Here is a 60948-nt window from a genome sequence, read left to right on the forward strand (position 1 = left end):
AAATTCATGCTCTCAAAGATGTAATTGAGTACAATGGCAAGTAAGTCCGTCTCCGTGGGGATTAGGAGGAAAATCTGTTTCTTTTCGGGTCCGTTTGTTTCGGGTGAAAATGTTTTCCAGGAAAATATTTTCCTAATTTCCCGTGTTTGGTTGCACAAAAGTTACTGAAAACATTTTCCTATGTAAAATATTTTCACTCATCTTATAGAAAACAACTTCGCTTCCAAACTTACTGAAGTTGTTTTCCGAAATGCATGCATTCCGCCTGTAGTATGTTCCAAACTTACTGAAAATATCTTATAGTATGTTCTTTTTTTTTTAGTGTAAACAGGATGACTCAAATCCAAGATCTCTTCCTTACACTCCCTCCCCCGTACCACCCAACCCTCCCCCTAGTATATTCAAAATAAAAAAAAAATCTCATCTTGCTCATCCTATGCTAGTAATTAATTATGTATAATAGGGACATTCTTTTCTAGAGAAACTTTCAGCAGTAAGAGTGCAAGATATATGTCACAATAAGCATTGCATGTGATTGATATTTGATACTAAATGGCCAGCAATTTTTTTATTGCTTAAGGAGATATTTTTTATTCATATATACATTTCTCCAAGATTTTTTAAAGTTAAACAATGAGATAAATTTTCTTATTTTGCATGGGAAGAAATATGTAGTTATAATGTGTAGAAAGTAAAGATAGAGATAAAAGTGAAAATATTTCAAAAGTTAAACAAACACCAGAAAAATGAAGTAAGAAAATATTTTCAATAAGCTAACCAAACACCTGAAAATGATGAAAGGGAAATGATTTTCATGGAAAATTACTTCCACGGAAAATATTTTTCCAAGGAAAACATTTTACTTCCAACCAAACAGACCCTTCAAGCAAATTCAATTAAGGGGGGTTTTGGGAGATTCAAAATTAAAATAAAGTACTTAATGAAAATAAAACTAATTAAATAAGAGTAAATTAAATTAAACCAAGGATTAACAAGTTCCAGCCAAGGAATTAACTCCGGAAGTGATTCATACAACTGATCATCGATGCAAGAATCATCTCAATTATTTGCTAATAAACAGGTTATAATTATCATACACGCGATAAACAACCTTCTTTTTCTTAATGTCTCAATAGTTAAAATACGCCCGTTAACTACTTCCCTAATCAAGAAACAACCCTAGATACGCCCGTATAATTTAATTTCTTGCTTGCATTAAAAACTAGAAAAACCCTGTTCTAATCAATAAATGCACTACTATGATTTATTTAAATTCGATTGTATATCTCTCTAACGTGGCCCCAATCACATTTGTTGTTACTAATTTAAAATAATTAAACAATTACGGATTTAACTGTACTAATTGACAATAGTTTATTATCAAGCGCCTTTGATATCCAAACAACTAACAACCATGACAAAGTAAACTAGAAAACAAACAAATACTAACGAATAAAAGAAATTAATAAAAACAATTAGATCTCACAGGTATTGATGAACCAAACCCTTTGTTATTCCTCGGCTAGAAAAAGGATTTAGCTACGCATCATCGGGGGAAATCCACAAGACTCCATTGATAACAATTGCATATGGTTTTTTTTTTCCTAAAACTAATGAAAGATAGAAGAATAATCAAATAAGTGACGGCCGTGTCTGATATTTCAAAGAGTCTTCCCAAAATTGTTGCTGGCAAACTCCTAATCAAACTGGATTCCAACTTTTCCTATTTGCTTTTGTTTCCTTACTTAACCTCAATTACTAATATAAGATATATTCCCCAAAATAGAAAAAGGAAACTATTAAAGATAATATTCCAAGTTTTCTAATCCAATACTAAGATTAATAATGAGAATTAAAGTCTTCAAAATCTTCCTCCAAAAACTGCCTTGAATTCGACTTGGACTTGAAAACCGACCTCAAACGCGTCATCATCAAAGTAACTCTTAGAATGCTGAAAAATTGCTCCTTTTATTCACGTCTCACATAATTCCCTACAATTAGCACAATTAATCAAATATAAGTAGAATCTAGTAATTAAAATAATATTTGACTAAAATCAAGGATAAATAATTATAAATTAAATAACAATTTTGCTCCCTATCAAAACATACTGAAATACTTGCACATAAGAGTTAAAAAAAAGGCAAAAACGTCTTGATAGTTTTAGACACACAAAATTTACCAAGCATCCATCATTCTCGTTACAAGAAAAAATAAATTTTCCAGAAGATATGACTACATACCAACACCGTCACATCTTCCTCCTCCACCACAACCACCACCTTCCTGCCACCTAATCTAGCACCACCTCCTTCACCATTACTCCTCTCCCCAACTCCCACATTCTCCCATCACCGCAAGCCCTTCCTCTTTTCTTCCTCTTAGTCCTTTCTTAATTTTCCTTCTCTCTCTTCCCATTGTACTCCCCTCCTTTCTCTTCCTCCTTCCACCACCTCAACCCCTTTTCCTCCTCTCTCCTTCTCCCCCTCTTCCGTTGCTTTTCTAAACTTCCAATGCTTTTCATCTATGCTTATTTATTCCATTCTATATACAACCTTGAATATCCAACCATATTTACGTATAGATTACTATAGACCTATGGCCCAAATTGCCATCAAAGCTTGCTGACCAAAATCAATTACTTAGGAGTCAACCCATGCAAATTCGATTCTAGCTACCTAGGATACATGGGTACATATATGTTACGTTGTAATGCAAATTGACTCAGGATCAAATAGAAAAAGCAACATAGGTGTGAATTTGTTTTCTCAACACCTATCCTTTCATGATAGTCATTTCTACTCCCATTAATGGATAGAAAACTAAAAGTTTTGTAACTACTTAAGAAGTAAACTCAAATTTATCCCTTCATTAGTTCACATATTAATAACTTGCAATAAATCAATACTTATCATTTCACAAATTATTTCTGGCTTTATTTCTTGTAAGTGGCACAAGAGATGTCTAGATACTTGAAATTCCCAACATTTCCTTTTCTTTGATTTTTCTAATAATCAATTCCTACTCTTAGTATTCAATATATCCTTATTGTTGCATAATCAATTACTTCTAAATCAATGAATTTCATTTATAAAGAAATCATTACCACTAGCATACTTAAAATGTATTCTTACTAATCACTAAATTATTCTAATCTAAGTCTTATTTTTCTTCACATAACTAATCAAATATAAAGAGTTTTATAACCACCACATAATAAATTCAAGCTTATCTCCTTCTTAATAATTGCATACTTATCACTTTACTTAACATATCTTGTATTTATTTCTTCCTAATAAACTTATCTAGTTATATTCTTGAAGGTTTGTAGCAGTTCACAACTTAACCCAAATAATCATAAATATGCAATTAACAAATTTTCTTCTCAAATAAAAATTAGTCCCTAAAACAAGATGTGCTTCAAAGTAATATGTCTAAAGTTTGAATCCAAAATTGTGGGGTGTCACAAACTCTATATCTTTCATTCTCCTAATTTTGCTTACACTTTCCTTCAATGAAACATCTTTCATTCTCCTAGTTCTCCTTATACATGATTAATTTGTTTAAAAAAATTCATGGATTGTTAAAAAAAATCCAAATAAGAAAACGTTTTCCATATTTATCACTTCAGAAAACATTAAACTACTAAACATATAAATAAAAGATTGTTCTTTTCAATAGTATCGTTTATGTTTAATGATTGTACTATTTTTATTGTGCAGTGCAAAATGGTTTGATTGAATTACATTTTCTACTATCAAGTAAAAAATGGGTTCTACAATTGCAGACAATATGCTCCAAGTATTGAACGGTTCTCCAGTTGTATATGTATGGATGATTAAAAAACAAATTCAAAATATTAGAACTTTTTTTTTGTTTGATGTACTACTTGCCATGTTAACTAACTGATGTGTGCACGAGCCTCGGCCCACGCGATTACCCAGTCCGAGTCCCACTGGGCCCAGTCACACGTTCACGGGCCAAGCTGTTCAAAGAATCACTCCAAGCCCTGGTGAGAGTCGTCCAAGACCAATATGGAGTTCACAAAGATATTGAGGGTTTAGAGAAAGACCACTGGGCCAATTACACCTTGATCCAAGCCCATGACGACTCAAGTGGGTCTCCAAGGGATTCGGCCGAGTAGGGCCTTAGCCTTTGACACTTATTGGAATAGCTTACTTAGTAGAATGGGCCGGCCCACCTTACACTAAGATGGCCGACCACCCCTTTTAGGATTACTTAGGGTTTCTTTATTGTTTTCCTTAGCCTATAAATAGGCTAGCTTTGTAAGGTTAAGAACTAGTTTTTGATTAATAAAATTCTTAGTGCATTCGTTTTCTTTCATAAAGAATTCGTGCCTTTAACTTGCTTGGCAAGGGTTATTGAGCAATCTCGCGTCCTGTCCTTGATTGTTCATCCGACCTATTTCCCTGGAGTATTCACCTTCATCGGAGTGTCGACTACCACCTCCAATCAAATCGAGTTGTCCGTTTGAGTAAAGGTTCCGCAAACTAAGCGTAGGACATCCCCGCTAGATCCTTGGGTAAACGTGCTACGTGTCTCGACCGTGGATCGAGGAACGTATCAGTTGGCTTCAGAGCTTTCGTGGAGGTATCTTCCGTTATATCCGTCGTCTTGTCTTAGTTTTCCTTAATTTTCCGCTGCCTTGTTTGTTAAAAAAATATATATATTTTTTTCTGTTCGAATTGTTACTTGTTGAGCCGTTTCCTTCGTTTGTTCTCTAGAATTCTGGTCGTTGCTTTTGTTTTGTCTTACGTTTCCATATCTGTTCGTTTTGAGTCTGCAAGTCTGTCCGTTGCTGTTTTGTTCGTAAAAAAAAAAAAAATTCTGTTCACTAGTTCTTGTTGTTGTCGCATCAAATTTCTGGACAGCTGTGTGGTATTATTGTTAGTCCCAATCTGCCCAGATTTCATACTCTAGTGACATCCATTCTGCCCAGCAATTAGCCTTGCCGAATCTGCATACAAAAAACAAAAAAACAAAACAAAACAGGCGCGGCTAGGGTTTTGCGGCTAGGGTTTTGTTGTTTGTCCGAATCTGTCCAAGTAGTTATTGATTATCCAAGTTGTTTGCTTACCTTGTCTAAACTGATTTGGGGGTAAAAACTTGTTGGGTTGGTGAATCTTGAATAGCACCCGCAAGGTTTGTAGGGTTCTTGAAGTTCTTGAACACTTTCTTGAATTTCTTGAAAGTCTTGAAAAACTTTGTTAGTTTGAGGGAGTAGGGTGGTGCGTTCTTGTGTGTTTCGGGCAGACCTTGTTTCTGGGATTGTTTCTACTCATTCGGTCAGGTGTAGTCTATTACCAAGTGAAAAAAAAAAAAACAAAGCAAAAGAAAACAGAACCGAAGAGAAAAAAAAAAAGAGAGCAATCGGGTAACAAGAAACCCAAGAGGGAACACCGCACTTTTATTGCCAAATCTGTCTTATTGTATCGTATACCCAACCCAGAAATTACATCAAGAGAGGGGAAAAAAAAAAAAAAGAGGAACTCAAAAGTTTTGACCAACCTCTTCTTGAACTTCTTGATTCTTGATCACTTGCACAACTCTTCGTTGAGGCTCTTGACCATCTTGAGTCTTGAAGACTTGCACCTCTCTTCGAATAAAGAGTTTCTTGTAAGATCTTGCATCCATACGAGGCTTTCTTGGCTTAGGTGTGAATTTCTTGGGAGATTCTTGAGTAACATCACTTGCTTGACCTTGGGAGTCCATTGGAGCAGAATTTCTGGAGTGCCAAGAACCGAAACTGTCTTGTTAGAAAGAGGGTCGAATTTCTTGTTCTTGGAGTAGAGAGAGAGCCGAATTGTTTGGGGTAAGTCGCGGCTGTGAAGAGGGAGTCTTATAGGAAGGATAACCGACTTAGGGAAGGGTTTCAAGAAGGAAGAAATCTGGAAATTTCAGTGGCCCAATTCTGGTTTGTGTTGTGAGCATAGTGGGCGGCTGCTTAAGAGGCCTTCTAAGGTTTCTTGTAGCCGACCTTAGGAAAGGAATAAGAGGGAGGAATTCTGGAAATTTTAGGGTTCCAATTCTGGTTTGTGAGTGGGATTTGAACCGACCTTGGGGTGGTTTTTGTGAGGGAAATTTCTGGAAGCTTGCGGGTAAGAGAGAGGAGGAACCGAATCTGCCTTGAGAAGAATTAGGAAGTTTCCAACTCCAACTTGTTTTTCCACTTCGTTTAGGAGACTAAGTAATATACTTGGATAACTCTTGGACACCTCCTATATTTTCTCCTCTATCTTAGGATATACTGCTATATTTTCTCCTCCACTTTAGGATATCCTACTATATGTTCTCATCCTTTTTAGAAAACCACTCCTACATCTTGGGGTCTTAGAGTTTCCTTCCTTGACAATACTTCCCAAATCTGTCCACCGCCTTTAAGCTTTCCCAAAACCGTCCTTCCCTTCACCAACAACAAAGAATTCTTGTGTACTCTTGTGGGGGATAAGTTGGTGACAATTATTGGACTCGAGCAACATTACTCAACTACCTAAACCAACAGGTAAGGTACTTGGTAAGCTTTATAGAGTGACTTGCACACTACACACGAGCGTGAGGGATACACTAAGGGAGTGAAGTGCGGACTATATTTGCATTTTCTTTGTTTCTTCTAACCTTTGCAGGGGCAACAAAGGAAGCATGGAGCAACAACACCACCATCAACAACAAGCAACCACTGATCCTTCCTTATTATTCGCCGCCATGAAGAATGAGCTCAGGCGAATCAGTGAGCAACAAATGGAGACACTACACACTCGTTTTGATGAATTGTCTAGGAGCCTTACGCGAGACTCTCGTTCTCGGTCCCATAACCGGAGTAACCATGGCGCCAAAGACACAAATGGCGAAGACTACTCTGCTAGTGAGGGTGAGGAACGACCTGAGAGGCCTACAAGGGACATGCCCAAAAACGAAATCAAGGGGCTTAAAATACAAGTTCCCGCATTCAAAAGCAAAAGTGACCCTGAGGCTTACCTGGAGTGGGAAGGCCGCATCGAGATGGTCTTCGACTGCTACGACTATAGCGAGGAACAAAAAGTGAAGGTTGCCACCGTGGAGTTCACCGACTACGCACTAGTCTGGTGGGACCAAGTGAGGACCACGAGGAGGAGGATGGGAGAACCACGTGTCCGGACTTGGCGAGAACTCAAGGCACTAATGCGCAAGCGATTTGTTCTTAGCTACTATAATCGTGATCTCCACTCTAAGCTTCAAACACTCACGCAAGGCAACATGAGTGTGGAGGATTACCACAAAGAAATCGAGATGGCCATGATGAGGGCCAACATTCACGAAGACAATGAAGCCACAATGGCTAGGTTCCTTAGGGGTCTCAACCCTGACCTTCAGGATGCCTTGGAGCTTCAACATTACTTGGACATGCACGACCTTCTAGAACTCGCCATCAAGGCCGAACGGGGGAAGAAATTAAGACGGGGAGCCCGTACTTTCCAACTTTCCACCACCACCTCGTGGAAAGGCAACCAACCACGAAGAGTGACCCACGAAGTTGGAAATGCAACCACACCAACCTATTCTAACCGCTTCCAAGGTAATGCTTCTACCCGTAATGCGTATTCGACGACTAACAAGGTTTCTGATGTGTGCAGGTCTACTTCTAAGGCACCGCAAGAAACTCCTAAAGCTAGGAGTAGGGACATCAAATGCTTTAAGTGCCAAGGATTTGGGCATATTCAATCTCAATGTCCAAACCAACGGGTAATGCTGCTAACTCACAATGGCGAAATCGTGTCGGATGATGACGAATGTGAGGACATGCCCGAACTAGTAGGAGATGACTGCCTGGAAGAAGCGCCAGCTGGGGAGGCTTGCTCACCTACACGAGGAGAAGTAGGTTGCCTAGTAGCACGACGAGTGCTAACCGCCCGCGTCAAGGAGGATGAGCAACTACAGCGTGAAAACCTATTCTACACCCGCTGTAAGGTAGAAGACAAAGTATGTAGTCTCATCATCGACGGTGGGAGTTGCACGAACGTGGCCAGTTTGCTCATGGTTGAAAGTCTAGGACTCCCCACTACCAGGCATCCACATCCTTACCGCCTCCAATGGCTAAGTGAGGATGGTGAAGTACAAGTCTTCAAACAAGTACGCATTCCCTTCTCCATTGGTACCTACATTGATGAAATCGTGTGCGACGTAGTGCCAATGCATGCTACACATATCATCTTGGGAAGGCCCTGACAATTTGACAAACACGTCACATTCGATGGAAGAGCAAATAAGTACACACTTTTGCACGATGGCAAACGTAAGGTCCTTACACCTCTCACGCCTGCACAAGTTTATGAGGACCAACTACTATTGCAAAGAGAGTGTGAACAAGACCGTCAAAGGAGGAAACTCAAGGCGGTCGACCCTGGTCAAGGCTCCACATCTACGACTGAGCCATCAACCAAGGGTCAAGGGAGCACACCTAGGGGTCTACGCGACAAACCACCTGCCGCACCTCCCACTAAGAAGCATAACATGATTATTAAGACTAAAGATGTTAGAAAAGTGGTAAACTCTAATCAGCCTATACTTCTCATGATTTGCAAGCATGTGCTCTTAGATGTTGCTGAGCTCGACAAGACGCTGCCTGCAAGCATAGTGGCTCTCTTGCTGGAATTTGAGGATGTTTTCCCCGACGAGGTCCCTGATGGCTTACCACCCATTCGGAGAATTGAACACCAAATCGACCTCGTTCCTGGAGCACCATTACCTAACAAACCTGCCTACCGCATGGGTCCCGAGGAGACCAAGGAGCTTCAAAGGCAAGTAGATGGCCTGTTAGGTAAGGGATGGGTGAAGGAGAGTCTAAGTCCCTGCGCTGTGCCTGTGGTCCTTGTCCCCAAAAAGGATGGCACTTGGCGCATGTGCACTGACTGCCGGGCTGTAAACGCTATCACTGTCAAATATCGGCATCCCATTCCTAGACTTGATGATATGTTGGATGAACTCGATGGTGCTATTATTTTCACCAAGATTGACTTGAGGAGTGGCTATCATCAAATTAGGATGAAGGAAGGAGATGAATGGAAGACAGCCTTCAAAACCAAACATGGTCTCTATGAGTGGTTAGTTATGCCTTTTGGCTTGACTAACGCCCCTAGCACTTTCATGCGCCTCATGAACCATGTTTTGAGACATTTTATTGGTAAATTTGTCATTGTTTACTTTGATGACATTCTGATCTATAGTCGTAGTGAGCATGAGCACCTGGAGCATGTAAGATTAGTCCTCGAGGCACTTCGACAGGCGCGTCTATACGCTAACCTCAAAAAGTGCACCTTTTGTACTAACGAGCTTGTGTTTCTAGGCTATGTTGTGAGTTCGCAGGGCATCAAGGTGGACAAATCCAAGATTGAGGCCATCGAGCAATGGCCAACCCCTACATCCGTTCCTGACGTGCGCAGCTTTCTTGGATTGGCGGGTTTTTATCGACGATTTGTCAAAAACTTTAGCACCATTGCCGCCCCATTGACCGCCGTGACAAAGAAGGATGACAAGTTCCACTGGGGGGAATCCCAAGAACAAGCGTTCCTCGCCCTTAAGGACACACTCACCCATGCACCTGTGTTAGCATTACCAAACTTTAACAAGACCTTTGAAATTGACTATGATGCTTCTGGTGTAGGTATTGGAGCAGTCCTCATGCAAGACAAGAGGCCGTGTGCCTTCTTCAGCGAGAAACTGGGAGGGGCTGCGTTAAACTACCCCACGTACGACAAGGAATTGTACGCACTAGTGAGGGCCTTGGAGACTTGGCAACACTATCTTCGCCCTAGGGAGTTCGTGATACACACTGATCACGAGTCATTGAAGTACCTCAAGGGACAGTCCAAGCTAAGCAAGCGACATGCCAAATGGGTAAGCTTCATTGACACCCTTTCGTATGTCATTAAATATAAGACTGGCAAAACGAATGTAGTGGCTGATGCATTATCACGCAGACATTCATTGCTGGCACTTCTGGATGCCAAGTTACTAGGGTTCGAATTGGTTAAGGAACTCTATACACATGATCATGATTTTGGTGATATCTATGCTGCTTGTGTTAAGAACCCGCATGGAAAGTACTTTTTGCATGATGGATTTCTATTCCATGTAGATAAACTGTGTGTGCCTAATTCTTCCATTCGTGACCTTTTGATCCGAGAGGCACATAGTGGTGGTCTCATGGGCCACTGTGGCATCGCCAAGACTCTGGCCATGTTGCAAGAGCACTTTTACTGGCCCCCATATGCGTAGAGATGTTGAACGCATGATTGGTAGGTGTGCTACTTGCCACAAGGCAAAGTCTAAGACAAATCCATATGGTTTGTATACCCCATTACCTATTCCACACCATCCCTGGATTGACTTGTCTATGGACTTTGTATTAGAATTGCCTAGATCACCAAGGGGTAATGACTCCATCTATGTTGTGGTTGATAGATTTTCTAAGATGGCGCATTTTATTCCTTGTCACAAAACTGATGATGCATCTCATGTTGCTACTTTATTTTTCAAAGAGATTGTCCGTCTGCATGGCATGCCTAGGACTATTGTTAGTGACAGGGATGTGAAGTTCCTGAGCTACTTTTGGAAGACCTTGTGGTCCAAACTTGGCACTAGGTTATTATTTTCCACCACTAGTCATCCTCAAAGCGATGGACAAACTGAAGTTGTCAATCGCACACTTGACACTTTACTTCGGGCCTTGATTAAAAAGAATCTTAAGTCTTGGGAAGAGTGCTTACCTCATGTTGAATTTGCCTACAATCGCACTGTGCATAGTGCAACTCAATATTCTCCCTTTGAGATTGTTTATGGCTTCAACCCAATCACCCCCCTTGAACTGGTGCCCTTACCTTCCTCTGAGCAAACAAGCTTAGATGGGGAAAAGAAAGCTAGTTTTGTACGCAGGTTACATGAAGCTGTGCGAGCAAACATCGAGAAGCGCACGCAGCAATACATTCAACAAGCCAACAAGCACCGCCGCAAGATGATTTTTGAGCCTGGAGATTGGGTGTGGCTACACTTAAGAAAAGAGCGTTTCCCCAAGCAACGTCAAAGCAAATTATCCCCAAGAGGGGATGGACCCTTTCGGGTACTCCAACGGGTCAATGACAATGCATACAAATTGGAGCTGCCTGGGGACTACAACGTTAGTGCAACCTTCAACGTTGGGGACCTCAGCCCATTCCTTGACGAGCAGGATCCAGATTTGAGGGCAAATCCTTCTCAAGCAGAGGGGACTGATGTGTGCACGAGCCTCGGCCCACGCGATGACCCAGTCCGAATTCCACTGGGCCCAGTCACACGTTCACGGGCCAAGCTGTTCAAAGAATCACTCCAAGCCCTGGTGAGAGTCGTCCAAGACCAACATGGAATTCACAAAGATATTGAGGGCTTAGAGAAAGACCACTGGGCCAATTACACCTTGATCCAAGCCCATGACGACTCAAGTGGGTCTCCAAGGGATTCGGCCGAGTAGGGCCTTAGCCTTTGACACTTATTGGAATAGCTTACTTAGTAGAATGGGCCGGCCCACCTTACACTAAGATGGCCGACCACCCCTTTTAGGATTACTTAGGGTTTCTTTATTGTTTTCCTTAGCCTATAAATAGGCTAGCTTTGTAAGGTTAAGAACTAGTTTTTGATTAATAAAATTCTTAGTGCATTCGTTTTCTTTCATAAAGAATTCGTGCCTTTAACTTGCTTGGCAAGGGTTATTGAGCAATCTCGCGTCCTGTCCTTGATTGTTCATCCGATCTATTCCCCTGGAGTATTCACCTTCATCGGAGTATCGACTACCACCTCCAATCAAATCGAGTTGTCCGTTTGAGTAAAGGTTCCGCAAACTAAGCGTAGGACATCCCCGCTAGATCCTTGGGCAAACGTGCTACGTGTCTCGACCGTGGATCGAGGAACGTATCACTAACGGTACAATTTTGTTATTCCATAATACAAAATTGCTTCTTCCAAGTACAATCTTCATGATTTTATTAATTTTTTTCATATATTATTTTATCCAAAAAAAATTTACTAACAAAAGATTTTATAGTTTTACAGCTATTAATTCTTTGGAATAGTATAACCCATGTTAATTGATGGTATAGTTATCCTATTTTGGGGTACAATATTTTGTTGATTGTACATTCACATTATCGAGTAAAAGTAATTATAACAATTGTATTTTTTTTCCCCTTTTTTTTGTTCTAGATCAAAAATCAAAAGGCTCTCATGTTGTACATGTACTAATAGTTATGAGTACTAAGTCAAAAAATTAAAAAAAAATCATTTAGTACCATCTATGTTAAGTGATAGCACAATTTCTCTAGCTTTGGTTAATTTTCTTTTTCTACACAATTGTTAGTCAAAAAATTGAATATTCAAAAAATATCTCTAGTTTCACAATCACAAAATATTCAATTGCTAAATTAATAAGTGAAAAAATGATTTTTTTAACTATATAATTGCTATTGTTTAGTAAAAACATTTCTATCTTTTTCATTATTTCACATTAATGGTTGTACACAATCTTTTCAACATAAAAAAATGCTCTTTGGTTGTGTGTGTATGAATAATTAAAATAGTAAGTTGAAATATGAAAAAAATATTTTTATACAATATTGTTATGTTAATTATTGACACATTTTATACTTTAAAAATGGTTTCTACTAGTCTTTTTTTCTACAAGATTGGTTAGTCAAAAAAATTTCAATATCCAAAAAAGACTATCTAGTTTTCCAATTACAAAATAATCAATTGTCAAATTCATAGGCCAAAAAAAATATTTTTTTGCCATAGTTCTTCTATATCCTATGATGGTATAATTTTACTATTTGGCAACAAAAAATGGTTCCCTGGGCTATACATTCATTATTACTAAGTGAAAATGGATTTGGCTATTCAATTTTTTTCTGATTCATAATTCTATCCAATGTTACTTAATATGTAAATATGAACAATTACTTTTCTATGTAACAATTACACTCTCAATTGACAGTACAAGTTGCTGTTGTACGATTGAAAAATAGCTTCTTGTTCATATATTGTTCACGAGTATTACTAATTTCATATTTTCACATGATTGGTTTGTCAAAAGAATTTGAAATATTGAAAGGTTTTGTAGTTCTGTGACTACAACAAAATTGAATATCCAAAAATCATAAAGAAAGAATTATTTTTTCACAATAGAATGGTCCATTTCTGGTGGTGGTATATTTTCTAATTTTGAAGTACAAATTGGTATTACTGATTGTACATTCACTATTATCAATAAAAACTGCTTCTAGCCATTCTTTTTTCTTATTATTTATTTTTGCATTTTTGGCTCTAGGCAATATGTCCAAACATCAAAAGGTTCTCCACTAATATTTAAAGTACTACATCAAAAAAATTTCTTTTTCATGTAGCGTCTACTATGTTAAATGATAGTACAATCTTTTTTATTTTACAGTATAAAATGACTTTTACTAATTTTCCCTTTCTACACAATTGGTTAGTTACCAAATTTTCGAATACCAAAAAATATCCATGGTGTTATTTATAGAATATTCAATTGGCAAATTCATAAATGAAAAATTATTTATTTGCCATAATACCTTTCATGTTTAATGATGGTGCAATTTTACTGTATATAATAGTTACTAATTTTCCCTTAATGATGGTCCTTTCATGTTTAAACAAATAGTTTTCTTAAATGTACAATCACTATAATTGAGTGAGTGAAAAAGTTCAAACATTCCCATGTAGTACATTTTTTTTTCGAACAGAGTACAACGCTACTTCTTAATGGTATATTTATTGGTCATAATACCTTTCCTATTCAACGATAGTACAATTTTATTATTTAACAGTATAAAATGATTTTCTTAATTGTACATTTAGTATTATCGATGTAATATATTCTTTACGTATAGATGGTACAACTATAGTACGTTTGTGGTAAAATATGACTTCTTGCTGGTATATTTGATTTCCATCAAATAAAAAATATTCAAACCATTCTTTTCAGTAATCATTCATTGGCAACAAAGATTTGAAATATTAAATGATACCAGTTTTTTCACACACCAGTAATTAAACTACTAAGGACGACTGAAAACTTACTATTCTGTGAATCACCTTCAATTTTTAGTTTTAGTACTCTTGTGCTATGAAAATGCAAAATGGTCCCACCAAATATTACTAGCCAAACTTTTAAAAATCTTAATTTTAGAAATTGTAATTTTCTATGCAAAAAGAATAACTTAAAAAAATTATCAAAATTTAGATCTACACCAATGAACATAATTATACATTTCACACACTAGATAATTCATGAGTTTTTATGAAATTGACAAGGTGCAGATTCAGAAAAAAAATACTACTCAAATTTTTAATAAAATCATTGTGTCATGGTTGTAAGATTTGCCTATAAAACGATCATATATACAAATAATCTGGTATTGAAGAATATATATATATTTATTTATTTATTTATGTACTTACGTACGTGTGGTGTGTAATTTGTGCATGTCGACTTAGAAAGGAGACCGAACTTTTATTTATTTTGTTGCCTTAAATTGCCACAATATGCTATTTTGGCAAATATGATGTACCTCACTGATGAAAGTTTCTCTCGTGTGGACTTTCTCAATGTGACCCACAAATACTAATGTGGGGGCACCTGCTCCCCCAAGAATTTAAATATTCCTAAGACGTTCTAGGTATTATGTTGAAGAAATTTTATTATTTAAATTTTTGTCCACCCAAAATTTTTTATAAATAAAGTTTTCCCACAAACTTTTGGATATGTAAACGATGGTAGTACGATATGTCAATAATGGTGCTCTAAGTCCAAATTACAATCACTTTTTTTTTCCTGAATTTGGACTTATATATGAAGTTTCAAGTTTTCAGTGGGCATTCACTAGCACACCTAAGAACACATAACTTATTATGTGATGTACACGTTAACATTTATTATTGCATTTAGGCGTTTTTCTTCAAATTAAATTTTGTCAAAAATTAAAACATGGTATCTATCTATTTTAAAATAGTGGAACCCACAAAAATATTATAAGTTCATGTATATTGCGGATTTGCCTATTGGTGGCACTCGTTAAGATGGCTTTAGGTAGTAATTATTTATGGGAGCGAAACTGATTTTGATAAAGTGTCGAAATGTAGGAATGTAATAAATATGAATATGTGTATTCACATAGTAAGTTAAATATAATTTAGACATCTTAGCAAATGTCTTAGGAAACCACTAGGATTAGTCCAGTGACTATGAGAGGCTGTTGGAGGCTTCTCGACTCTCAAGTTCAAGATTCGAATATTGTGCAAGTGTATAGAAAGGGGTAGGAGGATTAAAAATAAAAAAATGTCTCAGTAGCAGTCGCTAAAACAAATTTATATACTATACAGGATCCTCATTAGATAAGTTTCCATGCTCATTAAATGATAAAATCAAAACAATGAAACTGCAAGATCATCAACTGAGTCTACCATTTAATACAAATAAACACAAAAAAGAACCCCGAATATCTTTATATCTAGTTAATTCATCCTTTTTTTATATTATTTGTTCGGTATAGGAAAAAAAATACTTTTTGAATTTGAATATTATGCTATGTTTGGGTAATTTTTATTTATTTATCAATCACATGGTTTGCTCTCTACAAAATTCTTTATGTAACTGTAATTTTTGTTTGACACATAACTTCTCTCCCCATCCCACTTCCCCAAAAGTCCAAATCTTGGTTCCGCCGGTGGTGTGTCTATGAAGCATCAACGATATCCTAACAAGCAAAAGCTGCATCGACAACAATACAAAAACATTAAATGCGGAGCTAATTATTAGGTATTAAAAAAAAAAAAAAGTTACAATATTGATAGCTTCCTTAGACATGATGGTGGCATATCTCTGCCCTCCCCGTCAAATGATGTTACATAAGTTTGAATATTTACGCAGTAGTAAATCTTCTTGATAGGTGTCGTACATTAGATTCATGAAATTCAAACTGTTATAAAATAAGCGAGATCACATGACACAAGTAGGTATGATAATTTACATCGTTGCAAATTACCTCCAAGAAACCCGGATCTTGTTGATGAAAGTAGTACAAAGATACAAAAAAAAAAAAAAGTGCAAAAATTTCTATAATAAATTTCACTTAGAAGAGGGGATGTAAATTTCTTGAGGTGCGTTGATATACTATTCTTAAGATTTTTATTTTTCCCACTACAATCACTCGTTTTAGGGGGTGACAATTGAGTCGAATCGCATGTTGGCGGGTCGGGTTGAGACTTGGGTATTTTGGACAACATGTCAATCCGAACACAACCCAAAAATTTAAATGGTTCAACTTTTTTTATCCAAACACAACTCGTTAATTTCGCAGATTACTCGAACTTGACTTAAATAACCTATATGATTAACTTTCTTTTTTTTTTTAACCTTCTCACTTTGGTGATACGGTGGTTTTTTTTTATAATGGAGTTTCCATAAGATTAAACAAAATTGCAGCCTAATCTCGTAGTAATTTTTTTTTGTACAAAAAAAAGCATAAACAAAAAAAACTACGACACTTTCACAAATAAAATACCTTATTTTCGCATAATATTCATGATTCCATTTTCGTAATACTAATTTATAGCCATAGTTAGTTTTCTTTTTATTTACTTTATGCCTATAATTTATTAATTAAATTATAAAATTACATATTAACAGGTCAGACAGATCAAACGGGTTAACCCCTGTTGACCTAAATTGGACCTATTTGTGTAGCGGGTCATTTAGGTCTAACTTGAATTTGTTCCGGACTCATGAAGAGTAAACTCATATCTGTTAATTTTGTATTAGATTCGAGCCATAATTTCAGATTATGCCGAAAATTGTCACTCGTAACTAGTTTGCTTCTGGATTGCTTCTGGATTATATCAATTAACCTCTAGAATACAACAAGAATAACGAAAGTTCGATAGTAAAATCAAAGTATCCTGCTAAGAAATTATCAAAAGCAAAAAATAATCAAAGTGCTTTAAGACTTGTTAATTTATGGGAAAAATGTTTTCCCTGAATTAGCACAATTATCAGAAAACCATCTCAAACTGTGTTTAGATATCAAATGGTTAGAATCAATCACTTTCAAACATGAAAAGATGTCAAAAACAATTTCAAAAATTCTAACCATTATAAAGGATTCGGCTACGCATCCATGTGTTCATAGAACCGGATCCATGATCGAGTTTGATTATGTGTTTGGGTCAGTATGGATTCGATGTCAGGTCACAAGTAATCTGGACTTGATCCAAGGTCGAATCCAATCATGAAACTGGAGAGGTCTCTAATCACGATCCAATCTCGAATTTGGCTTGAATCTAGCTCAAATCCAGCGCTAGATCCTTTGTAAGCTCTAGCTCTTTCAATTTCATTTCCAGGTCTCATCCGTTGTGCAATTCAACTTCCAAACATACATATTACTTTTTTTGAGTAAATTTTATCTTTATTGGCAATCTATATACTATCATCGTTGAATCTTAAATCCATGATATATGTATAAAAATTAAATTTTAAATTCAAATCTTATATAATTGTTATTCATTCAATGTTGAGTGTAAGAAAAATTATTTTTTTTTTTTTTTGTACATTTAGAGTTTCATTTGCACATTACGTACTTTACTTGACAAACAAGCTATTATGACAAATATCACATGCACTATCGCATAATTATGCGTAATGACAACACCATTCCTTATCTATTATGTTAGAATACATAGAACTTGCAAAGCAAGTGCTTCTAGTTATACCGCCATCCCAGTATGGCCAATTGACAACAGCCCCAGGTTTTCTACGTGCTACAGTGCATCCACATATTTAAGAAGATTACATTCGAACGCTCATTAGACGACCACGACCAGTACAAACTAGGATGGGATTATTTTGGAATGGGTTTAGATTGATTCAGTTCAATACCCAAATCTATTTTTCTGCATTCTTCTTTCCTTTAATTCTTTTTTTATATAACTTTTAAGATCCTTAATTTATTAAATTTCTTTTGGTCTTGTTGGTTCTGATTGAACTTGCTTTGATTGGTACCAATTATTTTGGGTGAATTGGATTGAGCTTTTCCTTACAAAAGGTAAAGAGACAATTGGTGAGAGATGCCATTAAGAGGGTTGAGCATTTAGCTGAGGAGTTTGTGAAAGAAACTGTTAATCGGATGGACTTTACTTAGAGAGTCTGTGAGAGATGCTGTTGACAGGGCAGCGGTGAAAGAGGCACGTGATGTATGTAAGACTGTTAGGGCTGCAAACGAGTCGAACCGCTCGCGAGCCGTTCGCGAACCGCTCGAGTCGAGTTCGAGCTGGCTCGAGTCGAAATCGAGATCGAATTCGATCTCAAAATATTAAATTCGTTGGCTCGCGATCTCGAGTATATATATATACATATATATATATATATATTTTTTATTTTAAGTATATATTTTTATTTTTTTAATTTTAATAGTAAAATTACATATATATCCTTAATATTTTATTATTTATTAAAAAATATTATTTTATTTATTTTTTAAAAAATAAAATAATTATTTTTTATTTTTTTTGAGCTCGAGCTCGGCTCGAATCAAGTCGACCTCGAACTCGAGTTTGAAATTGTCAGCTCGTCGAGTTTGAGTTCGAGTTCGAGTTTAATGAAATTATGTCGAGACTCGGCTCGATTAGGCCAAAATTTGATTCGACTCGGCGCGTTTGCAGCTCTGGTTCTTGACCTGTTTGATTTACTTGCACTCCTGGAATGAAATCATGGACCAAATTGAGGGCTAAATTAGTTGAAATGACATGTAAGGGACCAAATTGACCAAGCTACTTGCACGCCTGGAATGGAGTCATGGACAAATTGAAGGCTAAATAAGTAGAAATGACATGTAAGGGTTGACCAAGAAAGAAAAATAAAGTCTTAGAATAATCATTTTCCCTTTTATTTTTGAATAAAGTGCGACAATCAAGATCACCTCATTAAAAAAAAGCTTTACACTAGGAATATAATAAGATTAATTCACATACTAACTCGAAATCTTTTTTGGAAGTTGTTAAAGTGAAGAGAGCCAAGGACATATCAAGGTTTTTTTTTTTTTTTTTTGTATTTGTTTAATCTTGATTGAGTTGATGCTGATGAATAAAATGTTGTTGTTGTATTTTCCCCTAAGATCTGCGTCTTCCAATTTGTTATTGTCCAATTTTGCAGAAAAGGATCTTGTATCCCACTTTTTATATTATTTCTTATCCCAATATTTATTAAATCAATAAATATTTTTTTTTGAACATCTCATTTCAATTATTTTTCTTTGTCCCCTTAAGTTCCAACAAATATTTAAAGGTTTATATTATTTTTTATCCCAACATTTATTAAATCAACAAATATCTTTTATGAACATCTCATTTTAATTATTTTTCTTTGTCCCTTTAAGTTTCAACAAATACTTAAAGGGCAGAATACAAAAAGATAACAAGCTAATAATAATATTATATATAAAAAAATTCATTAAAACCCATATTTTAGTCAATTTTTTTTTATAAACTGTTATCTTCTGTATTCTGCCCTATTAATTGTGTTAAAATTTAAAGAGACAAGAAAAAAATTAACATAGAATATTCAAGAAGGATATATAGTGACTGAAAAGGTGTTGTGACTGAAAATCATACAGGAAGTGGAAGAAAAAGATTCTTCACGCCATTTTTGTCTGTTTATCTCTCTCTGCAATTGGCACAGAATATGCCAAGTTTAGCCGCAAATATGACCAAAGCACAACAAAAATATCCACCCAACTTTTCCCTGACTTCTGTGGCGGTGGTCGGTGCTGACTGTTTTGTACCAAGGTCTCCTATAAATTGTTCTTTCTTCCGCTTTCCTATTTCCACCAGAATTGACTCAAGTCACGTGTTTTGCCTTCAATTAATTACCGCATCCAAACCGTCTGTCCCCACCGAATCATACCATTATTATAATAACAGCAGATGCCTAGGAAACTGACAATAGGAAACAGGTTTACCTCCTGAAAATTAATTTTTTATTATGATGATTAGATGGCTAATTCCGTACTTCTGTAATTTCAAACTCATCGTTTTAAATACTAAATGCTGGTAAAAATTTTTGTTATAGTGCTTTATGTAAGTGCTAGTTTTCCAACTCATAATCATTGTTCATTCTTAAGATTTATTCAACGTAGTAGAAAATTTATGGAAGTAATAAGGATTAAATCACATGTTTCTATTTTTTTTATTTATACCTCAGTCGTACAGAATTTATAAAAAAAACCGTATATGACTTGTCTTATTTAGAGGTGTGCATCAAATTCAATTTTGGTAAATTGGAACTCTGTATTCAGAATTTTTGAAAATTTGCAAATTCACAAATTTTGTTCCGATTTCATTTTGAAATTCAGTTCGGTAAACTTATAAGTTTATAACAAAATTTACTAAATTAGATGCTAATTTTTGTTTCCATATAACAAGATTAGGGTGCATTTGATAAAACTGAAATTTAAAAATTGAAATCTAAAGTCTAAAATTTGAAATATAAATTCATTAATTTATTGAATTATTAAATATTAAATCTAATACATTTGAGTACATATCACATTTATTGATAAGTGAATAACTTATCATTTAATTTTAGAGCAAGTTTTACCTAGAAAATTCAGTGCTACTTAATTAATTCAGATGTTCAATTTTTGGTTATCTTTGAATATGTTAAGATATGAATTAATTAAATTTAAATGCTGAATTAGATTATCAAACAGGGACTTAATTGGACTCACTATTATTATACAATATAATTAGTAATTAGAGCTTAGAGGTATTATTATATCACATATATATTTTATATATGTATTAATATTAATATATATGCTTATGTATATTATATGTACGAATTTGAATTCAAAATAGGTATTCAATTAGGAAAACATAATTCCGAATTCAAACCTAAATCGTGCAATTCGTAATCAGAATTTCCAATTTCCTTTTTGCTTTCCGTTTTTTCCGATTTTGAAGTTCCAAATTGAAATCAAAATCGATTGATAAATCTTTTTTTTTTTTAAATTGCACACTCCTAGTCTTATTAGTAATAAAACTTGTACGTAATTTGGAAATTCTTGGATATCTGCATTTAATATTTGTCTAGCTTATCTTTTAATATTATCCAAAATAAAAGAAATGTCACAAATAAAAACTAACAAAAAAAGAAAATTTATATTCATACTATTATATTTACTAAAGAAACTCACTTCTATTTGAATCCTTTTGATAATTTAAAAGACATGTATACCCTTACCCTTTTTTCTTTTTTCTTTTTTTTTTTTGCAGTTACAAGTTACAACTATCCAATGCTGCAATTGAGGGAGGAAAAAAAAACATAAGGGTATATTTATCTTTTTATCTAATTAACAAGAAAAAATAAATAAAAAGAAGTCCAATATATGCTTTCAACGAATTCGGGTGCGTAAATATATAGCAGTTTCCTAAAACTTTTCTTTAATAAATAAATAAATTAATTTAATTACTTCTACTCCGACTCCGAGTAGTATTACAATTTACGAGTAGGTGTTAAATAGGAGTGCAATCCAAGCCTACCCCCGGCGCCTTCTCTCGTTCGCTCTCTCTCTAGATCGCAACAGCAGCAGCAGGTACGAGAAAAAACCCACTGCCTCCGCTTCCTCCTCCTCCTCATTCTCCCGATGCCCCAATATTCCTCACTTTTTAGTCTCAGTCATTTAATTGTTTTTTATGTGTTTTAGGCAAAGGAATTGAAGACGGAGATCTGATGTACCTGTTGGTTGATTTTAATTTGATTGACGACGATCATCATGATTGCTGTAGAGCATAAAGGTGTGATTTCTTCGGTTTTTTTTTTTCTGTTTTCTTTTGTTTCTGTTTGATGTTGGTGTTAGTTGGAATTTAGAAGGCTTAGACTGAGCGATTTTGGTTTATGGTTTAGTTGTTGTTTGAATTGTTTGAATTAATTTATATATATATATATATATATTTAAATTGGTGTATTGTTGTTGGCGTTTTTGTTTAATCAAGTGGCTCCAATGCAGTTGCTAAGAATGCTGAGAATGATGGTAATTTTTTGAACATTTTTTTTGGGCTTTTTGGTGTGGTTTTGCCGTTTTGGTTCCAATTGATGTGAATTTCGGTTTATATAGCGCAATGATGGTAGCCGTAAGAAAACTAGTAGAAGCAGAGACTTCTGTGTACGTTTAGGTGTGGAAATTGAAAAACTTGAGGAATTTTCAACTGCTTATGGTTGTAAGGAGTCGGTGGGAAGGAGAAAGCAATTGAGTCAGTGGAGTTGTTGTTCTTTGCTAAGAATTTGAAAGGAATGCTAGTGAGCCATAGCTTTTACTGACAGCTTGAAGTGTGGCTGTGCTAAAAACCAAAAAAAAATAGGGCCGTGGAAAGGGGGGTGCTGTGGTTTTTGCCCCCCCTCCCTTTTTTTGGGGTTCGAAATTCTTAGATTTTGTCCAATGTTATATATGTCTAAAGAAGTCCATTTATTTTGGAGACTTTTCATTAAGTCAACATATATGAAATTGAGCTTTCTGGGAGATGATTCATGCATTTTATGTAGAATCTCATCGTTTCATACATCATAACTTTCTTATCTGATTTAATCATAATATGGTTCTAAAACACGAGATGTTGCCTTTGGAAAGCTGAGTCTGTTAGGCAGTTGAGAACTATTATATGTTATGGAAAGTATGATGCTGGCACTCTCTCTCTCTCTCTCTCTCTGTGTGTGTTTTGGGGGGGGGGGTTGTCATCTTGGTAGTTTTCTCTAATTTAGCGATTTAGCTTATGGTTAATATATGGTATACGTTCATGTCATAAAGCTTGCACTTTTTTTGGATACTGCAAACTTGTGCTTTTTAATTCATAAAATGAGGAGCAAAAAGATATTTTGTGAAGGGGAATAGATGAAAAGGAGTACGACTTATTTAGGTAGGACAATAAGCATTTGGACATCTGGGTAAATTTGAATTACAAGAAAGTTTTTTTGCACATTTTAATGTATCAACAGTATTGGATAAGGATTACCTATTACACTTGTGATTGAAAATCTCTTGTTCCAGTGACTGTTTTGACTGGTGCATTACCGAAAGTGTATCTTTTTCTTTCTCCTTTGGCTTATTCCTTATTGTATTACACTATATGTGAGCATCCGACCTGCTTCCTGCACTGTTACCCGACCTTTTTTTCCTAGTAGTGTCATGCCATGTCTATGAAAATATAATCATCGAAAGTAGTAACATGAAAAAGTTAACTTCTCTCTAATAGATGATATTGTCGCTTAAATTGAAAAAATGATCAATTGCATATTTTTCTTAGTCTCTACTACTCTTTTTGTTCCTCTTTTTCTGGTTTGTTTACCTTGTGATTTGTCATGGGACTACTACTTAGTGCAAAAGTTAATTATTTTGATTCCCAACTGCAGATTCCATTGAGCACATCCCTCGTGAGGTGCCAGTGAATTGCCTCCAGAACAATGGCTTCCCTTGCAACTTGCAGTATACGAGGATCCCAATTGAAGGCTTTCAGGAGCTCAAAGATGGGATCCGTGGTCATCCAGCGAGGGATATTGTGGAACCGGACAACTCATTTAATAGTGATTCTCTCGAATCGCCTAAAGAAACTCCAAAGAAACCCATCAATCAGCATGAATTCAGCATGTGGTCATCCTATCATCCAGAATCTCCTAACATGACGATGTGCCCTATGAATGCTTTTGAGGCTCAGTTCTACCCTTGCTTTGTGGATAACAGGATACGTTATGCCCCATTGAACATGATTCCTCAAAGTTACCCTCATGAATACCAGTTCCAAGATTTTCAATACTTTGTTGTTATTGACTTTGAGGCCACATGTGATAAGGAAAAAAATCCTCATCCACAAGAGATAATTGAGTTCCCATCTGTGATAGTGAGTAGCATGACTGGCCAGCTCGAAGCCTGTTTTCAAACATATGTGCGTCCAACTTGCAATCAGCACCTGACCGATTTCTGTAAGGACCTCACTGGCATTCAGCAAATTCAGGTGTGTTTGTCCATTCTTTCTGTTTCTCTTTATTTATTTTTGCAGAAGTGTTAAATTTGTAGTTCCAGTTTTCAGTTAAGTTTCTGGTTAGCTGAATGTTGAAAACTGTGTTTCTGCCCAGAGTATAAGTAAATGGGCAGCTTAATCTGGGAAAGTTACACAGGCTGGAAGAATGATGGGGTGTTTTAATGATATATGTAAGGATTATGGGAGCTATAGAAGCATGGTTTTGTCGTTTAGGGATATTTGACTTTCTTCCTGACCTTCTCTTGCTAACCATATCTTCGCCTTATCATTCTAGATTGGCTGACTCTTGTATCAATGATGTTGGGACAGTCATATCCATTGCATCTAATTCTTGAAACGCTTAATAATAATTACCTGGTAGTTTGGAAAGCTAAATTCCCTTAGAGTTTTAGTTTAAGAAAGTTCTTCCCTACTTTTGGTAATAAGGATTGAGGACCCATCATCTTCTGCTCTTTTCAACTGACATTACATCAGAGTGGATAAGTTGGTTTTGGATAAGAACTAGTATTAGGATTGTCCTAGGTGGAGGGTGGGTGAAGGCCATCATTTAGCTAATTGCACTAATGGAGTCGTTCATTTGGGAAAAGCAAAATTGTAGTGTGTAATGGCTAGACTGATAATGGATTTATGTGGTTTTATGCTATTTGGTTTGTAGGAGAGACAAACATGAGGGATGTATAGATGCGGCAGGAAGTTTTCTCGCTATTTAATGCAGTTAGACATCAACTGTAACACTACTCATTTGATTGGATTTGGATCACATTGCTGTAATACTTTGTGTCGATTTATTAGCTGCTTAAATATTCATGCTTGCCAATGCCTCTGAATTTGTCAATTCACTTGAGGTTTTTTTAGTACCTTTGGTGTTTAACAGTTAGATGTTTTATTTGTTTGGAGATTTTATCCTCCCCCCCTCTCCACACTATGGCTGTATGGAATCCACCACCTTTGCAGCCTAAGCTACATGTTTATCATGCAATATTGTTTCCTTGATTTTTTACTGTGATATTTAGTATAGCAGGCATCTGTAATTCTTTAATTCAGTTTGCATTGTGCTTGGATCTAAATTCTCATATTAATGATGCCATGTTGTGCTCAGTTACGTACATTTCAGCTTATATTCTTTTTGGTTCCTTTTCCAGGTGGATAGAGGAGTTACTCTCAGTGAAGCTCTCCTAAGGCATGATAAGTGGCTGGAGAAGAAGGGGATAAAGAATACCAAGTTTGCTGTTGTTACTTGGTCTAATTGGGATTGTCAGGTGATGTTGGAATCAGAATGCAGGTTCAAAAAGATCAGAAAGCCTCCTTATTTTAACAAGTAAGACTTTCACTACTCCTTTTTTCATATTTTTGATATATATATTTATATTTTTTCTAGCTGGGGAGGGGTTGGGATTTAAAATTTTCTGGATATATGCTATATCTAATTAAGATGATAAGCCAGCCTTCTCATTTGAAAAAGAAAAACTTTTTTATTTGGGGGGGAAATATATGGTTTAGCTAAATTAGCTTCAATACTGGCCTTTAGGTTTGTCAATGTTTAACTTTGACATCAGTATTTAATGTGAATTTAACTCTTCTTTCCAGATGGATCAATTTGAAGGTTCCATTCCGTGAAGTGTTTGGTGGTGCAAGATGCAATTTGAAGGAGGCAGTACAGATGGCTGGCCTAACCTGGCAGGGCCGTGCTCACTGTGGTCTTGATGATGCAAAGAATACTGCCCGCCTTCTTGCTCTTCTTATGCGCAGGGGTTTTAAATTTTCGATCACCGACTCTTTAATGTGCCAGCCTGCAGATGAGACTTTCATGTGGAAACTTCCTCCCCTGGATCACCCAGCTTTTACCTCATACCAACCTCAAAAGATGAGGACCCTGCATGTTCCTGTATTGCAGCTTCACCCTCACTGCTATTGTGGGGTAAAAAGCAGCAAAGGGATGGTTCGGAAACCAGGTCCAAAACAAGGGAGTTTCTTTTTTGGGTGTGGGAACTGGACTGCTGCTAGAGGTGCCCGTTGTCATTACTTTGAATGGGCTTCAATATGACCTATGAAGGATGAGAAAGTGACATCTTTATCCTTCCTGGTCGCTGCTTATGCATTATTATCTCATGTAAAAAAGGGCGAGTGTGGTGGTTTTCTCCCAGAGGAAGCTGTGTCTTTGCTTGGGGTAATGGTTATTTAGGAAGTATGTGTAGATAGTTGGCTTAATCTTGCGTCTAGTTACCGCTTGAAGTTGTTTAGGTATAAGGGACGTGCAACCAGTTTAACAGACATTGTGTTGACAAGAGATTGAATTTGTGGAATATTCATTATTGCTAGTTATAGGTTGCTTAAATGCTCGGACATGCTTAATTATCACTGAATAATGTGTGAATTGTGAATTAGGAATGCAGCCTGGCATATTCAATGAGATTATTGGAGTTGCTTGAACTCCCTTTCTTTGCTGTCTATTTTCTGTGGTTATGGCGTTTTTACTGCTTTAGTAGTTCAGACTTCAGAGATGTTGGTGGGTAAACATCTTCGACTGTTGGTATGGGCGTCTGAAAATGCAAAAACAAAACTTTCGTACTTTTTAACTCTGACTGAAAGGAATAGCATTTAAGGGTAAAGTAGCAAATATACTGATGGAAGAATCAAGAGGGAAATGAATGAGGTGGGCATGTAGTTTGTTGTATGATTTCTTGAGTTCAACCGCAAGCTAGTTTGTTGTATGATTTCTTTTGGATAGAGTATTATTTGAAATAATTATTCGAGCACTTTTTGTGATGTGATGTATGTAAGATAAAAAGTAGTTGGGAATATAAAAAGGTAAATTGAAAATTGTGTTTATGATGTAAGTGAAATATTATTTGAGATAATTTGGTAATCCAAACACGCTTAACTACTCTTTAACAAATATAAATTCTTCTAACGTCTTGAGAAACAAACAATTTGTACAAAACTTGGGGTCTGTATGAAAAAAAAAATTAAAGTGCCTATTGGTATTTGGTGGACGTATCTCTATTTGTAGTAAAGTAGAAGTGTCGTATAACAAATATGAATAGGGATAATTTCAGAAACCTCCGCTGAGGTTTCTGGCTATTTCACTAGCTTTTTTTTAATTTTTAAAAATTACACTAATCTTCCTTGAGGTTTATTATTTTGTAACACCTAGGTTCGACCAATAATTAAAAAGTAATATTAGGAGAGACAAAATAATATGATTTCACCATTGTTCATCATCTGTTAAATTGTTTAATTAATCTAATACCTGCCTAAACATTAAAGAAAATACTAGAATTCACTGTTTATCATCAGATATTAAACCACATATGGCATCAAAAATATTATATCAGTCTATATATTTTATTTAATGTAAGACCTAAATTGCTCTTTTCAATTACAAACTCATCATCAAACATGATCAACAACAAATAATAAAAAATTTGTAGCCAAATTATTAGAAACAATGAACTTTAATATTATAAAATTCTCAACAATTAATTTTAATATGTTGATAAGAATATTTATATGTTAAAGTTTGTTCTCTGTAATATTTTGGTTGCAATTTTTTTAATTATTTGTTGTTAATCATATTTGACAATAGGTATGTAATTAAAAATTCCAGCAAATGTATCAGTTGATGTCCTTCTAAATAGAAATTTCCCCAAGTCGTATATTAAAGGAAAGTCTGATTATGTAAAGAGTAATTTAGATCTTATATTAAGTGAAAATATAACATGATATACTATTTTTTGACACTATATGTGATTTAATCCCTAATGATAAATAGCAAATTTTAGTGTTTTTCTTTAATGTGTGGGTTAGTATTAAATTAATTAAATAATGTAGTAGATAAGGAGCAAGGATGGAATCATATTATTTTCGTTCTCCTAATATTATTTTTTAATTATCGATTGGATCTAAATGCTACAAGATAATTAATCTTAGAAACCTTAGGGGAGACTAGTAAAATAGTCAGAAACCTTAGGGGAGGTCTATGAAATTATCCCATATAGATATGACTTAGGGCAAAGAAGTAGAATCTTACTATCTCTCGATTGGTTTGTCAACTAATTAACTAAACTTGATGAATATTTTGTATTTGGCAAAATTAGTTCAACTCGTTAACAAATTTTTATTATATGTGGTTTAATAAATATACAAATTGGATTTGAACAGGACCATAGAGGAATATAGAGGTTTTCGGTTTTAAAATTCTTTTGTCCTCTCCTCACTTCTTAAATTCCACCTCTTTTTTATTAAAAAAGATTTAAAAAAAGTTAGATTTGAATCCAAATTCTCTTGTCCCTTCTCCACTTCTTAAATTCACCCAAATTTTTATCATACACGGTTTAGTAAATATACAAGTTCGATTTGAACAAGAAAATAGAAGAATATAGATGTTTTTAGGTTTTAAAAATTCTTCCATCCCCTCCCCATTTCTTAAATCCCACCACCTCCTTCCTTGCAAAAAATAAATAAATAAATGGAATTTGAACTCAAGTTTACCTACTTCTTCCCCACTTCCTAAATTTCATTCCCTCCCTGCAAAATTTTTTTTTAAAAAGGTTAGATTTGAACGCAATTTTGAGTTTGTTAAAATAAAATAATTAAAATAGAAATAAAAGTTTAAATATTAGATGGTTTAAAAAAAGTTGGATTTGAACGCAATTTCGAGTTTGTTAAAATAAAATAATTACAATAGAAATAAAAAGTTTGAAGCTTGATTAAGTTGACATATTTACATTCTATTTGTCGTATACTCAACACCTTGTACCAAAACATTTTTGTTGCTAAATGTAGATTATTCAAACCTCGAGGACTGTTGCTCAAATTCACCCATAAACCCTAAACCAAAATCTTGTTACCCTCTTCTCCCCTGCTTTTAACTGCCACAAGCTTTTCAATTTTATTTTAGGGTTTGTTTCTAATCCTTTCGGTTTTCGACAAAATTCAAATTACTTGTGAAGTAAACAGCAAAAAATTGAAGATTTCAGTGGTTAAACGACTAAATGACGTCGAGACCAGAGCTAAAAGCGCCGCCGGAAATTTTCTACAATGATGAGGAAGCTCGCAAATACACTTCCTCTTCTCGAATTATTGAAATTCAGGTATTTTTCCAAAACACTTTTGCTCAAGTATGCATTTTTATGAATAAATGCATGTTGATAATTTATATTAAGGTTTTTATGGCGGTGTAATTGGGTTTTTGAAGGCGCAATTGACAGAGAGAGCACTGGAACTGCTGGCTTTGCCGGACGATGGAGTTCCTAAGTTACTTCTTGATATAGGTAGCTCAATTGATCTACTAATTTTGGATTTTTAATTGTATTGTGGGTTTTGTGTAAATGGAGTTTTGCTGCGTGGGAACAGATATAAACACATACATACATATATATATATATGTATGTATGTATATATATATGTATGTATATATATGTATATATGTATGTGTATATATATATCCACACGTGTGCGTGTGTGTGTGTGTGTGTGTTTTCAAATGATACTATGCATTGGTTTTTAGGCAAAAATGCTGTAGAATTTACTTCTCGATATGTGCAAGAAGAAATTGATGCTTGTAGTCGTATATGGATCATGTGTGTGTATTGGCTAGGGAAGTGAGAAATGGTTCCACGTGCATGTGCATTCGTCTGTGTATGTGAAGCCCAATTGGTGTATGTTCAGAAGTGTGACCATTGAAGCGGTGAGCCAAGAATAGGTTCAAGACCTTAAGATGTAAGTAGTGTGCTGTAATTGTCCTGAGACAACAATGCAAGATAGTATGTTAGAGATCTTGAAGGGACCTGCAAATGTAGTGGTACATAGATTTTTAGTTGGCTTCACCATTGCAAGATGTGAATGATGTGATCCTCACTATTTCATTTAATTAATATTTCATGTCTTAGTGGATTGAATGAATGAGGGGGGATCATCTGAATCCTGTGTTTTACATGATTGCCAATGTAACTCTAGGCGGCTTATCTGATGCTTTGGTATGTTTACAAGCAGAAAAGGCTCTTTCTAGGATTATGTTTTGAAAGTTCTGCTTACCAATGAAAATGCCATAAAATATGAACTGTTACAGTCAGTATCTTTGGGAAGTTTTTCATCCACCTTGGCTCAATATTCCTCTGTTGTGTAATGTATCTAGACTTATCTCATTTTTGTATCTCTCTTCATGTACGTATCGGCTCTGAATTTTGGTGTGAATGGTTGTTCTAGATCTTTCAGTCAATGTTTTTTTGGCAACTAATAGTTGCTCCTTTTATGTCTTAGGCTGTGGGTCGGGACTGAGTGGTGAGACATTGACTGAGAGTGGACACCAATGGATTGGTTTTGATATATCACCATCAATGCTCGGTATGTGAATTTAGTCTTTATTCAGACTAACTTTTGGATATATATATATATATTTTTTTTTTCATTACTTTGTATTATGCAATGGTTGCACTCTAATAAATTAGATGTTGCATTGGAGCGTGAGGCTGAGGGTGATCTCATACTGGGTGACATGGGCCAGGTATGCACCAAGTTTAGACTACTTTTAAGATCTAATATGTCAAAACCCTTGGTTACTTGTTACCACTTTCCTATTTAATTGAAAAGTGGGAAACTTGGAAAATGAACAAGATAACCAGTTTTTGTTGTTGGATGATAATCTATCCACTCCCTAGAAGATTATTTTCTATGATGCTTTTATAAATTTGCAAAAGATGGTCCTTTAGATAAAAATAGCTGTCACATGAGGCCAAGCGGTTTGCTTCTTTCATTTCTGATACTGAAGTAATATGATATATGCATTATTTGGTTACAGGGTTTAGGTGTTCGACCTGGAGTTATTGATGGAGCCATCAGTATCTCTGCTGTTCAGGTTTGCTTTTGACAGCTATATTTTTTTTTCTGGAGGCCCTTTTGTTTCAACGTACTTCTGGAGAATATTCTGTCTTGCAACTCTAGTAACACCTTTTAGTTAAAACTTAATGGGCTCAGGCACCTTGATTTAGGCCATTTTGCATGTTATTGAAACTAAATCCGTAGAAATTCCAATCCTGCATGCTTCTATGGCATTGAGCTAGTGACTAGGGGAGCTCATCAGCTCATCTTGTGCCTGCTAAGCTTACATGTTGTAAAACTTTTATTGGAAAGTTTTCACTGGGGAAATTTTGATGCAAAGTAGCAATTTGACGCTCCAAATATCCCATTTTTTTCAATTAATGGCTCAAAAGATCTGTTAATTCTTTGTCGATAAAATAAAGTAGAAGGGCCTGACTTAAACTACAAAAAACCAATTGGTCTTGAGTGTCTCTAAAGCTCGATTACTAGTACACCAAAAATGTTCTGGCGCATGGGACAGATAAGTCCTTAGTTGTTGACTTTCATGCCACTTGAAATCCATTATCTGCCATAGCTACTATACAGCTTGGACTGTGGTTGTCAACATTTCAACCCCATGTTCACAATGCCTATTGCATGAACAAACCAAACCCCGTCGTATCTCAATCATTGCATTTCTACTTTTATCTAGTGGAAAGAAATTTTTTATAGGAATATTGTGAATGCGTGGATTGATGATCACTTCTACCTCATCAGCCCATGTCACAAACTAAATTTATTCTGCTTTACCTGTCCCCTGCTTTATGGTAAGAGAGAGTATTAATTTCTGCTTCTTTCTGATGATGAAGCATGTTTTTTTGTTTGGTCTGCTCTACTGCTGATCCAGAAAGCTGAGCAATTTGTCCTAGTCATTATTTTTCGCCTTAGGAGGTCTCCAGAGCATAAGCAACTTTTTAAACTAGTACCTGTCATACAGGTGTCAGTTCTCAGCTTGATTATCATAGTATGGACTTTGTTTTACTTAATGCATTTCTAGATGGTGTATCTTCCTTGTTGTATTGAGTATCTGTGATTATGCTATACTTTGTTTATGTGAAACTATGTCTTTCACCAGCAGAGCTTACATTTGAGAATGACAATTGCTCATTTCTTTGACAACTTTATTTGGACAAACAGTGGTTGTGCAATGCGGACAAATCCTGTCATGAGCCTCGGAAAAGATTGAAGTATGTTTGTATCCAGTTGCCAACCTTTACCTTGATTTGGTTACAGAATAATGCAGTCTACATGGTTGCAGTTTAACGTGCTTTAATTGGCATAATATCTTTCGCAGGTCCTTCTTTGAGTCATTGTACAGATGTCTGGCAAGGGGTGCAAGAGCAGTGTTTCAAGTATATCCTGAAAATCTTGCTCAACGTGAACTGATCCTAGGTTATGCCATGCGAGCTGGATTTGCTGGTGGTGTAGTTGTTGACTTCCCACACAGGTTAATTGATATGTGATTCATTGACTACCCCTGTTTCAAGTTTCTCAGATTGACAACAGAAGAAAAAATGATAAGGAAACAGGGGGAATCAACAGGTTTCAGGCTTAATAACTATTGGTTTACATTTTAAATAATTTCATGGTCTTAATAGTTTGAAATGCGCAGCATTTACTTGCATTGTTTCGTATTACGGATTAGGCTTGACAAATTATGATTCAACTCAAAGGAACAATATTTTCCATAATTGTACAAAGATTTAAAAAATAATTCGGCAATAATTCCTGGAGATTCATATTCATAAAACTAAAGCCTATTTCAGAGTGTTATTTTGATTATTTCAGAGTATTATTTTGATTATTTTGATCTCTCATTCTATTCGCCAATTGACTTTAAATTTGGCTTGCATGACCACAGAAATATAAGATAACCTGGTATTTGGATTTTAACAAGTATCAAAGCACTTAAAATATCACCAACTCAAATAAGATTTAAAACAGTTACAATTGTGTTAGTTGATTTTTTGGCATAAAACGATTTGCTACCCTGGGGAGATTAGTTTGTTTAGCTTCTGTGGAATTTCTATCTGCATGGAACTTTCAATTGTATTTAAGAAAGCTTGCTTTTACCATTTCTGGTAGACCTCTGTTGTGAAGACTAATCAATTAGATACTCATGTTGGGGTTGTCACGTGTGAACTTTCAAATGTCTGGTCTTGTTTGCACATATCTGAAGATCTTTCATCACCCCTGCATCAGTTGGTTATTACATTGATTGCTGGATACCAAGGGCGTGGCATAGTTTAAACATAGTATTCTTTTGTGGAAACTTCCTTTTTGGTTCTAATATGCTCAAATTTTGTCACCAACCAAGTCAAACAATTCTGCACAGTATCTTGAAGAACTTCAGGAGTGGCTAAAATCTGGCTTTTAATGAACACCTTAGAATATGAAATCAAGATTTTATTAGGAATTTGCTGCTACAGAACAATCTGGAAGTCGCACATGGGATATCTTAGATTAATTTTTATGGAATACTCACAGTTGTTCCCTTTGCAATTTGTCTTTTTTCACTAATTTGAGGTCCTCTTTTCTCTAACAGCGCCAAGAGAAGAAAAGAATACCTGGTGCTTACTTGTGGTCCGCCATCCTTGAGCAGTGCAACTCCGAAAGCAAAAGGTGAAGATGAAGAGAGTTGTTCTGATGAAGAAAGTAGTGGAGATGAAGAAAATCAGACAGTGAGTTTCGTTGCAACATTTGGTTATTTGCATTGAAGAATTTTATTGACTGACAACTTAAAGCTTTATTACTTCCACTAAGTATCTCTCCACCCCATTTTCCTGGATGCAGGTTTCTATATCAGATAGGCATAGACCGAGGAAGAAGCAAAAATTAAATAAGAAAGTGAAGGGAAGAGAATGGGTGTTGAGGAAGAAAGAACAAATGAGAAGAAAAGGAAATGCTGTGCCTCAAGATACAAAATACACTGCACGCAAGCGAAAAGCTCGCTTTTGATCACTTATCAGGTGGTACTTTAAAGCGCCATCCTGAGTTTGAGACCCAAAAAAAAGGGAAAAAAAATGAAAGTCTTTGTTTGTTTTCTTGAAGCAGTGAGAGATAGTTATAGAGATCTGATGCGGCATTCTTACCTTTTGTATGGAGCTACCAATAGAGTTTTAAGGATTATGTAAGAAATATTTGAGTTTTGCACACTATATTTTCTTTAGCTTCTCGCAGATTTGAACCACCCAAACCCAAAAAAAACAACTGGGGTGACCAAGAAAATTTTTGTACTGCATATTTAGCTTAGGAGGAAACGGAGCTGGCTTGCGACCAAGGCCTGGCCTTCTTTCTTGAGGTAATTCCTTGCCTTCTGGAGCAAATCTATGCACAGCAGTTTTGGAGTTCAAATTATATGATACTCAGCTCACCTCTTCGTTAAAAATAGGCTAATATTAGGAGTCAATGAGACTAATTATTGAGTCGTTTGAACAATTGCCTATTTTGCTACATTAGTTGGAGGAAAAATATACGAGTCTGAAACAGGATCGGTGCCTCAGCAATTGCGAGATAGTGTCTAGTGTGTATACTGAAATAGTAAATATATGCATGCACTAAAACAAGGAGTGTATATACTGAAACTGCAAGTAGCTATTGGAGGTACACTTCAACTCATCCGTGAGACCTGCCATATTTTCAATCTCCACTGCACGAGATTCAACTAGAGAGATCCATTTTTTTTTTTTTTTGGCTTAACTAGAGAGATCTTAGCCTCAGATTGTTTGCTAAAATAGTCTATGACAGTTGTTGAGAAACTCGTCAAAACGCAACATTAACCAGAGGGCAACAAATTCTTTACTGGTTGCAGAGAATTCCTTCTCCTAGAGTAAGAAACCCTTCAAGGCTGTTGCACTCTTTTAATTGGCTCAAAAGTTTGCCATTCCTCAATTTTGAGTCACGGTTTCCAATTTTAGCAACTTCGAAAGTGTCAGATGTCTGAGTTGACAAAATCACCCCAGGCTGAACAAGCCATGAAGGCTCGATAACACAAGACGAGAAAGGCTAGGAAACCTCTCTAATGTTGGCACTAGGCAGTAGGCACTGGATTCCAAACAAGTTTGGAATGACTTAGAATCACTTACCTCAATATCGCTGGGAGAGCTTGTCTATGATATTGTGATAGTCCACTTACATACCACAGCACATGAGGAGTACGACACACAAAAGCAGTTGCTTTACTTACCAATGCCTTGGCTCAAAGTCGCTGCTTTTTGTTATACGAAGGGATGTTTGGTGCGAGTAAGTTGTCGTATCATTGAATTTGATGATCCTCCCTAGGTCCTCAACATCACCACCATTGGTTACTGCCAGATTCCAAATTAATCAGCCAAAGGGGGTCTGTAAGACTGCATAAACACGTTGTCTTCAAGTGTCTTCAAATTCATCAATCCATCCAACCACATTTAATCATCGTCATGGACATCAAACTTTAAGAGGAAAATAAGATGCTTCAAAATTTTAAATTTCCAATGACATTTCGTGTGGTAACTGTACAAGCAAGATCTCGGCGATGCTCAACTGGATACCACTCAATTGGTATTAGACCGACACAAGTATTGAGTTGAAGTTATACCAGCTGACAAGTCTAAATTGTGGGGACAAGTAAACATAAAGTAATAATAAAACCGGTAAAAGGAAATTGAAGGAAAAGTTGAACCTGATCACTTTTCACCTTTTACTTCAGTAAAGTTGAACCTTATTTTCACTTCAGTAAAGTTGAGTAGGCTTCCTACGAATAGGCAAGTCCTCTGGAGAAATTACGCTTCGCACTCCCTCCTCACTAAGAGACCCAAGGCCGAACAAACCCCCACCGTAGTAAGAGACCGAAGGTGCACTTTTCAGTTTTCACTTTTCACTTAAGTAAAGTTGAAAACCTTATTTTCACTTCAGTAAAGTTGAGGAGGCTTCCTACGCGAATAGGCAAGTTCTCTGGAGAAATTACGCTTCACACTCCCTCCTCACTAAGAGACCTAAGGCCAAAGAAAACCCCCACCGTAGTAAGAGACCGAAGGTGAGATGGGCTGGCTGCAAATTTTAATTACCAGATTGACATCCAAAATGGTGTAATGAATCATCCTCCACAAGAGGTAAACCTGACAGAAGATTAGGCGAGAGAGCAATGGCAGTAGATGGGTAGGAACAATTGATAGATGGATTGAATGGAAGAATGAGTGAATCAAGTACGAGAACGAGTGGATCAACAACGGCATTTTCCAAAATAGAAGCAGATTGGCCAGGTGAAGGATCGATTTGGCCAACGTACAGGTATGTGTGAAAAAATTTGAAGGCAGAAACCGTAGAAAATCCATGAAACCTGATTATGTTCGCATAGGCTAAGAAAAGGGGAAGAAATCATAGAAAATCCATGAAACTTATTTATGTTCACATAGGCTAAGAAAAAGCGGAAAATGAAAATTTTCAATGTGATTATGTTATGGTAAATGCATGAAACAGCATTCTATGTTATATTGGGTGCATTTTTTGGTTAAGAATTGAGACTTGTTAGTATGGAAACTAAGCCCATTTGATTTTGGACTTGGAAATGGACATGGACCTGGGATAAAAATTTTTTTTTTTTGGCTTGTCTATGGCTAGCAGGGAGGTGTGAGGAGGTCCCGATGGAATGGGAAGTGAAGGCAAAGGGGTGAGACAATAGTGCAAAATTACAAGTATTACAATAATATGCTTATCAGTAGCAAAAAAAAGACATAGTGATGAGATTACGTATATATCTAAACAGGTAATATACAGCACCAGTTCTTCGATGTATATGGTGAGGGAGATAGTGAAGGGACTGAATGATGACCAGGTCAAGGCAGTGGAAAGCATAGGATTCGGATCTATCTTGCATTTTAATCAATTTGACATAAATATGGAGCTGTTGTCATGGCTCATTGAGAGGTTTGATGCAAGCAAAAAAACACTGAATGTGCATGGATATAACCCCCAGATTACTCCACGGGATGTGGAGTACATTCTAGGACTTAAAAGTCATGGAATGCAACTGATGGTAAGTACACATGGCGTTGACCAGAAAATTGAGAGGGAGCTAAATATAGATGTTACTAGAAACCAGGTCAGTTTGGTAAATTTGGGGAGGAACATACAACAATTGGATAGCAGTGGGGCAGAGTTTAAAGTGAAATTTGTTCTATATTTGATAGGTAGATTACTGGCACCACCCATAGGCTATGGCATCAGTAGAACTCTAATTCCTGCGGTGGCAAAGGTGGACCTACTAGAAATGATAAACTGGTCTAAGTACGTTTTAGATGAATTGGCCAACGACATAGCGAACAGAGTAGAGAAACCATTTCCAGAAGTGGGAGGCTGCATGGTTTTCTTGATGGTGAGCTCAATTTGCTGTTTAAAAGTTGGAGTTGCATTTACATTTTGGCAACTAACTTGGTATCGATTTGTGATGCTAGATATTCTACTTAGAGCATGTGAATTTGAGGAGATGTAAGCCTATTCTAATGAGCATGAGGCCAATGCCACGAATCTGGTATTGGGTTGAAACTGATTTGAAATTCAGAATAATAGAACTCCAAGGTGCTGGATTATTTGATGGCAATGAGGTAGGATTTCGTAAAAAATAAATGCAATGATCATATACTTATGTCGATTAAGTTTCCTAAAATTGGCTTGTTATTGTAGGTTGATGTTATAGTGGCTGAGAGAGTAGTTGACCGAAAGTTATATGATGAAGAAAAAACTGAAAAAGGTTGTGCAGACCAATTAACAGCTGACGCATTGCGAGGTGTGCAGATGGCTATGATGAAATTAGGAGGCCAGCAAGAGGAATTGGAAGCGAAGATATTTAGGCTAGAGACGAAGATAATGATAGAGCGGTTATTTTGCACACTTTGCACTATTATTTTGTCCTAATTATGGCTACTCATGGTGCTAAAAATTGGGATTTTACTCATATTTGATATTTGTGTGTAAATTATAGGTGATTGGTGTAAAAAGTGCTTTCACAAGGCAAATTTTCAGAAAACTCTTTATTTTATGGCGTGCCCACGCCAGAAACTAAAGAGACTCACCCAAAAGCTGGACCCACAGGCTTGGTAGCAGCTAAAGTGGGCAATTAGAAGGCTGGGTCCACGTGGACCAGACGCATAGGATTAAAACTCCAAAAGGGTTAGCTTTTGTGGGATAAATTGAATCAGATGTGGGTGGACTTCTACTACTAGCGGCGCTACAAATAAGAAGAAGCCAGATTCACGTGATATCAATACCTTAGTTTTAGTTTTTTTTTGCCAGATCTGTCAGACGTTTGCTTTTCTATTAGGTAGCAATCAATTAGGCTAGCTTTTGTTTCTTTTCACCGTCATACGCTTTTTCCCTTTTTCTCTTCGGCAGCAATTAGAATAGCCTTTTGCTTTATAATTGCAGCTCCAATACGAAGACGAAGCCAGGTTTCCCTTTGTTATTTTTTCGATTAATTCACCTTCCCCAATTCCTCGACAATTAATTTCTGGGCAATTGTGTGGATAATATTAATCAAATCATGCGAGCTTGACATGATGAGGAGCGGCTAATTTTCTCCTCTACCCAAAGGTTGACGCGAAGGCGCGGTCCATAATATCTGTGAGATCTAATCGAATCTTCATTATTTCTTCCAATTTGCTGCTATTTGTGCGTTTTCTGAATTAATTGTTGATGGGTATTTTATTAATTGAATATCAACGGTTGGGTATTTGATTTAATTTAATAGCCTACTGTCACATTAACTAAATTGAATCCGTAATTGTTCGTTTAGTTGATATCTAGTGACAACCACCATAATTGGCTTTATGTTGGGGAAACGTAAGATCTAACTTAAATAAATCCTCTTAGCGTGTTTATTAGTTAGGGTTGGGTTCTTCTAGTTTTAATGTAATTGGGTAATTAAATTCCTACGGTCGTACTTAGGGTTGTTATCTGGTTAGAGAAGCAGTCAATGGTCGTACCTTGACTGTCGAAAAAGTAAGGAAGAACTGGTTATCAGAGCTTGTTGATAACTATAAACAACTTAGTGATGAATGGATGAAATATCTTTGCATCGATGATGATTTAATTGGACCGTGCTTGAGTAGTTGATCCTTTGGGTAGAATTTTATTAATTGCTATTTTTAAGAAATTGTACTTGTTTGAGTTAGCTCTTGAATTTTATTTATTTCATTTTTATTTTCATCCCATTAATTATCCCCCGATTTCATTCTATTGACTTGGAAAGAAATAATTTTCTACCCGCTCCCTGTGGAATCGACCCTACTTACCATTGTACGCAAAATTAATATTTTTATAGACAAATCTGGTATTCGGATCAAACAAACTTTTCGGGAACATGGTGAATCAAGTAATCCATTGCACACCTAGGGTCCTTGCTCCAGTACTTGGATTTGTTCTATAATTAATTGTGGTGGTAATTAGAACTTTTTAGTAATTATTATTGTACAGATTCGGCACCCGTCAATTTTTGGCGCCATTGCCGGGGAACGGTGTTTTGGTTAATTTTGTTTCTTTCTAAGTTGTTTTATTTGGATTTGTCTGGCATTTTTTTAGTTTATGCCTCGTTCTTCTCGTACAGGTGAATTGATTTTCGATCCAGAAGTATAAAAGACTTCACGCCGAACTAGGAAAGAAACCAGACAGCTCAGGGAGGAGCAATCTACTATTACATCTCAGGGACTTGATCCTGAGATTGAATTAACAGATTCAAGTGGTGATAGTTCAAGTGACCAAGGCCAAGAGGACATCCCTATGGCAAATGCGAGAACACTAGGGGAATTGACTGCTCTAGAATTGCCCTAGCAGCCTTTGTGCATCACATTCCCAACTTTGGCTGAAAATATCTCATTCGAATTGAAGTCGGGATTAATTCACCTCCTACCCACCTTCCATGGCCTCTCAGGTGAACAGCCCCATAAACACATCCAAGAGTTCGATGTGGTATGCTCTAGTATGAAACCTCCAGGAATTACTGAGGAGCAGATCAAACTCAGGGCATTCCCTTTTTCCCTCAAGGATGCAACGAAGGATTGGTTATACTACCTACCCGCAGGTAGTATCACAACATGGGCCCAACTTAAGAAGAAATTTTTGGAAAAATTCTTCCTTGCATCCCGGACTGTAAGTCTAAGAAAAGAGATATGCAGCATTAAGCAGTATCCTGGAGAATTCTTATATGACTATTGGGAGAGGTTCAATAAGTTATGCACTAGATGCCCACAGTATCAAATTAGTGAACAACTATTGATCCAATATTTCTACGAGGGACTCCAGGCGTCCGATAGGAGGATCATTGATGCTGCGAGTGGGGGAGCATTGGCAAACAAGACACCAAGGGAAGCATGGTTACTCATTGAATCGATGGCAGAGAATTCTCAACAGTTTAGCTTCCGTGAGAATAACCATACCCGTAGAGTCAATGAGGTAGAGACGTCGTTCATTCAACAGCAGATATCGGAGCTGACATCTTTTGTACAACAATTACCTATGGGAAACATGCATCAAGCAAATGCCTTTGGAATTTACACAAATGTGAGCCATCCCACTGACTCATGCCCTTTGTTGCAAGAGGATGAAGTTGAACAAGTGAACATGGTTGGAGATGTGTCCGTGCCTCGTAGGTAGTATGACCCATACTCCAACACGTACAATCCGGATTGGAGGGATCACCCCAACTTCAGCTATGGTAATAGGCCACATAATTCATTCTCCAATCGTCCACCAGGATTTCAGCAACTATGGCAACCAAAGCCACAACCTTTATCATCTAACTCAGGAAGTTCCTTGGAGGAAATTGTCAAGAGTTTGGTCACGACTACCACTCAGCTCCAGCAGGAGACTAGGGCTCTTGTCACGAATACTACGCAGTTTCAGCAGGACACCAGAGCAAGTATGAAAGACATGGAGACTCGAATGAGTCAAATGGCAACTGCTATTAATCGCTTGGAGTCCCACGTTTATGAGAAACTGCCATCACAACCCGAGACCAATCCCAGAAATGTAAGCACCATGACACTAAGGAGTGGCAAAGAGGTGGAGGGACTTAAATTGGTAAATTCGAAAAGCAAAAGTGAGGAGGCGATAGAAAAGTGAATTGAAGAGGAATGGCGTATTCGCGAAGAGCCTAAGGTAACATCTATTCCTTCGATCCCTATTAAATCTAATCTATCTCCTTTTCCTTGCAGGTTGAAAAAGACAGAGAGGGCAGAAAAGGAAAAAAAATCCTGGATGTGTTCCGCAAAGTTCAAGTAAGCATCCCCCGATTGGACGCGAACAAGCAGGTACCCAAGTATGCAAAGTTCTTGAAAGACTTGTGCGTTAACAAAAGAAAGCTAAGAGGTGATGAGAAAGTGATGGTAGAAGAAAATGTATCAACTGTACTTCAAAAGAAACTCCCACCCAAATGCGGGGATCCAGGTTTATTTACTATTCCCTATAAGTTTGGTCATTCTAGTATCAAGAATGCCATGATAGATTTAGGGGCTTCTATTAATGTGATGTCTAAGTCAATCTATGATTCCCTAAATTTAGGACCTTTAAAAGAAACGGGGGTAATAATTCAATTGGCTGATCGTACATGTGCTTATCCGGATGGGATAGTTGAGGATGTTTTAGTGCAAGTAGATAGATTAATTTTTCCTGCTGATTTTTATGTGCTTTACATGGATGATAGAAGTGCCTCAAATCCATCACCCATTATATTAGGAAGGCCATTCTTGAGTATTGCCCAAACTAAAATTGATGTTAGAAGGGTACTCTTACGATGAAATTTTATGGAAAAATAGTCCACTTTAATATTTTTGATACAACGAAACATCCTATTAATTCTCATTCTGTATTTGCTATTTATACCACTAATTCCCCTGTGCAAGAATTTTCTGAGTTTGCTTGTAGGGGTAAATTCAAAGTTGCTGCGAACAAGTACCATAGGATGAAAGCAATTCATGAGGTGAAAATGGAGAGAAAATTTAGGAAAAAAGTTGCACTCAATGGCCATGTGGATCCCGGAGGAGGGCCACCGATTACAAGGAAAATTCAATTACATCCAGACTAAAGAGTGGTGCTATGTCTAGCCAAAGACATTAAAAAAATGCGCTACTTGGAAGGCAACCCAAGGACTACAATATTAGTTGTTATCATTTTTCGTACTTTGTGATTTTTCAGTTCTATTTTTCTATTTTAACGATTTTTGTTGTGATTAACAGAAGACTAAGGTTTACAGGACATGCCCACGCCTTACAGGGGTACGCCAGATGCACTGTGCAAGTTGGGGGACTATCAGTTTCAAGGCGTGCCCACGCCTTGGAAGGGAATCTCTTAGACATTATTGAGACGCGATGGTTAGAAGACTATAACCTCCAAGGCGTGCCCACGCCTTCCAACCTTTGCGTCAACGAAAGTCAAACGGGACCAGGATCCTCTCTAATCCCACTTTTCTACTTTGTTTCCTTTATTGTTTTGTTTGGTCTTTTCAATTTCTTTTGTCTTAGTTTCCCCTGGTCTTCTCCTCCCCTTTTGCTTCACTCTCCCTGTGCGTGAAGTCTAGCGAACCCCAGTTTTGCAGCGCTGAAGGTTTTCGCACGTATTCAAATAGAGAGTTAGGCAGCTTTCTTTGCTCATACTGGATTCCAACCGCCACATCCTCCCCCTCCTTAGGGTCCCGCTGTGCCATCTCAATAGTCAGGGAAGTTTCGCTCCCTTTGTCCTTGCACTTTATTTGTCTTTGCTACATTGAGGACAATGTAGGTTTTAGGTGTGGGGGGGGATGGTTGCTATTGTTTCTTTCTACTTCCATTATTTTCCTTCATTCAAAAAAAAAAAGAGAAAAAATGGGAACAATCAGAAAAGAAGAAGAAAAAAAAACAAAGGGTAGTTAGTTGACTTTTTGTTTGCTATGATGAATTATACAATCATAGTGCATGAGTGTGTGATTAGATATACTAGCTATGTATTTTGTTTTCCCTTGACAGTGTTGTTAGATGTTGAATATGCTGGACTTTATCCATTCTTGAAACTTCTGAGAGTTTTTGAGCCCTATATGAGCATATTATTCTTATTTGCTCTATTTTTGTTTGATTGAATGGGTATTACACATGGTATTGGCATTCTAGAATTTGCTATTTTATACATGTCGAGACTACATTTTGTTGAACTGGATGCGTTTGAAATGATAAGGGCATTTAGGATTTAACCTTCTTTAGCTATCTACAAACCACGCCCTCATCTTATCTCTCAATAGTGAATCAATTTGAGCTTTTATCCATCTTTCTGTTTGCCAACCATGTTTGAAACCCCGAGAACTTTTTAGACTTCCTTGTGTTGTTAAGAGATGTCTGAAATTCATGGCTTATTCAAGGCGAGGGAATCAATGGTAGCAAGTGTTGGTTGGCAGATTTGATGCTGTATGGTGTTGTTTCTGTGCATCTGGGATCGGAAGCAAAGCAAAGGAAAAAAAAGGGAGACATTGTTAGCAAAATGGTGAACAGCCAACTCTGGCTCACAAGGCGTGCCCACGCCTTGCAAAGGTTGCTTTTCAAAAAAAAAAGAAGAAAAAAAAAGAGAGAAGTAAAATTCATCCCTTGCACAGTGGGTATAGCAAATGGAAATGCTTGCTTGTGAAATTCCCTGGTAAAGCTTTGTGGTTGTGAAGTGAATATCGGGCATTTTCTTGATACATTAGACCCTATCTGTACCATTTATCCCACCTTTTGCCTAAACCCCATTACAACCCTATGTAAGTCCCTTTGATTAGTGTATCTGGTTCACTTTTGAGTGGTAGAGATTTGATAAATGTGCAAACCTATGGTAATGTCATTCTGTGATGTTGATTTGAGTGTTCCCAGTGGTTATACATTCTCTTAAAATTGATGAGTATTACTGAGCACATTCTGTAGTTAAATTGACTGTCCAGTACATTCTCATTTCGACGACCTTGTCAGGGTTGCGGGATGCCTATGTTAATATAAATTACTATATGACCTTTGTTTTCTTGATTGTGTTTCTGAGTTCCGAAATGCTTGAGGACAAGCACTGTTTAGATGTGGGGGGATTTGATAGAGCGGTTATTTTGCACACTTTGCACCATTATTTTGTCCTAATTATGGCTACTCATGGTGCTAAGAATTGAGATTTTACTCATATTTGATATTTGTGTGTAAATTATAGGTGATTGGTGTAAAAAATGCTTTCACGAGCCAAATTTCTAAAAGATTCTTTATTTTATGGCGTGCCCACACCAGAAACTGAGGAGGCTCATCCAAAAGTCAGACCCGCGGGTTTGGTAGCAGCTAAAGTGGGCAATTAGAAGGTTGAGTCCACGTGGACCAGATGCATAGGATTAAAACTCCAAAAGGGTTAGCTTTTGTGGGATAAATTGAATCAGCTGCGGGTGGACTTCTACTACTGGCGGCACTACAAATAAGAAGAAGCTAGATTCACGTGATATCAATACCTTAGTTTTAGTTTTCTTTTGCCAGATCTGTCAAACGTTTGCTTTTCTTTTAGGTAGCAATCAATTAGGCTAGCTTTTGTTTCTTTTCACCGTCAAATGCTTTTTCCCTTTTTCTTTTCGGCAGCAATTAGAATAGTCTTTTACTTTGTAATTGCGGCTCCAATACGAAGACGAAACCAGGTTTCCCTTTGTTATTCTTTCGATTAATTCACCTTCCCCAATTCCTTGACAATTAATTTCTGGACAATTGTATGGATGATATTAATCAAATCACGCGAAATTGACATGATGAGGAGCAGCTAATTTTCTCCTCTACCCAAAGGTTGACGCGAAGGCGCGGTCCATAATATCTGTGAGATCTAATCGAATCTTCATTATTTCTTCCAATTTGCTGCTATTTGTGCGTTTTCTGAATTAATTGTTCATGGGTATTTTATTAATTGAATATCAACGGTTGGGTATTTGATTTAATTTAATAGCCTACTGTCACATTAACTAAATTGAATCCGTAATTGTTCGTTTAGTTGATATCTAGTGACAACCACCATAATTGGTTTTATGTTGGGGAAACGTAAGATCTAACTTAAATAAATCCTCTTAGCCTGTTTATTAGTTAGGGTTGGGCTCTTCTAGTTTCAATGTAATTGGGTAATTAAATTCCTACGGTCGTACCTATGATTGTTATCTGGTTAGAGAAGCAGTCAATGGTCGTACCTTGACTATCGAAAAAGTAAGAAAGAACTGGTTGTCAGAATTTGTTGATAACTATAACTAACCTAGTGATGAATAGATGAAATATCTTTGCATCGATGATCATTTAATTGGACCGTGCCTGAGTAGTTGATCCTTTGGGTAGAATTTTATTAATTGCTATTTTTAGGAAATTGTACTTGTTTGAGTTAGCTCTTGAATTTTATTTATTTCATTTTTATTTTCATCCCATTAATTATCCTCCGATTTCATTCTATTGATTTGGAAAGAAATAATTTCCTACCCGCTCCCTGTGGAATCGACCCTACTTGCCATTGTACGCAAAATTAATATTTTTATAGATAAATCTGGTATATCGAATCAAACAAACTCTTCGGGAATAGGGTGAATCAAGTAACCTATTGCACACCTAGGGTTCTTGCTCCAGTACTTGGATTTGTTCTATAATTAATTGTGGTGGTAATTAAGACTTTTTAGCAATTATTATTGCACAGGTTCGGCACCTATCAGATAAACACGAATCACAGGATCCCATTGACTATTGTTGCTGTAATAAATGAACGTAAAGGGTGTTCGATTAATAGAGATGTAGTAGATGAAATGGAAAGTGGGATTGGCAAGAAGATGGCCTAAAAAAGGACTTGTATGAGGAATCCAATAACGCCACAAAAAGTTTGGGAATCCAATGACCGAATGCAGGAAGGAAAGATGGCAGCCAAGGAGATTGAGAATAATAGTTGATACCTAGAAACTAATTATCATAACCCAATAACACCACCAAAGTTAGGAAAAGGTTGTGATACAGTATGTGAGAAAATTTATAATGTAGATGATATGTTATCACTACCTCGGAGGATCCCGGAGGTGAGGCCTGACAATTTTTGAGTAAATTGGCTGAATGCCTTTTATTTCATGATCATTTCCCTTAAATAAGAATTTCTGTACAATCTATTTTAGGTAGTCATCTATACATAGCTAATTACAGCTAATGTCCTAATTACTGATATTCTATTCTAGGTAACTATATATACACAATTAATGAACAAATCATGGGCATGATTTTTGCCATAATCTTTCCCACAATTTCTGCCATCATCTCTACACCATAATCTCTACCATTGATATCCCCCCTCAAATTGATGCTGGGTGATCAGCTAGCATCAATTTGTCAACAAGAAAGTGATGTCTAGGTTTGGAAAGAGCCTTAGTAAACACATCAGCAGTTTGGAGAGCAGTGGTGATATGCGGAAGAGAGATGACATGAGCATCATATGCTTCACGAATAGAGTGACAATCTACTTCAATGTGCTTGGTACGCTCATGAAATACTGGGTTAGCAGCAATTTGAATAGCACTAGTGTTATCTGCATAGAGCGGAGTAGGCTCAATTTGAGGAAACCCAAGTTCACCCAACAATCCACGAAGCCAAACAATTTCAGAACATGCAGAGGACATGGCTCGATACTCAGACTCAGTAGAAGACTTAGACACCCGATCTTGCTTCTTGCTTTTTCAAAAAATGAGAGAGTTACCAATAAACATGCACCAACCGGTAATGGAACGTCTAGTATCAGAACAGCTAGCCCAATCAGCATCACTGTATGCAACTAGACGAATAGGAGAGTCGACTTGAAAGAAAAGACCTCGGGCAGAAGTGCCTTGCAAATAACGAACAATGCGACGAACAGCAGCGAGATGAAGGTGCCTAGGGGCTTGCATAAATTGACTGACTTGTTGAACAGCAAAAGAAATATCAGGCCGAGTAATAGTCAGATAATTGAGGCTGCCTACCAGCTGTCTATAGAAAGAAGGATCAGATAGAAAATCACCCTCATCATGACGATATTTAACATTCACCTCCAAGGGAGTATCAACTGAACGACCATCTTGAAGGCCAGCCAAAGCAATTAACTCTTGAATGTATTTATGCTGGTGTAAGAAGATACCAGCTGAGGTGGAACTCACATCAAGACCTAAAAAATAGTGTAAAGGACCCAAGTCCTTCATATGAAAAGAAGTCTGAAGGTGGTCTTGAAGCTTAGAAATCAAGTCAATAGCAGTCCCTGTAATGACAATATCATCAACATATACCAGAAGCAGGACAATTCCTTGAGATGTCTTGCAAAGAAACAAAGAGGAGTCATACTGACTTTGGACAAATGAGAAATTAATAAGCGTAGAACGAAACTTATCAAACCAAGCACGTGGAGCCTGTTTCAAACCATAGAGTGATCGTTTCAACTTACAAACATCAAATGAAGGTGTAGAAAATAACCCTGATGGTGGAGTCATATAAATTTCTTCTTTAAGATCCCCATGCAAAAAGGCATTCTTAACATCCATTTGTCGCAATGACCAGCCCTTAGAAGCAGCAATAGCTAGAACAAAGCGCACTGTTGTCATCTTTGCAATGGGTGCAAATGTCTCCTCATAATTTATTCCGTATTCTTGTTTATTACCAAGGGCCATCAACCTCGCATTATATCGATCAAGGGAGCCATCAGACCGTAGCTTAATGGAATAGATCCACTTACAACCAATAGGCTTAACACCACTAGGACATGGAACAATATCCCAAGTATGATTCTCCTGGAGAGCATGAAGTTCTTCTTGCATAGCTTTTACCCAACATGCATGCTTAGTTGCTTGAGAATAAGAGGTAGGAACGGCAGTATTAGCTAAAGTAGCAGAGAAGCCATACCTCGCAGGAGGTTGACGGATACGAGAAGATCTTCGAAGAACCACTGGAGCAGGCATTGGTTCAGGGTCGGGAAGGATTGAAGATGATGGAGCCCTGCGTCGTTGATAGACAATGCCGGGTTTAAAACGCACAATTGGTGGCGAGATATCATCAAAGCTAGGAAGAAGGACACGCTTGGAAGGTAAAACATGCTGCTAAAAATAGTACTTATGCTCAAAGAAAATTACATTTCTAGAAATGTGGAAACGATTAGCAACAGCATCATAGCATAAAAATCCTTTCTGAGTGGTGATATAACCCATAAAAGCACACCGAACTGATTGGGCTGTAAGCTTGTGACGCTCATGAGGTGGCAAGTGAACAAAACAAACACAACCAAATAGGTGTAACATGTGATAATCAGGATGGACACCAAAAAGGCGAGAATAAGGAGAGTCAAAACCCAATTGTTGAGAAGGCAGACGATTAATCAAATAGACTGCAGTTGTCAAAGCTTCAACCCAAAATTTAGACGGCACTGTAGACTGTAAGAGTAATGTTCGAACAATATCCAACAAGTGACGGTTTTTACGCTCAGCCACCCCATTCTGTTGGGGCGTATAAGGACATGATCACTGAGAGAGAATGCCTTTATGTTGCAAGAAGGCTTGAAAGTTATGTAACACATATTCGCCACCATTATCAGATCGGAAAATCTTAATAGTCGTGGAAAATTGTGTCTCAATATAAGCCACAAAAGTTTGAAAAACAGTAAATACCTCAGCTTTGGTGCGCAAAAAATATATCCATGTGAACCGACTATAGTCATCAATGAACGTCACAAAATATCGATAATGCGCATGTGAAATGACAGGAGTAATGCCCCAAACATCACTGTGTATTATCTCAAAACATGCATTAGCACGACTACCATAAGTAGGAAAAGGTAAAGTTTTGCTCTTTTCTAACTTACAAGCAGAACAATTAAGAGACAATGCATGAGTAGAACACTGATCTTTTTTCTCAAGAAGACCACGTTTCATCAAATTAGATAATATCACATTATTTGGATGACCTAATCGCCTATGCCAAACGTCAGCCTTATTGTCAACAATCATAGAGGCTAAAGATAAAGGTTTAGGAATAGTAAATTGCAACGGAAATAATCTTCCCACTTTAGGCCCCCTTGCGATCACCTTCCCCGACATCTGATCCTGCACACGACAACCATCACGAGAGAAGTTGACAGTACAGTTATCATCCACCAACTGACCAACAGAAATCAAACTAGTAGACAACTTAGGAGCGAAAAAAACATGACGAAAAGAATGTCCAAGATCACCAATGGCTGTAATTGGAAGATTACTACCATTAGTAATCTGTATATTTTGTCTACCAGTATACTGCCGCAAATTCTGTAACGAATCAGTAGAGCCGGTCATATGATTGGATGCTCCAGAATCAACAAACCAAGTAGAAGAGATTGTCTTACCTTGGCCCTGAAGCCCAAGGGCAGAAAATGTTGTGAGAATCATCTGTTGGACCATTTCTGGAGTAATAACAGCCTGATTGGTGCTTGTGGTTGTAAGTGTAGGACCAATAACAGTAGGATCTGGAACTGCAGCGTGAAAAGCTTGAGCTAGCCTGTTTTCTGGTCATGTAGGACAGTCCTTGATAATATGTCCATTCTGTTTACAGTAATTACAAAATTTCTTACCACAGTTGCGAGCAATATGTCCAAGTTCCTTGCAGCTATAGCACTGTATTGATCCCTTTCCTTTATTCCTCCCTTGTGCAGCATAAGCAACATTGACAACTTCTGATGTCCCTCCAGATGCACTTAGAACAGATTGTGTAGCCAATCGCTGTTCTTCCCGTAATAATTCACCAAGACAAACATCCAAAGAAGGAACCGGATTTCTATTCAGCAATCCACCCCGAGTAATCTCAAATTCTGATCTCAGTTTCATCAAAAATTGATCACGCATACTAACTTCATGGACCTGTTGAAGGCTGCCTAAGGCCTCCTTAGGTACCTTAGAGTAAATAAGACCAGAATATTCGCTCCATAAATTAAGAAAGCCAGAATAATATTGCTCAATAGAGAGATTACCTTGACTGAAGGTACTAATCTCGTGTTCAAGCTGAAATCGTCTTGCAGTATTATTTTGATGATATATGTGCTGCAGATAACCCCATATCTCTCTAGCTGTACCAAATGAATGCAAATTGTTCACCATATGGGCTTCAATGGAGGCTAAAATTCAAGAAATAATTCTAGCATCCTTTGCCTCCCATTGACCAAGTTCTTTCTCATTTTCGGGAGCAGGAGAAGTCCCATCAATGTGACCCCAAAGCTCCTTTCCTTTCAAAAACATTCTGAATTGAAATTCCCAGGCCGCATAATTCTTTCCTGTAAATTTGATAGCCGAAGTCTCTGTAGGGGAGCTTCCAAAAGAATTCTCAATAGACATTCTTAAAAAATGAGAAAAAAAATTCAATGCAATTTTGAAATCACAAAATTGATTGACCAAAAAAAAAATCTCAAAGCCAAAATGTTGATTAGAAATTAATCAACCTAGAAAACTAACCAAATGATTCAAATATTCAGCTATGGATTCAAGAGACTAGCTCTGGTACCATGACATTTTTTGAGTAAATTGGTTGAATGCCTTTTACTTCATGATCATTTCCCTTAAATAAGAATTTCTGTACAATCTATTTTAGGTAGTCATCTATACATAGCTAATTACAGCTAATTACAGCTAATGTCCTAATTACTGATATTCTATTCTAGGTAACTATATATACACAATTAATGAACAAATCATGGGCATGATTTTTGCCATAATCTTTCCCGCAATTTCTGCCATCATCTCTACACCATAATCTCTACCATTGATAAGGCCAGCAAAATGGGAACCAAAGTCTACTAAAAGGAGGGATGACATTCGCGCCAACACAGTAGTTGCAATAGCTGCATCTATGTCAAGCTGTAATAATGTAGTTATGACAGAAAAATGTAAAGGAAAGAGAGATAGGAATGAACTAAAGGAGCAAAGACTAAATCCCTTTAAAATTGGGACCATGGTTGGGAAGAGGAGGAAGCATGGGAAGAAAGCACATAACCAGGCAAATGTGATAATACATATTCCATTCATGGTTTTTGCACTTTTTTATATTTTTTTACCTTGGTTTCCAATGATGTGACCTTAGATATAAAACATACTGGTGATTGGTAGATAAAACAGACGTCGGAGTCGTCACAAGAAAATTCTGAAAGAATAAATAGGATATTTGATTACATTGTTGATGACTCGATGCCCCGTAGGTGAGAAACTCTCGCTATTGCTATACAAATTATCATGTATACATATTTGAAGATTTTTGGTGAAATAATGGATGGTAAGAATGCTATTCCCTTTGAATTGCAGCTCTATAATCGTTCATATTTTGTCTCACGCGGCATCTAGAGAGGCCATGCAAACATTGCTTCCTGAAGGATGGTTAAGTTCTGAGGTGAAGTCAACCAATTATGAGCTTAATATGCTAATTTTTAATTTATGTAATTTCAAATCCACATTTATGTGAATGGAAATGGTTGGCCTAAGTCGAAGTTGATTCATGTCAGGTGATTTCTTGTTACGTGTCAATGCTAACACGAAAAGTAAGGAAAGATATAGTCGAGACACACTATCCTGTGTGGTATCTGCTAGTTGATTTTGCGGTTAGTCTCTGAATGTACTTTGAAATGGGAAATGAAATGATAAGCTAAACTCGTACTTATGAATTGGAACATCCTCTAACGGCAGGTTGTAGCTCTGGATTTCAACAAGTGTGATGATGTGCTGTATAGAGCTTTTTTGACGGGAGATCGATTTGGGGGGCCTATTGACGAGTGTGAAAGGATATACATCCCCTTCAATTGGGAAAGGGTTCATTGGCTATTAATCGTAGCTGATTTGACGTCTGGAACTGTACTTCTTCTCGACTCATTGCCAGCTAAAAAAGAGTTGGAGAACAACCTACGGTTGGCAATGGCGAAAAAACTAGTAAGTATTTTGAGTATGATCAATAGACCGTTTGTTGTCAAAATTTCAATTCTATGTACTATCATTTGATAAATTGATAATTGGCCACAGTGGGGTAGACTTCAAATAGCTTTGTTTGTTGGAATGGATGGGAGGAAAACTCATAGAATTTTCACAGATTTCATTATTGATGCACCCGATTGGTGTCTGCGTCAGCCCAACTTGTGAGTAATATCCCTTAGGAGCCCGTGATAATATTATTGCAGTTTGTAAAAAAAATTAATGCAATTCAATGATTGATTGTACAAAAAAATTTCATGCTTAATTCATTTATAGATGTGATTGTGGGATATATATACTCAATTTCATGGAAAAGTGTCAATTCTTAGGTCCGAATTTGCAATTACAGGTATTAAAATCTCGCTTTAATAGCAAATTATGCACTAACATTCTTAGACCAAAGAATGCATTCATACTCACCAGTTTCATTATTGGCTATTGCTGTTGCAGTTTGATTCTGTTGTAGAGCGTAAGAAGGTAGCTGTTAGATTGTTCTTGGATGATGGAAACCAGTTTAAAGGACGTGGCCTAAGAGTACTGGGCATGTTGGGAATTGAAACATGGGACATAAACCTATGAACAATGAACAAGTGTACTTGAACAAGGAGCTGAAGGTCTTCCCATTCCTTTGTAGGTTTTTTGTTGAAAATATTTTTTGGTATCTCAGCCTGGCAGAAGTAGCTGAAGACCCTCCCATTGTTTTGAGACAGTTAGACAGAGCTGAAGGTCTCCACATTCTTTTGTAGCTTTTTTGTTGGAAATTTTTGTGGTCATCTTAGCCTGGCAGAAATAGCCTTTAGACTGTCCCAAATGTTTATATATCCAAGGCCTTATTGCCATGAATTGGTTCATTGTTTCTCACCAGTCAATAGTAATAATTATAAATTCTTCCGTGACAGTGATATATTCTTGTTTAGGAATTGCTTTGACAAGTCAAACTTGGATTTATTAATTTTTTTACAGGAGATTGGTTAATTGGAGTTAACCACTCCAGGCTCTAGGATATGCGCTTTATTTTTCTATTGAAAATTTGCACAGGCCTTTGAAGCATCCGTCAACTTTGAACAACTCATGGGATCTGTTCATTAGAAAAAATTTGATTAAAGAGCATTGAAACCCAACAGCCGTACTAATTTGATTAAAGAGCAAGCAGAGATCGGGCCTTGTTGAAGAGATTTCGTCATTTCGACCTCCATTAGTAGAGATCCGTGTGTTATCCATACAAATCATAGAGGATCTATAGTACAGTAATATCGAATAATGCGGGCAAATAATCAATCTATGAATCGTTGTCAAAGGTAGGAAAACTTACAGCACTGAGCTAAAGCCGAAAATAAACAAACATCAGGCGTAAGTGGCAAAACAACCAAATTGCAAAACAGAGCCAGTAGCATATATCATATTCATTCATCAAGAGTTGAAGACTAGACTATCCGGAGCCGCTACATCTAATTCCAAACGATAACAGATTTCCAAAAAAATGGTAAAATGTTTACATCACTTGGAGCAACTTCTCCTACATCAATGTTGGGTAACTGAAGCAGCCAGCTAGGAAAGGAAAATCTCCAATCTATATCAGCAACTAAGTTTAAGGCAAATCTTGCCAAAGAATGGGCCACTACATTGCCATTTTCACAATCTAACAAAAGAAAAAGAGCAATTCTGAAACTCTTTCCTCAGTTGTAGGATGTCAAATAACACAGCTAAAGTCCCGAGGATCCTCCACCCTTTCCAATTTGATCTTCTCAACCATACACCTGAAGTGCATGTTGACAACCTCCTCCAGAATAGTCATAGAAAAAAGACCAGTTTAACAGCTTTGAAACCAAAACCCATCACCTTCTCCAGGAAGCGTTTCACTTGTTATTTCTCAGCTTAGTGATGGAAGAATAGAGCAGCAGGAGAGCACTTTTTTCAAATGTAAACCAGGAATCTGAACAAAACATATAAATGTATCTTTGACCCTTGAAAAGAGTCTGCCCAAATTCCACGACATAATCGCAGATGCTGTTAGTCTTTGTTTATGCATAAATTTCCCCTCATTCACACATTGAAGCAAAACAGAAAAAAGGACTACCCAAGGCTAAGGAGCCAACAGATTGGCAGATAAGAAATTTCAGCGTACAAGAGAACCGATCACTTCCTAATATTCAACAAAAATAATGCCTTTGCACTTTCTATATCAGAATTTTCTTGATATGTGCTGGTGGAAATGGAATACAGAAGTGCATGTATTTAAATAATCATCTTGATTACAACAAAAAACACCTTATGGGATAATTGAATAGTGTACCTGCTCTCTCATAGTCCCCCAAACACCTTATGTGTGGTTGTCAGATCTTCTTAGCTGTGGATCCAGACGGTTAGTGAAAGGAATGTAGGAGAAAAGGGAAGGAGCGAAATTAAGATTTTTGACTTTGTGAAGTTTGGGTTCTTCGAGAAGAACACCCAATTGGGTGAGATGGTGCCTACAAGGGAGAAAAGGCACCTACTAAGAGGGACTCGTGCATTCTAGGCCACCACAAAAATAACCCACCACAAAATAATATTCGCATTTAGTACCGTGTAGTTCACCAGATCAAAGCCTTTAAAAACCTTAAGCCAACCCCCAAATAAAAAAAAAGTAAAATACAAAACATAGACAATGAAATCAAAGAACCTATCACACTTGAAGCACCCACCACCTCCGCCTCCTCTGTAACCTCCATTGTAGGTGAAATCATTGCTATTTCTCTGTTGTAGGTGAAAAATAGCAATTTATGGGTCGAGTAGGCCTGGTGACCCGGACAATGGAGGGAAGCTGACGATACTCCCAGCAACGAACCCTCAGCTGATATCTCATCACATCAGATTGCTCAAAAAAACATTCAAGATTTACTAAAGAACAACTTTGACAATTTAAAGAAATCAGTTTATTAAACAACAACCTTGAAAGTTTAACTAAAAAATTATATTCATTAAACAATAACTTCAACCGTTTAAAGAAATAACTTCAAATGTAATAGATTATATAAAATCTCATAAAAACAGGGATAATGATTTCCAGTACCAAAGCTCCTAAAACAGATTCAAGAACTTAAGGAGAGTTGAGAAATGAAAGAGAGTTGACATCTTTTTTTAAAAAAAAACTTTCCATTAGCTTAAGAATTTTAAAAAAAAATTTGAAGTTAAACAAAAACTTTCCATTCCAGAATTTTTACGAACCTTCTTACTCCTCGGTTCCAGAATTTTTACGAACCATCTTACTCCTCGGGCTGCAGCTTGTTATTGGCGAACATGTTCTTGGCGAAAACTCTTGGCGAAGAGTATTCTTCATCTCCTGAAGTTGTTTCTGGTGGTTGAAGAATACCCACCAAAGCCATTTATTATTTCTTGGCCTCCTCAAAGTGGTGGTCCCCTTTGTCTAGAATTTGTAGCCAGAAAGCAATCGCATCAACACAAAGTCACGTGGATAACTCTTGCATAAGAGAACGTGATAAGCTTAGAATTAAAGCTGCACCATTGTCTTCAAATTAAAGCTTAGAATTAAAGTTGCACCATTGTCTTCAAATAGAGATGAAGGCAACAAAAAAAAAATTTGTCTGTTATCCCGTAATAACTTCCATTCACCGGCGTACTGACACACTAAATAAATAGAACAGAAGCAAAATAGATTGGATAGTTCTACCGCTTTAATAGATAAACAAATAGTACTGGCCTACAGCTTCAATAGAAGAATGAATGCAATGGTCAACGACAAAATAACTCCTGCTTTGACCTTCCACATAGCATTCAATATGTGCGCCATGTCTACCTTCAACCTAGCAACATCCATACTCACACGCTCGATGTCTGTCTCTGCACCTTGGTGGTCGTTGGTGCTCTTAGGGGACATGCGGTTAGCCGTCGAACTCTCGCCTTCATTTCCCGAGATAGATTGCCTGTTTGAGTTTTTTATAGCTGTTGCATACACATCGCACCACCCTCTAAATCCAAGACATTTTTGCTCGGAAAAATTAAACAACAAGTTAATGATATGCAAGGGTCGGAGTTAATCATATACTACACACCAAGAACCCAAGTAGAATAAATAGTTTACCGATTCCTTTGGGCAAGCATAGTAATATCTCCCTAGATTTTTCTCTGACTTCTCAACAATCTTGATGTCACAAACCCTTCCACACGAAGACAATCGTTGGGGCCATTCAACTTCATAGCCATGGCGAAGGTGAGAAGAAGCTGAAGACATGCTGTTTACTATGTCAGCTATCGAAATGGCCACTTGAAATATGGTAGTTGGCCTTTTATTTGGCTACAAAAACTTGAATTGGTGTCTTTTGATTTTTCTACCACGCGCGTCAATTTCATATTATGAAAATTTTGAATTTGGTATTCAAAATTGTAAACATAAAGTGGCGTGTAGAAAATAAAACACGCAGGAGTTAAAAATAAAGCAGGTGGGAGTATTAAATAGATTCACGTCGGTTAGTCAGTTGGCCCACCAAGAAAGACCCAATGCTTCCTATCACAGTGAAATTTTGAATTTGGTATTCAAAATAATCAACATAAAGTGGCGTGGAGAAAATAAAACAGGCGGGAGTAGAAAATAAAATCACGTCGGTTAGTCAGTGGGCCCACCAAGAAAAATCCAATGCTTCTTATCACAGTATAGCCTGTCGATTAACTTTTCCAAAAAGAAGCGGAATAGCTATTTCGGTCCACTAAGCATGTTTCATTAACACCTGCAATTGTGTATGATCCTGTTCCATTCCATTCATTCCAAGGACTCTGCATCATGTGAGATTGACTATGATCAATTTTTGACTACTGCTTCCATCTCTGTCAACTCTATTTAACATTCCTGAGGGACTTAGGAGTGGATGTTGAACTCCTTGAAAATCACCAGATGAAGATGCACCGAACTGGAATCTTGAGTCACCCATAGTCCTTGATCTTGGGTTGCTATAATGAATTGCTTGGCTTCCAGAAATACCACATGCATCATAACTAAGCAAGTTACGAGGACATGTCCTTTTGTTGTGGCCATCGCACAACCTGTGATCATACCAATAAAATTAATGAAAGTACAACAAATGCAATGATAATCCATTTTATGATTTTCAGTTATTGCAAATGTATAATCTAATTTATTATTTACGATAACTAACCCACAGTTTCCACACTTAGCAGCTTTGTTTTTATTGGTATGAACCCGGTCACCTTTAGCTCTTGTCCTCTTGGGGTCCTTCACACAATATTGGCTTAAGCGTGATTCTTTTGGATCCACAGCTAACCTTCCTTTAGTACCACAATCAAATCCACGCTCCACTCAAGCTCTCCTCCAATTATTAGTCTCCTTTATAATAATATCTCGTACACGAGCAAATCCATCATCCATATGGGATGCAAAGAAACACATTTCCTTGCAAATTGATGTCAACGTTCCAAATCTTGCAGTTTGAACCAACTCAGCATATATCTCCTGCCTCTCTTCAAGAACTTCATTATCCGCCTCCTCTCTGGCCTCGCATGTCCATCTTTTTAAAATGCAGGATTTTGGTATTGATTGCATGTTTTCCATCAGCATTACACGGAACATGTGTGCGCATGGTAACCCTTTCCATTCCATTTTCTTGCACGAGCACTTTAATGATAGGGTCCTTCGATTGAACTCTACGGTCCATGTTCTGTCATCGGCATACTTTTTGAGAAAAAATATGCAGCCATTCCAAGTTTCTTTCCGTTCATAACAATCATATAGGCCTTGTCTGTTAAGGTGCTTCTTTACCCGAAAGAAAACATTTTGAGTATACACTTCGGATGCATGCTTCTCCAACTTTTGTAATTCAGTTGCCAAAACCACTGTTGTATCTTCTGTCTCATGAACTGCCTTGGCCCCAGTATGCCTCAAGTGAGTAAGAGCCAACTCATGGATTATGACTGACTCATAAAATCGCATGTTCTTCTTCAAATACCGTTTAAGAAAAGCATTCATTTGTTTGCACCTTTGAGTGCTTCGCATTCCAGCAAAAAAAGTATCATGAAGCAACGATTCAGCCCATAGCAACCTCATTTCGAAAATCTTTTCCACCCATTTATTTTGGCGGAGTCCACATTTACCCACAACAGCAAACCACTCTTCCTCCAAGTCACCAATGGGGTACGCCTTTTTCATCATCCTACCGAACATTGACTTGAATACATTTGATTTGGCTTTAGCGTTTGCATTTTTCATCAAATGCCAAAAGCATAATCTATTTCGAGCATCTGGGAGCACATTATTTATTGCCCTCCTCATTGCTTTGTCCCCATCTGTTATCACGGCCTTTAGCTTTCGTCCTCCCATAGCTTTGGTTAATGTGTGAAGGAGCCACTCATATTCTTCAACACTCTCGCCCGATACCAAGGCTATACCGAATACAACAGTATTATAATAATTGTTCACTCCAGAAAATACAACGAGTGGCTTATGATACTCGTTGACATTATAAGTCGAATCAAATATTAGAACATCACCAAAACATTTATAATCCAATTGGGACTCATAATCTGCCCAAAAAAGGGTCTTCAACCTTGATTCTTCGTCCACATCATATTCAAAGATGAATGATTTGTCACTGGCCTTCCTCCCATTGAAATATGCAATTGCATTTTTTGCATCCCCAGCCTCAATCAAGACTCTCCTTTCTTCATCGACACGGTTATATAGGTCTTTTAGCCCAAATCCAACATTACCATATCCACCACACTGCATTGCAAAAAATTTCATAACCTGACTTGTTTTCACCCCTGCCATTTTCATTGTTCGTACTTGAGCATAATCGGCATCTGTTACGTGCCGATGAGACCATAGATATGGAATGCTTGATTTGGAAGCCATTTTGTGATTGTGATCTTTCACGAAATTCGTCACCACATATTTTTCAGATGCTTTGTCATGTTTGATGCGTAGACATGCAAGACATCCTGTCCTTGTCTCTTGCCTGGGCTGCCTAATCCTCTGTGCTAGATTGTAATATCTCTCGTGCCTTTTTCCTTCCCTAGAACATGCGAATTTTCTATACCGTACAGTTCCATCTTGACTAATTTTAACATCTGCCTCTTAATGCCAAAACCAGTGAGCTTGCCATACAAATTGTAGAACTCATATGCATCTTCCTCACTGTCAAATACCATATTCATCACTTCTTCATCCATATCATCAACAGGATAATTTTTTTCTATTTTTTCCGAGGAAATGAATTCTTCTTCACTTGAGCTAAATGGCTCACAATTCTCGTCCTCTTCATTCAAATTTATTACTGCATTTTTTCCTTTCTCCCGATCCATCTGCGACTATCAATCAACACAATATAATTATCTACAATTAATTTATCCAAATTTTACTACGAATATCTAATTTTATATTATCTTTGTTGAAATTTTATGCTCTTATGTCATTTTACACAATTAAATTAATCTAAATTTATCTAAGTTTGCATATACATATATAATTTATTTTTTGTAATCCATATAATTGTACTACTACTACCTAATTTTATATTATCTAGTTTGAAATTTCTTCCAAAATATTTAAATTATCTACTCTTATGTCAATTTATTTATTTTTTCTAACTTCTTTTCAGTTATGTATCCAACTTTACATTTTCTTCACTATGTTTATTGTTCACTCAATTAATGTGTACTAATTGTCTTTTCTATGACGACAATATTTTTCACAATGTCATATTATTTTTGCCTACAAATCAGGCCGGTACTCAATTTTCAATTGAACCAAGCAATATCAATCAATAACTTTCGGTATGGACCAATATAACGACAAACTTTACTTACAATTCTATTCTAATTCTTCAATTACAACATGTACAAAATTATATTTGATCTTCAAAATTTGTATTCTAGCAGAAATTCGCTAATGATCCCAACATTTCACTTAATCCTTAGTGGGTCCATAATCAATTCGAGCAATCCAACTACAATATTCCCTGAGGTTTTCCACATAAATCAGTACATTTGTGCCTAATTTTATTAAATATTTTAATTGCATTTAGCATTTTCTTATCCAACCCATACAAATATTCATTAAATAATCGTGTTCAATTCATCGAATATTTACCTTATACAATATTTTGCCTCTACAAACCAGTTTCTTTCTTTCTACTTTCTACAACTACACAATGAATCTAAAAACAATATTTCTTATTTTTTTCTATGCTCACAATTCTATCACTCTATTGTTCATAATTTAGAAAACAATATTAACAAATATTTTAAATTGCTCTTACCCATTTTATGTCATATACTAAACTAATTACATCATATTTTATGATTATGAAGAGAGTTACCATTCATATACAAAAGTACAACATATATTCAAACAACAATACTGTATAAGCAAATTTATTCCACATTTCAATTTTTTCCCTCGATTACAAAAAGAATATTTCAAAACTATATCCACTAATTGACCATTGTTACAAAACATATTACCTTATCCACGTACCAGCTGCTTCTTCACCTCTATCTATTTGCGTTTTTTTCCTCCCGGCCTCTCCACTATTCACAAGACTTTTGCTCAGTTGTTTGCTCTTTTTACAAGTATTTCATACGGATCCATCCAACTTGATTTATTACCTTAGCCATTAATTTTCACCTATATTGGTTGGTAAAAGTAATTGTACAGATTAATATTCCTCATTCATTCTCTTGCCAAATAAATGCTTTATACCTCATATGATGCTAGCCAATTTTCACATCACATTATTATTCCTCGGACTACCGAAATAACCGACGAAATAAGTCTTCTTCTTCTGGTCCTTCACATGGTTCCTTCCTTTTTTTTTTTTTTTGTCACTTGTCATCATCTACATCTACACCTACTCCTAGTCCTAATCTAGGGGAGGTGACCCAACAGGATCACGGGGAACCGACGGGAACTAAACCACCATCGGACTATACGGGTGCACAGCACCCATATGGATTTTAAGCAAAGCCATATTAAGTGGCACTTTTTGATGGGAGGCAAGGGTTGAACCCTTGACCTCCCACCCTACACT

The 60948-nt window shown here is 36.7% G+C and overlaps 4 protein-coding genes and 1 non-coding gene across 5 annotated transcripts; 3 read left to right on the forward strand and 2 right to left on the reverse strand.

Annotated features, from left to right (window-relative positions):
* The first annotated feature begins 21548 nt into the window (after window positions 1–21548).
* Window positions 21549–26573, forward strand: LOC113727212 (uncharacterized). The gene is made up of 5 exons (XM_027251241.2): window positions 21549–21686; window positions 21798–21888; window positions 23498–24096; window positions 25266–25441; window positions 25711–26573. The coding sequence occupies exons 2-5, from the start codon at window positions 21867–21869 to the stop codon at window positions 26165–26167; spliced, it is 1254 nt and encodes a 417-aa protein (XP_027107042.1). The 5' UTR covers window positions 21549–21686; window positions 21798–21866; the 3' UTR covers window positions 26168–26573.
* A 2317-nt stretch (window positions 26574–28890) lies between these two features.
* LOC113727213 (18S rRNA (guanine-N(7))-methyltransferase RID2-like) lies at window positions 28891–34335 on the forward strand. Its single transcript, XM_027251242.2, has 9 exons — window positions 28891–29216; window positions 29321–29396; window positions 30385–30468; window positions 30573–30628; window positions 30923–30979; window positions 32119–32168; window positions 32276–32428; window positions 33527–33662; window positions 33775–34335. Exons 1-9 carry the CDS (start codon window positions 29118–29120, stop codon window positions 33937–33939), a joined length of 876 nt encoding a protein of 291 aa, XP_027107043.1. The 5' UTR covers window positions 28891–29117; the 3' UTR covers window positions 33940–34335.
* A 5598-nt stretch (window positions 34336–39933) lies between these two features.
* On the forward strand, window positions 39934–41073 carry LOC113724276 (uncharacterized). The gene is made up of 2 exons (XM_027247195.2): window positions 39934–40597; window positions 40706–41073. Exons 1-2 carry the CDS (start codon window positions 39934–39936, stop codon window positions 41071–41073), a joined length of 1032 nt encoding a protein of 343 aa, XP_027102996.2.
* LOC113728284 (small nucleolar RNA R71) lies at window positions 40105–40211 on the reverse strand. Its single transcript, XR_003458013.2, has one exon. It is a non-coding gene; the product is annotated as a small nucleolar RNA R71 (small nucleolar RNA).
* A 15612-nt stretch (window positions 41074–56685) lies between the features above and the next one.
* Window positions 56686–59221, reverse strand: LOC113724277 (protein FAR1-RELATED SEQUENCE 5-like). Its single transcript, XM_027247196.1, has 4 exons — window positions 58957–59221; window positions 57270–58720; window positions 57061–57137; window positions 56686–56947 (listed from the first exon to the last, which is right to left on the reverse strand). Exons 1-4 carry the CDS (start codon window positions 59219–59221, stop codon window positions 56686–56688), a joined length of 2055 nt encoding a protein of 684 aa, XP_027102997.1.
* Window positions 59222–60948: the final 1727 nt, after the last annotated feature.

This window comes from Coffea arabica, chromosome 2c (genome assembly GCF_036785885.1).
Source record: "Coffea arabica cultivar ET-39 chromosome 2c, Coffea Arabica ET-39 HiFi, whole genome shotgun sequence".
In the NCBI taxonomy this organism is placed as follows: Eukaryota; Viridiplantae; Streptophyta; class Magnoliopsida; order Gentianales; family Rubiaceae; genus Coffea; species Coffea arabica.

Bases quoted from the DNA above. Each gene is read 5' to 3' on its own strand.
- LOC113724277 (XM_027247196.1), bottom strand. From the start codon at position 59,221: ATGGATCGGGAGAAAGGAAAAAATGCAGTAATAAATTTGAATGAAGAG. The intron at 58,721-58,956 runs GTATAGAAAATT...GGCACGTAACAG, and splicing joins AGTCAAGATGGAACTGTACG to ATGCCGATTATGCTCAAGTA. The intron at 56,948-57,060 runs GTTAGTTATCGT...GTATGATCACAG, and splicing joins GCTAAGTGTGGAAACTGTGG to GTTGTGCGATGGCCACAACA.
- LOC113727213 (XM_027251242.2), top strand. From the start codon at position 29,118: ATGACGTCGAGACCAGAGCTAAAAGCGCCGCCGGAAATTTTCTACAAT. The intron at 30,469-30,572 runs GTATGTGAATTT...CTAATAAATTAG, and splicing joins TATATCACCATCAATGCTCG to ATGTTGCATTGGAGCGTGAG. The intron at 33,663-33,774 runs GTGAGTTTCGTT...TCCTGGATGCAG, and splicing joins GAGATGAAGAAAATCAGACA to GTTTCTATATCAGATAGGCA.
- LOC113727212 (XM_027251241.2), top strand. From the start codon at position 21,867: ATGATTGCTGTAGAGCATAAAG. The intron at 21,889-23,497 runs GTGTGATTTCTT...TCCCAACTGCAG, and splicing joins GATTGCTGTAGAGCATAAAG to ATTCCATTGAGCACATCCCT. The intron at 24,097-25,265 runs GTGTGTTTGTCC...TTCCTTTTCCAG, and splicing joins CTGGCATTCAGCAAATTCAG to GTGGATAGAGGAGTTACTCT.
- LOC113724276 (XM_027247195.2), top strand. From the start codon at position 39,934: ATGAAACCTCCAGGAATTACTGAGGAGCAGATCAAACTCAGGGCATTC. The intron at 40,598-40,705 runs GTAGGTAGTATG...ATCGTCCACCAG, and splicing joins TGGAGATGTGTCCGTGCCTC to GATTTCAGCAACTATGGCAA.